Source organism: Suricata suricatta, chromosome 16, assembly GCF_006229205.1.
Source record: "Suricata suricatta isolate VVHF042 chromosome 16, meerkat_22Aug2017_6uvM2_HiC, whole genome shotgun sequence".
NCBI classification, from domain to species: domain Eukaryota; kingdom Metazoa; phylum Chordata; class Mammalia; order Carnivora; family Herpestidae; genus Suricata; species Suricata suricatta.
This window is the reverse complement of record NC_043715.1, coordinates 25,372,424-25,444,222: the sequence shown is the minus strand read 5'-3', so window position 1 is coordinate 25,444,222 and position 71,799 is coordinate 25,372,424. Positions and strand designations below refer to the sequence as shown.

Below are 71,799 nucleotides of genomic sequence, written 5' to 3'. Positions count from 1 at the left end.
TGTGGTGAGAATGGACTCAGAGAATAAAATCAAGGCAGATGTTGTACTGTTTCATTGTTTATCCCCACATAAAATAAATTGTTGTATTATTGTAAAATTAGATTAAAATTTTAAAACGGAACATTCATCAAGAAACTAAGACAAGCCACAGATTGGGAGAAAATATTTGCAAAAGGCATATTTGATAAGGCACTGTTATACAGAACACTAAATATACAATGAACACTTAAAACTCAACAATAAGAAAGCAAACATCCCAATGGGAAAATGGGCCAAAGACTTTCACAGATATCTCGCCAAGGAAAATATTCAGAGGGCAAACAAACATATAAGTTGCTCCACATAATATGTCATCAGGGAAATGCAAATTAAACACAATGAGAGACCATTACCCACATTTTAGAGAGGTCAAATTCTGGAACACTGATAGCACCAAATGCTGCAGGTGATGTGGGGCAATGGGAAACTCATTCATTGCTAGCAGGACTGCGGAATGGGACAGCCACTTTGGAAGATGGTTTGACTATTTCTTACAAAACTAAGTATGCTCTTACCAGGCGATCCAGCAATCACACTCCTTGATATTTACCCATAAGAGCTGAAAGTTTGTATCCACACTGAAACCTGTACATGGATGTTTATAGCAGCTTTATTCATAATTGCCAAGGCTTGGGAGCAACAAAGGCATCCTTCAGTAGGCGGGTGGATAAATGGTGGTCCTTTCAATGGACTATCATTCAGAGCTGAAAAGAAATGGGCTATCAAGCAGTGCAAAAACATGGAAGACCCTCATATACAGATTAGTAAGTGAAAGCAGCCAATCTGAGAAGGCTACACACTGTATATAACTCCAACTATATGACATTCTAGAAAAGGCAAAACTGTGGAGACAGAAAAAGGATCAGTGGTTGCCAGGGATGGGGTGTGAAGAGAAGGGGTGAATAGGCGGAGCACAGAGGATTTTTAGATCAGTGAGAACACTCTTATGTGGTACCAGAATGATAGATACATGTCACTGAACATTTGTCCAAATTCATAGAATGTCCAACACCAAGAGTGAACTGTAATGTAAACTATGGACTTTGAGTGAATATGACATGTAAATGTTGGCTCATGAGCTCTAACAAATGTTGGTATTGAGGGGGGCTGTGCATGTGGCCCGGGCCCAAGAAGTATATGGTAAATCTCTATACCTTCCCTTCAATTTTGCTGTAAACCTAAAACTACTCTTAGAAAAATGAAGTCCTAATAAAGAAAACTGAATATGCATTATACAGAATCTGGAATGTTCCACACCAAGCTATTAATAATGGATTCCTCTCGGGCATGGATTGAGTTGAAGGGCAGAGAGGAAGGGAATGCTTTCTCTTTCCTCTCTGTCATTCAGTAATAACTGTTTGATAGAAACTATGATAGTCTGAAGGACTTTTCAATAGAATGGGATTCTGGGGTCCTGGTAGTTCTGTCTGGCAAGCGTTTCCTGCTTTCATCAAAGAAGGAGGGTGAGGGTTCCAGCTTGGCAGGGGTGAGGCCCAGCTCTAGAGGGATCTGGTAGAACCAGCTGTGACATCAGAAGGGCATGTTGAGAGGGTGACTCACTTTTCGGGAGGGGTGGAGATGGCTCTCCTCTTCTTCCAACTGAGCTGTCATTGGGGCTGGAGTCTGCAGAGCATCCTGTTTCGACAACCCTAAAAGGAGAGTTCTTTCCAAACCAATAGAAACAGAGGCCCTTTCAATCCAGGCCTTAACACAAAGCTAGATCTTGGATCCAGCATGGGTTGGAGGGCTGGGGGTGTCCATTGGTCAATCAAGATCCATTGATTAGAATAAAAGAAGAAGAGGAGGGATGGAGGGTGACTAGGAATAGTCTTGAAAATGGGGACCTGAGCACCCTTGGCCCTACATGTGTATGTTTGTGTGGGTGGTTTGGAGATGGCAAATGCTTTTAATCATCTGTTGAGCTTCGTTAGTGACCTTTTATTAAAAAAAACAAACTTTTAGGCTTAGCCATTTTCTTATTTAGCCCTCAGGACCACCTGTAATGTAACTGGAACTGAGTGTAAACATCCCATTTTCCAGATGAGGAGACTTAGACCTTAAAAGATCAGACCACTTATTTGAAGGGCAAGTTAGGAGCTAAGTGCAGTGGCCTCTCAGCCAACGCCACAGGCCCTCTATGCTTTTTTGTCTGCCACAGGATCGCTCCTTAAGACACAAGAAAGACACTTCTGTCCAGAGACAATGGTTTCCTTCCTCAGTATCCAGTGTTAGCTAAGCAGCTGGTGATAGGCTAGCAGGAGCAGAGGGCCCCTCAGACAAGCTCTGGTCTCTGAGTGGGTCATTGCTCCTGCATCCACCCAGCATTGATGGAACATATGCTCTTGGCTGGGCAGGGCGCCAAGCGCCCTACGTGCACAATCTCATGTCAGTCTTACAACAGGCCTATAATGTAGGTGTTACCATAGCCAGGCTGGCCATGTAGGCAGTTTCTGTAACTTTGTTTTTATGCTTCTTTATTTTGCTTTTTAACACATAGGAGTAATACAACAACAGTTGGTCTTTCATAATAACTGTTTGCCTCTGTTCCTTCGATGTGTACTTCCTGAGCACTCCATCTGGGCTGGTTTCTCATAGACATAGGCATATGACAGTGGACAAAAACATGGTGTCCCTGTCTTCAAGGAGGTTACAGTTTCCTGCTGGTGGGGTGGCACAGAGAGACCGTAAACAGATGCTATCACTCCTGATCTTCATAGCATTGCTGGAGAGTTCAAGCCCTGCAGCTGGTAGCATAGAGACTGTTTGGGATTCAATCTCTCCCTCTCTCTCTGCCCTCCCCCCCAAATAAATAAACATTTTTAAAAGACTTTAAAATCACTTAAAAATAAATAAAACTGTTGATTTGTTAAATGTAAACACTCAAAACATCTGCTATAATATTTGTAAACCTCCCTGACCCACTTTTGGGCATTTCTCCTCCTCTTCCACCTTTTCCTTCCTACTCTCCTTCATCGTTTTTTAAAGTTAAGGTATAAATTCTCTACTAAAAGAAACTAGTATTGTTTGGGGAAATGGCTGATTCCAGATTTGGGTAAGGGAAATATATACAAACATCCTGTTTGCCAGAAAGTAAGCAAACACACACAAAATGGTGGAAACATGTCAAAGAACAAAGGAACCAGCTTTAAGGAGCTCCCATTGGCCGGTATAATCTGAGCATCAAATTAAAGAATGATGGTAAGGGATTACAACTCATAGAATAAAATAAGAATCCACGAGTCCACATCGATGTAAGTAAATAAAGTAGAATCCAGACTCATAAACATAAAAGAAATGGTGGAATTAGAAAAGTCGCCATTTGGTAGCCATCGCAGTAACAATGTATTCAGGCAAGAATTACCAATGAATATTAAACCTGGTGGGTGAGGTCTGATGGGAAACAGGACATTTATATAGACGTAAAGTATCTCCCTACAAGGTAGTTATAAACAACAAAGAGAAAAACACTAATTTTACAGCAGAGAAACCTGGCAGACCCCACCTTAACCAAGTGATCAAAGTTAAAACCAGATGATATCCAACGCTTTCTGACCAGTTGCTCTGAGAGTGACAGACGGATCACTTCTGTGTCCAAGATGCAGAATTGAACGTCACCTTGACGTAACATCGGACAAGCCCAAATTGCAGAGCACTGTTCAAACTAAGCGGTCTTTATTCTTCACTAATGCAAGGTCAGGAAAGACAAAGACTAAAATACTTTTTCGGATCGAGGAAACTAAAGACGTGTGACCACTTAATGCAATTCTGGGCCAAAAAAATACATGTTGTTATTTTGCTATGAAAGGCATTAGTGGGATAATTGAGAAAATTTAGATTAAATCTCTGTGTTAGATATTGATATGAAGTCAATGTTCATGTCTTGATTTTTATAATCTTACAAGAAAATGTTCTTGCTTTTAGGGAATTAACACTGAAGTATTTAGGGATAAAGGGGCATATCAGATCTGCAATTACTCTCAAATGTTTAAGAAAAAGGAAACATTTGGGTAAGGGATATAGATGAACATCTAATATATATATGTATGTATAAAGAGAGAATGATAAAGCAAATGTAGTAAAATATTAATCTATGGGGAATGTAGAAAATCTGTGAAAAGGTGTATGACAATCCTTGGTTATATTTTGCAACTGAAATATTTCAAAATAAAAAATTTAAGATAGCACAGTTATTAACAATACACCTCTTGGACTGGGATTATTAATGTGATCTCCACAGGGGTAATTTATGATCTGAGGCTAGTGTCTGGAATAACATAGGCAAATTTATTTAATGTATTATTTTATCAGATAAAATAAGTTAATAATTGGCTTGTTAAATCTGAAGGTCAGAACTTGTTTACAGGCTATAACTAATCATAAAGAAGTATATGACTCCAAAACTCTGAATTGTAACATATATGCAATAAAGTGTAATTTTGCATTATATATCACATGTACACATAAACATACATGTTTAAATTTTGCAGGCTCTACTACCATTGATGCTCACCCATTTAATCTGCTCAGGACTCAGGAGAGGTGGGTGTCATTAACCTTGTTTTACAGAAAAGGAAACAGAGGAAAATCACAAATAAGCAAGGGGCAGAATCCAGATTCAAACCATCATCTTTTGAATTCCAAGACTGGTAGGGTTTTCTTGTTGCTTTTTAAAGTTTATTTATTTATTTTTGAGAGGGAGAACATGTGCATGTGCGTGTACACAAGTTGGGGAGGGGCAGAGAGGGAAGGAGAGAGAGAATTTCAAGCAGACTCAGTGCTGTCTGCACAGAGCCCGACACTGTGGGGGCTTAATCTCATGAACCGATAAATCATGACCTGAGCTGAAATCAAGAGTCTGAGAATTAACCGACGAAGCCACCCAGGTGTCCCCAAGGCCAGTGTTCTTAAGCACTCTGCCACACCAATTATTGATCTTATTGTCGTCAATAAACATCACATGGAATATCAGTTGCTTTAGCTCCTATGCTTCAATTTCTATCTGTAAAATGGGATCATAATAACATGTTCTTACTGAGTTAAGGCCTGTCAAGTGCTCAGAACCGTGCCTACGCATAGTAAATTCTCATGTGTGAATTATCAGTATTTACTGTGCAAGGATCACCATGAAATCTAAGATGCCATTCTTCACTCTGGGGCTACGCCTCACAAGGGCCAACAGCCACAGACCTCTCTGGTCCATAGAATCAGACAGAGGGATGCCTTGGAAGAAGTGGCGGTGGCTAGCCCGACACTGAGGGGGCATGCTGGCACTGCTGCTTGGTCCAGGAGGAGCAGCTGCTTCTATCTGATGGAAGTCCTCCGGATGACTACCCAGGCAACCTAGAGCACGGGCAATGGCCACCCCCCGCCTATATGTCTCATCTGCTACCATCAGTGCAATGGGCTTGGTGAACAAGACTTGTCCAACTCTGGAGCTCTCTGCCAGGATCAGCCAGGTTCCAACCTGGAAAAGGAAATCATTCCAAAGCATCTAAAAAGGGTATGATGACAGGGAATTGGTTGGATGCATAGATGGTGGGAGGGGGTGGGGGATTCTAAGAGCCACCAAGTGTAAAAAGCCACTGGAGGGGCAGAGGAGCAGGTGATGTCACTGGAGCCCAAAGGGCAGGGTCATCTGTGGAAGCTGGACCACAACAGGCCTGTCTTGTGGGAGCTGGAGCCGTGGGAGAGAGACGCAGCCACAATCAGGCAGAGAGAGAGAGGGAGCCCCCAGCCCAGTTTTATCCTTTCTCCTGCCTGCTGAACTCCAGCCAACACAGGAGCCTGGGAAATGCAGCTTGAAAGACTCCCTATGCTACCCCTGCTCTCCCCTTACAACACATTCAAGGGGAAGGAGAAAGGGAGAGGGATGGACAGGAGATAGATCTCAGGGCACACAGGGCCAGGACTAGCCTATGGCATTTCCACAGTGGCCTTCTGATAGCTCATTCAGTGTCTGGCACAGACCCAGGCTTCCTAAATGTGTGTGAATAAATGATTGTCCTGAAGGAGGTCACCGTGCCCTGTGTCACAGATTGTTTTAAAAAGTGAATACCTGGAATCATCACTCTGGAAAGCTGTTTGACAGTGTCTACTAGCCACCAATTGCACTCCTACGTGTCTATGTGACAGAAATGCGTACATATGTTCACGAGAAGACATTTATTAGAATGTTCATAGTAACACTTATTACAATAGCCTCATACCGGGAACTCCCCAAAAGCTTATCAACAGTGGAGTGGACAAACACAATGGAATACTGTATAACCATGAGAATGGCCGATCTCTGATTACCCACGTCAATGTAAATGACTCCCGTCAATGTGATGGTGAGTGAAGGAAGCCAGACACAAAAGAGCACATGGGCTGCATGATTTCATTTGTATAAATAGAAAAAGAGGCAACACTCATGTCCGATTCAGAAGTCAGGGTCATGGTTGCTCTACAAGATGGTGGTGACAGTTAAAAAGTATTTGGAAGGCCTCTGGGGTGCTGGTAATGCTGTTTCTTCAGTCATGTGTTGGTTACACAAGTGTGCTCAGTTTTTGAAATTTTGTCAAGCTGTGCATTTATGATTTGTGCACAGCGTCCTGTGTGATATTCTTTAACAAAAAGTTTACTTTAAAAAAAGTGATCTGGGGCGCCTGGGTAGCTCAGTTGGTTAAGCATCCAACTTCGGCTCAGGTCATGATCTTACGGTTCATGGGTTCAAGCCCCGCATTGGGCACTGTGTTGACAGCTAGCTTAGAGCCTGGAGCCTGTCTTCAGATTCTGTAACTCCCTCTGCCTCTGCCCCTCCCCTGCTCATGCTGTCTCTCTCTCTCAAAAAAATTAAACATTTAAAAATAAATAAGTAAAAAATAAAAAAAGTGATCCAGTAAACAAACACTAATTTGAAAAGATATTTGTACCCTGATGTTTATTATAGCATTATTTAGAATCTCAAACTATAGAAGCAACCCAAGTGTCCATTGATAGATAAGATAAAGAAGATGTGATACATATACATACATATATATGTATGTATTTGCACGTATGTATCTGTATGATTGAATATTACTCAGCCATAAAAAAGAATGAAATCTTGCCATTTGCAACAACATGGATAGATTTAGAGGGTATAATGCTAAATGAAATAAGTCAGTCAGAGAAAGAAAAGTGCCATGTGATTTCACTCATATATGGAATTTAAGAAAGAAAACAAACACAGGAAAAAAAGAGAAAAACAAAAGAACAGATTCTTACTTATAGAGAACAAACTGGTGGTTACCAGAGGGGAGGTGGGTGGAGGGAGTGGTGAAATAGGCGAGGGGGATTACGAGCACAATTTTTATCATGATGACGACCACTGAGTAAAGCAGAGACTTGTTGAATCACTATATTGTATATCTGAAACTAATATAATGCTGTGTGTGAATTATATTCGGTGTTTTTTTTAAATGACTACCCTAAGGGAAGGACTACTTTCTTTTTCCATTTCCTGCTTTATTCGTCTCAGCTTGGGGAGCTTCCCCAGAAAGTGGATAAGGAGGAGGGTGGACCTGGGTTTATGGTTCAAGATGAGACAAAAAACAAGGCCAAAGGCCTGGGCACTTTTTAGGTATCAAGTCTTGTGCACTCTTCCTGGAGTGCTCTTATGACCCCCTAAGTTGCTCACGCACACACACACACACCTCTAGGGGGCAGCACCATGATAATGAGAAATGAGGTGACTTGCTTGAAGTCACACAACTAGGAATGATCTGGGACTGGGTTTGAACTCAGGTCATTGGTTCCAGAGTCCAGGCTCTTAACCATTTTGCTCCTCCATGATCCAGAGAGGGCAGGTAGCACAGTGATGTTGACTGTCCTGGGCTTTCGCTATGTGCCTCTAATTCTGATTTTCAAAGTGGGGGCTACCTTGTGAGTGAACCGGCCCAAGCTCTGATGCTTTGCCAGGACCTTCTGCCTCTGCTTCACCCTAGCTGGGGCAAAAGAAATTTCTATACATTTTATAAGACACCAAAGATGTCTGGTCATGCCTGATGTCCCCTTTTGCTTCTGGATAAGATCAAAGGCCTTTTCTCCTGACCTGGGGATCAGACCTAGCTAGGGGTTCCTGAAACTGAGAAGGGAGTTGTGTTCAACATGGACACCAAGAGGAGGCATCTGATAACAGCTCACATTAGAAAGGGAGGTCAAAGGGAGCCCCCAGAGGGCAAGGAGGAAAACCAGAAGGTGAACCTTAGCAATGATCTTCTCTACTTTGTTCTTCTGTGGGGGTGAAGCACAGACTGACCTTCCTTCAGTTCCCCAGACGTGCTCACTCTCCCCTCTGGGCCTTTGCACAAGCTCTCTCCTCTTCCAATGTTACTCTTCCTTTGGTCTTTATTTGGGGGCTAAATTTGTGGTTGACTTTGGACTAATTAGCCTGATGCACCTGCATTTGAATCTTACTCAGTCTTCAAATCTCAGCGTAGACCTCCCTTGCTCCAGAAAACCCTTTATGACCCCTTGAAATATAAGCACCTTGTATTTTCCTCTTATAGCACTTATCACACTGGATTATAAGTGTTTGTATCAGACTGGCTGGTTCATATGATCAGGTACACCAGCCTTGCTGCTCACTACTTCATCCTCAGGGCCAACCACATAGTAGGTGCTCAACAAATATTTGTTGAAAGAATGGAGGAAAGTGCCCTGACAGCCATCAGATGATCCACCTTGCAGGGCTAGTCCCTTTCCCATAACTTGCAAATAGTCACTTGCCAACAAGCTTGAGTTCCTGTCTTCGATTTTTGAGCATCTTCCCATTTGTGAAAGAAGGCAGGCATTTCTTTTGAAGCTTATACTGTTTGAAGCTTAACACTTTGGGTGGATCTGACCATATCGTTCTTATGTCAAAATGCAAAGTGCTGTAAGAATGCCAGGCAGGGGGCAGCATCCACATGGAGATACTGGAGGCGATCAGAAGAAGTGGTTCAGAAAAGTGGAAGGAGAGGGTGACCTCTGGACTTTAAGGTGCTCTGAGACCCTTTCTGTTTGTAGCTAGGTGGATTAACAGAGGCACATTCTCACTTCTCAGATAAGAAATGTCTCCCTCTATAGCAAGGTTTCTCAACCTCAGCACTATTGGGCCAGATAATTCTTTGTTGTGGGGTGCTGTCGTGTGCACTGAAGGTTTAGTGGACTGAATACTGTGCCCTCAAATTCATGTCCGCCTAGAACCTCAGAATGTGACCTTGTTTAAAGTAAGGATCTTTGCAGATGTAACTAGTTAAGGATGTTGAGATGAAATTGTCTTGGATTTAGGGTCGGCCATGAATGTGATGGCTGTTGTTCTCATGAGAAAAGCAGAGGAAGAAGGCCACGTGAAGATGGAGGCAGAGACTGGACTGAAGGAGCTACAGGCCACCGCAACCTAGGAAGCATTGTTCCCTAGAGCCTTCAGAAGGAGTATGGCCTTGCTTACACCTTGATTGTGGACTTCTAGCCTCCAGAATCATGAGACAATAAATTCATGTTGTTTCCAGCCACCTGTGTGTGGTAATCTGCTACGGGAGCCCTGGGGAACAAATACAAGCACCACCATTGGCTTCTGTTCTCTAGATGCCAATAACATCCCCCTCAGTTAAAATAAACAAAAATATCTCCAGACATTGCCAAATTTCCTCTGGGGAGCTATTTTGTCCCCCCTCTGCAACTGAGAACTGCTGCTCTAACAGGCAGATGCCATGAGAGGGCAGAGCAAAGTAGGAGAAAGCTGAATTTGCATTTCAAACCCAGAATACCTGAGTAATTTGGGGAAAGTTGCTTAACATCTCCGAATGTCAGTTTCCTCACAAGTAAAACAGGGGTTAAGAAGGTGCATATATTTTACAGAACCATCAAACTGATGCAATGAGAGAATGTGTAGAACGTGCTTAGCACAACGTCTGGCACATGGCTAGCAATCAATAAACAGTAACTGAAACAATAATTGTTATAAGTGTTTTCATTAAGCAATAATGATATTACCTAATTAGTAATAAATATATTAAGAAATAATAATGGCAATTATCATCACTATATTTAAGGCCTGCAAGCTGAGTCAGTTTTTTACTTAATGATCTATTACAGATTGTTGTTAAACTGGAGTAGTGGCTCCATCCAGACGGAGGAGGTCCCGGGTGTCCATCTTGGTGTCATACTTTCCAAAAGTATTACTTTCTCTTACTCCATCTCATTTCAGCCTGATAGTAAACTTGTAAGACGCATAGGGTAGTCACTTAAACTCTGTCATCCTCATTTTATGAAGGTGGAAATTGAGGGACAAAAACACTGAGTGACTTATCCAAGTGGCCAGTAGCCAAACCAGCCTGGAACCTAAGACAACTAAAACACTCTGCTCCTGACACCTCCACCTCTAATTCATTCCCTTTCCCATTTCTTTTAGTTTTCTAGTAATAAAAAGCCTGATTCTTAGAAAAGGACCTGATGGACTAAAGTTTTGAGTGACTTCATATGCAACAGTAGTCTCTCCCAAGGATATATGCACAGCAAACCTCTCTGGCTACTAGGCAGATAGTTTTTGAAGGTGAGATAAACTTATCAGGTAGGTGGAGTCCAGATGTATTTATTAGTCAGGGTCCTGCAGGAAACAGAATTTCACTCAGTTCAACCGAATAGACCTTAATCAAGGGACTATTTACAAGTACATGGGCACAGCTAAGGAAACCAACAAAGATGATGTATCCAGGGATCAGTAGCATTCTAAGTATGAAGGGAAGAGGACGAATGCTGAAACTAGTGTCTATTGAGGGTACTGTGAGTGAAAGGATGCCAAACAGGAGGTGTGGTCATGGAGGGGTTGTGCCCCACCAGGAGTGTGGTGCCAAAGCAGATAAGCAGCAGCGAAGAAATCCCCTGGATGCTCTCTCTTCCCGCCCTCTGATCTCCTTGGGTGTCTCTCATTGGCTGAAGCCAGCCGGAAGTCAGCCAGCAAGGGATCCTGGGAAATGAAGTCCACGGGCACTAGACTCCCTGGGCATAGAGGAGCAAGAGATTTGGTTGCTGGAGTGTGAGATACACTAGCACAAAGATGGAGGGGTGGTGATGTGAAGGAGGCAGAGGGAGAATCAGCAAGCAGCACAGGTGAGAGGTTGATGTGATGACGGGCTGTATTCATGTGTACTCTTCGGCCATGAGTAGGAAGCCTGAATATTCCCACTCCACCCTTTGTATCCTCAGTTCATATTTCAAAACCAACCAATTTTGCTTGCTAAATTACCAGGACTCAATAGGGGCCAAGAAAAAGGAGGACTTCTCAAAAGATCATTGAATATAGTAATTTATGTTCTCTGAAAACAAGCTATCCGGATAACTGGTGCTCACAAGGGGTGTGATAAAAGCAGAGATTATGTGTTTTAAATGGCTTTTCGAAGGGCATAAATTCTGGGGATGGGGTGGGGACATGGGTGTGCAGGGAAAGCCAGTGAAGTTGGCAGTCAGAGGACTGAGGTTGGCTGTGCTCTTGTGAAGAAGCAAACATTTTCTGAGACCAGCTACACCCACCCATCCTGGGGAAAGGAACTGACTGTCATCTTGCAATCAAGGCTGGATCCTGGATTACAAATGAAAGGAGGTCAAAGGGGCAGTGCATGGAGATTATCTTTGCAAGCAGTCTCCACCTTTCCTTCCTTACCAGCCCACCTTAGAGAAGGATCAATGTCTGACATAAGCCAGAAGAAGGAGGCATGCCCATGAGACTTAGCTTTCCTCCCTAGTGCCTGGATATTCTCAGCTTGGTGCTAGCTCAATGGCCTCCCTGCTGGTCCCCAAGGTTCACTGTCCCTTTCCAGGTGGGAGTGAAGACAGTGGCCATGCAATGTCAGAACTAGACCAAAAGTGACATCTCCGGCCACCTCTCTTCTATACCTCCCCCTGCCTTAGTGCATCTTCTTAGTGCTGTCAATGAGATAGGTATTTATCCTATTTGTTCACCTGTCTCTGGAGGAAGAGACTTTGGGACAGAGGTGATGAGGGACTTGCCCAGAGTCACTCATACAACAAAAGAGTAACTGTGCCCAGATTCTGACCGGAGTCTGTTTGATCCCAGAACCTGGGCTCTTAAACTTCTCACATTCCTGCCTTCACATTCTTGGGTTTGTTATTATTATTTTTTAATATATATTTTTTTATTTGAGAAAGAGAGAGTGTGTGAGCCAGGGAAAGGGGCAGAGAGAGAGAGAAGCAGGCTCCACACTCATCATGTAGCCCTATGCAGGGCTCAATCCCATGACTCTGAGATCATGGCCTGAGCTGAAATCAAGAGTCGGATGCTCAACTGATTGTGCCACCCAGACGCCCCATATTTAACAAATATCCATGGGGCATCTGTTTTAGATATTAGAGATAAAATCCTTGCCCTCATGGAGCTTACGTTTTAGTTGGTGTGGGTGAGGTGGAACTGGGGAGGAAAAGACAGATAAACAAATGAATAAGTAAAATATACAGTAATTTAGTTAAGCATTATGGGACAAATAAAACATAGAGAATACCAAGGGTGGGGTGGGGAGGGGGTGGGAACAGGGTTTCATTTTACCTACGGTGATTAAGGAAGGCTCATTGCGAAGATACTAATTTAAGCAAAGACCCAAAGGAGATGAAGGGGTGAAATAAAAGAGGTGAAAATTTGGTGAATAGGTAGTGTTTTCTCCCCCATCCCCAGCTTTTATTGGGGGATATATTTAACATGTAATAAATTGCAAAGTGAGAGGTCAACCACAATAATTCAGGCAAAGGATGATGGTCGCTTGGACAGGGATGGTCATAATAATAATAAGAGTTCCCAGATTTATTCTGAATGCAGAGCCAGTGGGGTCTTCTCACAGATGCAGTGCAGGGGTGAGAAAAAGAAGGGGAGTCGAGGGTTAGTAAGAGGTTACTCCCAGTTTTTTGGCCTGAGTTCCTAGGAGGACGGAACTGCCAGTTACTGAGACGGAAAAGAATGGGCAAAAAGCAGATTTGGAGGGAGGAGAAAAGGCGATGGGTTTAGTAGCTGTTTGTTAAGTTTGACACGCGCACTACACATCCAAGTGCAGCTACTGAGTCGGTGCTGTGATGGATAAGGCTGGAGTAGAGAAGAGAGTGTCTTTGTTCGCTTCGTTGTTTTATAGCTTTATTAAGTTACAATTAACCTACAATGACTGCATATACTCAAATATCGAACAGCATACTACCTAATAAGTTTTGAAATTTTTATTTGCGTTTAAAATTTAAAGCACTGATGAAAACAACCCAACTATCCATTGGCAGATGAGTGGATAAGCAAAATGTGGTGTGTGCATACAGTGGAATATCATTCAGCCTTAAACAGGAAGGAAACTCTGACGTGTGCTGTGTATGAAAAAAAGACAGGGCTGTTTGCATCATAGTGTGGACCTGCTGCAGAGTCCTTTCTTGCTCCAGGCCCTCCTGGGGCCAGCATCCATTTGTATCACCTGACATATGAACATGTTAAGTATTGCTTGCTTGCTTGCTTTTTTTTTTTTTAATGTTTATTTATTTATTTTTGAGAGACAGAGAGAGTGCAAGTGTGAGAGGGGCAGAAAGAGAGAGGGAGAGAGACTCCAAAGCAGGGTTCATGCTTTCAGGGCAGAGCCCCATGTGGGGCTCAAACTCATCAGCTGTGAGATCATCACCTAAGCCAAAGTTGGTCACTTAACTGACTGAGCCACCCAGGCGCCCCGTTATTAAGTGTTTCTAAATGTGGTCTGCATTGCTCCTAGAGTGCAGAGGGGAGAAGCTGATGGCAGGGCTCAGCTTCTCTGCCGTCATCTCCACTAATTCCACTTTGATCCCAAATTTGTGCATCTTACCCCAAAGCATGAAAGCCTTTCTTTGGAGTTTAGTGACTATGTGTTGATGCTAACTAAGGCACATCCCTCGGTGGAGGAGGGCGGCTGACTTGGTCTCCAGGCAGTTTATCACAGCTTGTTTTCTAACCACGTCCAGCACCCGCCCCCACCTCAGAGGAGAAGTTTGCCCATTCTGCCCTTTGCCCTCTTCCATCCCGCTGGGAACAGACAGGAAGTTACCCTGCTGCCCCGCCTATCCTTGCCGTGACACACATCAGTGTAGAAGTTGACAGCATGAACTTTGGGTTCTTCCAGAGCTTGATTCATTCCTCTGTGACCACCGACAACTGATCAAAGCTACTCTCTTGCTCGGTTCCCCATCTGTAAAATGAAGACAGTAGTACCAATTTCAGAAGACTGTTTTGAGGATTAAATGAGATGATGAGTATGAAAATGTTTGAAGAGCGACATTATTGCTATCCTCACTCCCCTTGCAACAGCTGGTTTAAGGACTCTTTCCCTCTCAGGTAACTGGAAGCGAGAGCTGGAATTGCCGGCTCCATACATTCCCCCAGGATGTGTAATAGGTGTTCAGTGCCTGTTTAGGGATGTCTCTTGAGTTTATACCAATGAATAATAACCAGCCAGGTTTTTTCCTTCTAGGAATGCAGGATATCGGTATCTGAGAGAAACTACAGTTAGTGTATATGAAGCAGAAGATGGTGAACAGAGTAGGGACTCAGAGTGAGGTAGGGGAAGGAAGAAGCTCTGACAAACCGAAAGAACTTTCTGGGTCTGTTTCCTCTATTTGGAGAATAAACAGAATAATAGCTAAGATTACAAGGTTGTTGCAAGCATTTTCATAAACTATGCTTACCATGGTGCCAAGGGCATAGTAAGTGCCCTGCAAACAGTAGCTGCTATTATCAGCATGTTATGAATGATTGTTGAGAAAGTAAGTGGCTGCGCTCTGGGGAGACTGCCGGGCAGGGTGGGGTGGGGGAAGCGCTGGGCGGGGCCTCCGGGAGCCCCGCCCCGCACGCACGCGTCCGGTCGCTGCGGCAACGCACTCCGGAGGTCGCCGCCCGGGCGTGTCTCTGCCGCTACCACAGGGGCTCTTGGCCTTACTGAGCATTGGCAAGGGCCACTTGGTCAGAGCGATGAGTGATGAGGACTCTGAGACCCCTGCCACCGAGTTGCAGGGCGGGGAGGAGAACGAGCTGCCTATTATCCAGCTGTGTGCGCTGGTGGAAGAGGTCAGGTACGCCGGCCGGCTGGCTTCTGGGGGTTCACAGGTCAATTGTACAACTTCGTGGTCTCACAGCATATCCTCTTCTAGCAGCTGAACAGATGTTATCCATATGTCTACAAATAGTGTCGGTCAGAACTGAGGTAACATTACGAATAGCAGCCACTTTTTGAATGCTTCTTACGTGCAAACGGTTTTGCACGTATGACCTTCTATAATGGCACAGTGACCCTAGGGAACCGGTGAGGAAACGGAGACACAGAGGTTAAGTCACCTTCCCGAGGTCACGCAGCGAGCCAGTGGCGGTGCTGGGATTCAGACTCAGGTGCCGCCCCACAGCCTACCTGGGCACATGACATGCTGAAAGAAAAAAGGCGCTTTGATTTTTTGGGCTTTTCCATGAGCCGTTTCTTTTAATCTTAAAATTAAGCCCACAGGATTTCGCTCAGTAATATATGAAAATATCTAAACTGTTTACATATGTGTGTGTACATATATATATACATATATACACACACATATATAAAATAACCTGTGTGTTGCATGTATGAAGAAGTTAAAAAGGTCATAACCTTGGTGTATACAGGATAAACTAGGGTCCTCATCCCTAATTGCTTACAAACCATCTGTTCAAAGGTTTTCCACGATTTATAATCATAAACTTCTTGTGGATGCTTCCATCTCTTGGGTGCTGAAAATAAACACTGAGAAACAGGGGCGCCTGGGTGGCTCAGTTGGTTAAGCATCTGGCTTCAGCTCAGGTCATGATCTCATGGTTTGTGGGTTCAAGATCCATGTTGGGCTCTGTGCTGACAGCTCAGAGCCTGGAACCGCTACAGATACTGTGACTCCCTCTCTGTCTCTGCCCCTGCTTGTGCTCTCGCTCGCTCTCTCTGTCAAAAATAAATACAGAAAATTTTTCTTTAAACTGAGAAATATAAACCCAAAGGAACATCTGGAGACTGTGGATATATAGTAACTTCACACATGTAGTTATTCAGAAGGAATTTTACAAATAGGTTAGAAGATACTTGAAGGTGGGATTTGTAGCTTCATCTCAGCAACAATTTTCAACATAATCCCTGTTCTCTCAATTTTGTGTCTCATTAGGTAGATTAAAATTTTTTTCATCTTTATTTATTTATTTTTGAGAGAGAGAGAGAGAGAGAGAGAGAGAGCAAGCGTGAGAGGAGCAGAGAGAGAGGGAAAGAAAGAATCTCAAGCAGGCTCTGCACTGTCAGCGCAGAGCCCCACGTGGGGCCCAACTGCAAGAACCTTGGGATTCTGACCTGAGCCAAAATCAAGAGTCAGACCTTAACTGACTGAACCACCCGGGTGCCCTGCATTAAGCAGAATTTAAAAAAAAACAAAACTTAAATAGCACTTACCATGTACCAGACACTGTTCTAAAGGCTTTGCATTCCCTATTGCAACCTTAAATAATGAGTGCTGTTATCATTCTCATTTTACAGATGGGAAAATTGAGGCACAAAGAGGTTAAGTATCTCTCAGAAGGTCATGTGTAGCTATCAACTTAAATAGTAGTGATTTAGGGTTTAAACTTCTATTAGGAGAACTTATTCAGGTGCCTTCTGTCTTGCAGTTATGGAAACTCTGCTCTCAACACTGAGACAGAGATGTTTGAGAAATATTATAATAAACTGGAGCCCACAGGTCAGCGACATCCACGGTTATCAGAAATTAAAGTAATGGGAGCAGAATTTGCACAGGTATGCTGAGGAGAGCTGAGAATTCTTTTATTCTGTTTGTGCCTTTAGATGCAAGTGGCATTTGTGTATCTGCCTTTGGCGTGCCCTCTTTGGCCACATGACATATGATTTTCTCCCTGTTCTACTTTTGATACCTCCCTCCTTCCCAGGGTTTCTCTTTCAAGTGCGTGTGAAGGGAATCAGGTTCAATTAATAGTGGATTGACTCTCCCAGAATAACTTTGTTTGAAATAATTCTCTTAAACTGGGACCCTCCAATGTTTACAAGGCCCATCTAGCCGCATAGAGGAGTGAGGTGGGTCTCCTGTGGGCACAAGGGAGTCCCCTCCCTTGTCTAAAAGGTCCAACCAGGTGGTGGCCTGGTTTGGCTGGAGCAGCTGATTTTACAAGAGAAGCTGAAATTTAGATTATTTTGGTGGAATCTCCTGATTTTCAAACGTGGGTAATTAACTTTTTAAAATTTAAAACTGTCTGTGGATCTGTCTTTGAAAGGGCCAGACAGTCTCACCTCTGGGCCCACACATTCCCTGGGCCATCTGCTGCTGACCTTTGGCCTCAATGTGTAGGAAATCAAAATATTTGTGTCTGTTTGGTTTTTTGCTGAATATTGCACCCCCAAGTGCAATTTCTCTTCTGTGTTCCGTTTAGGAAGCGCTGAGCTCTGGGCTTTCCATGACACGGCCTTGAATGCTAGTCTAGAGCAGGTTCACAGTCTTTCCACCCTCAAGTCACTTTCCCTTATTTATATTTCAGTTCATTATTATCATGCAGAGGCCTTTGAATTATTTAGCTCAGGGCCTTAGGTTGACTTGGGAAACAAGCATCACCGCAGCCCTAATATCCTGAATCCTTTCACATCGAGATTGTTCTCCCTGGCTGCCATTCAGGGTAATTTCTATTCAGTTGGAGTGGTCATTTCGATGCCCAACTTGAGCATCAGTTCCTACTTAGCAATGGCCCTGTTTTTCCTGCATTACAGTTACGAGGCAGGCGCAAATCCAAATTCCGCACAGATATGGACCGTGGCCTAGGCCTTAGTTGCGACCAAAAATGTGAGATTATACTAAAGGAGCTGGAGGACACGAAGGATGAAATGAGGCACATGAGAGCAAATGCCGAACGAAATCTGCAGCATCATGAGGTACAGCCTTGTCTCCGTAGCCCATCCTACCTGGGCTCCCCACTTTCACCTCTTTGAGAAGTACCCATAGTATGTTCATATCCCTGCTGTTACTTTGAAAGAAACACAAGTGGGAGAAGACAATTTTAAGGCCGACTTTTAAGGAACTTCTCACCTGCTTCAGGAGACAACAAATTTTAAACTTAAAAAATTTTTTTTGATGTTTATTTATTTTTGAGAGAGAGAGGAGTGCAAGAAAGCGAGCACAAGCAGGGGAGGGGCAGAGAGAGAGGGAGACACAGAATCCGAAGCAGGCTCCAGGCTCTGAGCTGTCAACACAGAGCCTGACATGGGGCTCGAACTCACAAACCATGAGATCATGACCTGAGCCAAAGTCGGACACTTAAATGACTGAGCTACCCAGGCGCCCCAAAGTGGAAAATGTCAAAAATGCACACGTGTAGAGGGACTAGCACAATGTACTCAGCCACATGCGACAGTCACCAACATATGGCCACTGTGTTTCCTCCGTGTCCCTACCTGTCCCTTGTGACAGGCCACTGGGCTATTGTGAAGTGAAAATACTTATCGCTTCATTTATCTATAGATATTTCAGTATATGTCTCTGAGATATGGATTCTTTAAAAAAAACATAACCATAAGTGCCCTTAAAAATATATAGTAATTTCTTAATAATATAAGGAATTTGAGGTTTAAGTCAATGGATTGGATGAAAAATCTTTTAAATCACCGTCTGTGTGCAGCATACATGACCATGGTCCATGTCTGTTGGAGACCAAAATGGTCAGATTTCCTCCAGAGAAGAAACATCACTGTTAGTTCAGTTGTCCATGGGATGTAGTTGTTGGCATGTGTTAGAGAGCAATACTGTATGAAAAAGAGATACTTCTGTTCTATTTCTAAATTTTTCTATTTCTATTTTTTTTAATGTTTTTAATTTATATTTGAGAGACAGAGAGAGACAGCACCAGCACGGGAGGGTCAGAGAGAGAGGGAGACACAGAACCAGAAACAGGCTCTAGACTCTGAGTTAGCTGTCAGCACAGAGCCTGATGCGGGGCTGGAACCCACGAACCATGAGATCATGACCTGAGCCGAAGCCGGACACTTAGCCAACTGAGCCACCCAGGCATCCCTCTATTTCTATTTTTTTAAAATTTATTTTTATTTAATTATTTAAAGACTCATGTCTTTATTGATGGAATCATCTGTATCATGTAAACCTATCCTTTCCTTGCTCTCTCCCTTCTTCTTGCCCTCCCCCGACTCTCCTTCTCTCTCTTTCCAAACATGCATTGTTGAATGTTAACTTGCTACTGCGGGCTGGAGTGCCAGAGAAGACTTTTTCGAGGAGATGGGACTATGCAGAGGGCTTGGCATGGCCTTGGAGAAGGATGAGGAATAGAGAACAGGGTACCCTAGGTAAGGTGAATGACATGAGCTAGGGACTGGAGGTGGGAATGAACCTGGCACGTTCAAGACATTGAGGGGACTGGCGTGATTAGAGAAGAAGCTGCTTGGAGGGCTGTATGAGGAAGTCAGGCCGAGTAGGGCTGGGAGACCTTCAAAGCCAGGCAGGGGAGTTTGTCTTTGATGTCTTAGAAAGCATGACCCAAGAAGGATGGCTGAGCAGGAGGGTGGCATGTTGAAAGTGGCATTGAAGGTGGACAGATGTTCTGGCACGTGAAGACAACGGGAGGTCAGGGGATGGGCCGCGAAGGAAGATGTTTTTGCTTCTTGGCGCCCAGGGACGAAGCCTGAACTAAGGTGATTTGCTCTGTGGCTACAGACACCCTTTTATTCTTTCAAATAATGTGTGTGTGTGTGTGTGTGTGTGTGTGTGTGTGTGTGTGTGTTTTCTTATTCAAAGATAATGTCTATGTTGGAGCAAAATTTGAATGCATAGGTAAGCTGAAGGAACATTTGTAAACATCCACAGTGTTACCACCTAGAGGTAAATAGGGTTGGCTCTTGTGTTTATCTCCTAGAGTTTAGATTACTTTCTAGACATATTTGAATTTCTTTATAAAAAGTATATTTTAGAAACTATTTTGCACTTGCTGTCTTTCCATGTCAATACATATATTCATTTATAATATCTTTTTTCAGATTTTCAAATTACCGTTACAGAAGTAAATGGTAGGAGTGTTTGTCTCCCTAGTAGTCCATCTCTCCAGGTGTGACTGTGGCTGACACTTTGGTGTCTATCCTTCCAGATGTTTTTATATCCTATCCTATCATTATATTAATGTGATAATTTTTAATGGAAAAATAATATTTCTAATATGGAAACATGTATCGGAGGCACTGTTTTCGTTTGTTCAACCCCTTTTTATGGACACCCCCTTCTTTAAGGTCTGTGCTTTTTTTTTAATGTTATTTATTTTTGAGAGAGAGAGAGAGAGAGACAGAGCATGAACAGGGGAGGGGCAGAGAGAAAGAGAGAGAGAGGGAGACACGGAATCTGAAGCAGGCTCCAGGCTCTGCAGAGCCCCATGTGGGGCTGTAACTCACAGACTGTGAGATCATGACCTGAGTAGGACGCTTAACCAACTGAGCCACCCAGGCGCCCCAGAGGCCTGCTTTTTAATAATAACATTGATGTAGTCAAATTTGTATCTTACAGATACCTTTCTAAGACTAAGAAGAAACATGTATTAGGGTACAAAGAGATCTGGGAACCTAGGTTTCCTTAGAGGGAGATACCCTTGAGGATTTTTGGAAACTGTTCTTTCTTTGTTCTGACTCCTCCAGGCAATCATTGAGGAAGCTGAAATAAGATGGGTTGAAGTCCAGAAAGCAGTGTATGAGTTTAAAAAAGATATTCTAAAAACCATACCCAAGAAGAAAGGGAGTATCTTGGCCACTCAGAAAATGATAAAGTACATTGAGGACATGAACTGCCGGAGGGTGAGTTGGCAGGAGGCTGGGGCTTAGAAAGGAAGAAGAGATTCATAAGATGATGACGTTAGAATGACCGACGTGAAGCAGCCCCCTCCACTCGGCCCACTGTAACACCGCAAATGCTGTCTGCACGTGCAGATTTATCGCATCGCTCCCAGTGTGTCTTAAAATGCAAGTTTATCAAGGCTAAAATGAATCAGGCAGGATGAATGTTAGTAGTATCTCATACTGATTTTTTTCCTTTTTAACTGTTACTATTTGTTTCAAGATCTGATATATTTTCTGGAGATAGGTGGTGAGAGTCTATCTAGTCAGGTAGTCTACCTAGCTGGGAACTCTCCAAGTTCCATTATTTATAAGGAGACATAAAATTAAGTTCCTTCACTTTCAAAGATTTTGTAGCACGTCAAGCTTTGGACATACGCAGAGTTATTATCCTTAATGTGTTATAAGTGATAAAAAAATTATGTAAACTACCAAGAGAATAAGAGACCAAAGAATCATAAAACCATTTGGTCAGAAATGGCCCGTGTACCCAAATGATATACCCAAATTATCTTGAATTTAAAGCAGTGGAAAATTTGCATGGAGCAGACCAGATACCTCTGCTTCTTGGTCACGAGTGAAGTGCTGTAGTAATACCAGCTTGGGTAGAAAGACGTAAAAATAAGTGACTGAATGTTAGGTTCAAGGTTTGGTTTGCAGCTCCTAACCTACCAACTTTTCACACCAACAAGGCAGAAGAAGAGAAGTGGATTAAAAATTTACTTGTATTTTTCAGGATAGTATGAAGGATAAATTACGTTTGAAAAATGTATCTCTCAAAGCGCAGAGGAAAAAGATGCTTTTACAATTGAGACAGGTACGTGGCTCTTTCCTTCCTCCCTTCCTCCCTTCCTTCCTTCCTCCCTGCCTTCCCTCCTTCCCTCCTTCCTTCCTTGTTACTGTGATTTAACACCGTAATGTGTTCCCAAAGATATTCATGTCCTAATCCCTGGAATCTGTTACCTCACACGGCAAAAAGATTTTGCATGTGTGATTAAGTCAAGGATCTTGAGATTTTCTTACAATAATGTCCCCTTGGCTCAGAGGGAGATTATCTTGGGTTATCTGAGTAGGTCCAGTATAATCACGAAGGTACTTGGAAGGGAAGACAGGAGAGAGACATGTTAACGGAAGCAGGGATCAGAGGGGTGAACTTTTAAGGTAGAGGAAGGGGTCGTGAACAAGAGTGCAGGCAGCCTCTTGAAGCTGGAGCAGGCAAAGAAACAGAGCCTCCTCTAGGGCCTCCAGAGGCGTGCAGCTCTGCCAGCACCTTGTTTTCAGCCCAAAGAACCATTTGGTTCCACCTCATCTATCTTCTACCTCATGAGCTGGAAGATCATGGACTTCTGTTTTAAGCCACTAAGTCTGTGGCCATAGTTACAGTGGTAATAGTAGATTCATATAGTTATTACTGTGCCGGCAAATCCGGAGAGGAAGTTGGCTTGACCTTGAAAGACCCTCAGGACATACTTGCTGACTCTTGGGGAACGTGGCTGGGGGCGCAGGTACCATGAGCTTGGGTGTCTTTGCGGCAGACTCTAAAGGCTCCTGACTGAAGGCAGCATGGGGCTCTAGAACGTGCCTCCGCGGCTCAGTCCTCTCCTAGCTCAGTATGTTTTTAATCAACTCAAATATGGGCACTGATGGCATACACCCTAGAGGTGGCTGCTGACACTGACACGAAGTCTTACGGGAGAAAGAACATCTCCGGAACTCTTGCCTGGTTGACTTGGGATCCCGAAAGGCAAGCTGGGACAGCTTTAACAACACGAAGTGATTGAGGACAAATGTAAGGTCCTCCATTTTGGTCCCCCAGGATATCTGCACAGGTACTGCAGGCCTTAGCCGGAGGGGACGCTGTGGCCTGGGTGCCCCAGAGAACCCAGTGCCCCACCCGGGAAAGCGGTGGGTTTGCTCCTCTCGTTCTGAGCAGCCGCGACCTGGAGCAGTGCGTCTCAGGGACAGCTGCATTGCTCAGAAGAACTGGTCATCTAGAGCCAGCCCGGGGGAGGGAGCTGGAAAGCAAGGAGCGCAGCGGAGGGCCGGAGGAGAGCCAGGAGGGCCTGCTGCTGCCTCCCAGTGCACGGGCAGCTGTGGGAAGGAGGGAACACCCTGCTCTGGAGGTCCTCAGCGGAAGACGAGGGCCAGAGCACTGGGGTCATGAAGGAGATCTGAGAGGAGTGTTAGAAAAAATGCGGCCCGGCTGCGGTGCCAAAAATAGACAGAAGCTGCTTCCAGATAGGTTCCTGGTATCCAAGCTTCGTGCAAGCTCCGGCATCCTGAGGAGCGGACTGACGTGTGACAGAGGGAGGAGGTGGGTGACTTTTAGCCTAAAATCCACTGTTGCACAGGGCTGCCACTGAGGTGGTCCTGCCCTCGGAGCTCACCAATGAGCTAGGCAGAGGCTCCATGCGTAACCAGCATCCAGAGGCAACAGCATTAGGGACCGAGGAGCCGCAGGGGAGATTCTCCTGGTGTGGAAGACCGTTTAGGAGTGTTTGAGGTGGAGGATGGGTCATTGCTGGGGCTTAAGGAAATTGTTCTTGTTGTTTTGGGGGAAAGGGAAGAAGCCCCCTAGGAGGTAGTAGAGCGTGAGTAGAGAGTAGGCGTGAGGAACAGTTTCTGAATTTGGCTCTCGCCTACCACAAATGTAAGATGGCCTAGACCCGGTGGGGCAGGTAAGGTGGGCGAGGTCGGGTGGTGGGGGGTGGGGAGGAGCCTCTCCGATACAGCCACAGTGCAGAAATGTCATATGATCACAGGAGGGAAATTTATGGGCTGCTGGTCCTGGATTTCCAGGTTAAAAACAACTTTTATATGGTCTCCTTCCTACTTTTCCCTCATAGCCCTGTTTAGGTACTACCCCTTGTGGGAAGCCTTCACTGCCCCAGCGTTCCATTCTTCTCTGGCCTGGCTAAGGGGCTTCTAGGTCCCCTCTGCCCCTCCTACTATACTACACAGTGACCTGTTAGTGAACACTGGTTGAATATGTACTCCTTGAGGCCAGGGAGTGTTGTATTTATTCAAATCTCTACCCTAGTGCCTTGTACCAAACCTGGCACCAAGCAGATCCCCAGTCTGTGTTTGTTGAATGACTAAATGTGACCAATTTTTAAAGTTTCATCCAGAATTGCAAGATGAGTCATGTTTAGAAGTCACAACCTCATGTTGTTTTTTTCTCCTTTCTGAGCTGTAGAAGGAAGAGGTGGGCGAGGCCCTCCGTGATGTTGATTTTCAGCAGCTGAAGATCAAGAACGCTCAGTTTTTAGAGACCGCTGAAGCAAAGAATCAAGAACTGGTCCAGCTAAAGCTAGAGTGTGGAAACACCCTGCAGATCCTCAATACATACAAAGTAAGGTCCGACCTGATGCCCGGATCCCTGAGGCATCCCACACCCACCTTCCCAGCCACAATGATGTTCCCAGGCACCTCTGCAGTTTTATACAAGGCTTGGATGTCCCTCCTTTCCTGTTGCTTGCTGATTTCTCTTGACAAGCCATTTCTCCTAAAATACTCTGAATGTTCCCACAAGGCTGGCTGTGCACTGGAACCACCCAGAGGGCTTTTGCCTTTTTAAAAAATATACAAACACCCTAGTCCCACCCTGGCCAATTGAATTAAGGGGTGAGGGCTATGGGTCTATTTTTTTAATGCCCCAGATGATTTTTATGCACAGTGAGTTTTGAGAACTAACCACATTTAGGGCCCTGTTTAACTTAGGCCTATAATAAGCACTTGCCTACTTAAAACCCTCCAGAAGAAAACTCTCAGCTAAAAATCAGAAAACTAATAATAATTCCTCATCCCCACAGAAGAGGTACTGTTAATAATTAAGCAGGGATGACAGCTGTGAATGTCCAGTCACCCTGCTCACAGCTGTCTCATGCAGTGGTCAGCTAACTGGGCCAGTGCATCCTGCCCACCGGCCCGTGAGCGGAGAATAGTTTTTATGGAAGAACGTCTGTAACTGATGTGACAGACAACACCATCTTTGAAACCCAATTAAGTAAAGTTGGTTTCTCCTCCAGAAATTCCATTCTTCTCAGTAGACCTGTATTCCAACATGTACTTATTATATTTTAAATTTCATCAATAAAATATTTGTGGAAATTTGCTTTTTCTTTTGTTAATGTAAGTAATTATATAATATCCTCAGTTTTGCCTCTTGGCCGGCAAAGCTTGAATATTTGCCATCTGGGGCACCTGGGTGCTTCAGCAGTTATATGTTTGACTTGACTTTGACTCATGTCGTGACCCTAAGTCACGGGATCAAGCCCCGTGGCAAGTTTCTCACTGAGCATGGAGCCTGCTTAAGACTCTCTCTCTCCCTCTGTGCCCTCCCCTGCTCATGCTCTCTCTCTCTAAAATAAAATTAAATAAAAATAAAATTAAATAAATAAATATTTGCTATCCGGCCTTTTACAGAGCAAGGCTGCTGCCCCCTGCCCGAGTGCCTGGGTGGCAGTGGTGGCTACAAGCTTCGGTAACTCACAGGTGGTCTTCATTTGGCCTACACAGTGTCATTTTAAAGTGTAAATTCGGAGGTGTTTAGATTAGACTATTATGTTTGTCCAAATTTTCCTTTTACAAATGGAAAATTTGAGGGCCAAAGAGAAGGTAACTGCCAGGTTCAAGCAACAAGTTTGTGACAGGGCTTGGACTCCTAGTCTGGTATGTGTCCCACCTAACCCAACTACTTCTCCCTGGCATAAAGCATATAGACAACCTTGTTTTGGTGTTTTGAAACTCATATGTCATCCACCTGCAATAGATCATCCATTTTGATCTTATCTCCTCAGTAGTTAGCTTATCTGATCACTATATATCAAGATGAGGCCAATCCCCGTGACTCCCAGGCCCTCATTGGCTGGAAAGCTGGGTAGTATGTGGTTGCATCACATTGGATCTTGATTGTATCCTGTGGAGTCAACTTAAGGAGCACAGGGCCTGTCTGGTCTTGTGTAGAAAAGCCAGGGGTTTGGAGTGGAGCTACTGGTTTATAAAATGAAACTTCCAGATCCAGGGCCTGAGCTCTTTTGGACAAGTGTTAAGTGCAGAGGACGGACTGTTCGTCATATACCCATGTAGCAGCAACATGGACTACAGTGCATGGGGTGGAAGCTAGTCTGGCCAGAACCCTCGGGGCCACCATTCCTGCAGGTCTGTTTCAAATAATAGTAATCAGCTGGTGGAACTTGGGAAGAGGTGCCCACAGGAGTCCTACGGCGGACACAGCGACAGGTTGAGGGAGGAGCCAGCTCATTTTCCCCATGTCTCAGTTGTTAGGTCTCCTAGCGGAAACGGAGGCAGGATAAATGTTGAGTTTTGGAGTCAGATCTCACCTGAGTTCAAATGGGGATTCCACTAGGGACCATGGGGATGATGCATCACCTCCCAGAGACAGATATTGGTGACTCGCCACCAGGATAGAGCTCTGGCTGGTCTGTGCCGAGTTCCTGGCACCAAAGCAAGTGCTCAGCCAGCATTGTCAATTGAGCTGCTAGCGATTCAGGTGTGTGTTTAGGGGATGGCAGGTGGGGGGTGGTGGTGGCAGGAGAGACCACTTTCGTATAAATATTGAACACCCAAGTGTAAGACCTCGTGAAAGCATGAGAATAACTATTACTGTGTGCTCACTTCAGCAGCTCACGTGCAGAATAACTGTTACCAAACATACCAAGGACCTGTGGCATGCCAGGCGCCAGGCCAAGTGCTAAGGGTATGGATGTGAAGGAAACAGACCCCATCTCTTCTGTGAGTTTGGTCCATGAGCCAAAGGGGCACCTTTTTCTCTGACTTGATGCCGTCAAGTTCTTCCTGATAGAGTCTAGTAGAATATAAGTATGTGATGACAGCTGGGATGTGTCATTCCTAAGTGACTGTAGTGATCCCCATGTAAACTAGTGCCTTGTGGTAGGCAGAATTCCAAGATGTCCCCCCAGACTCCCCACCCCCGGTCTATATATACACCCTGTACAATCCCCAAGACTGTGGGTGTGATGGATTCTATTATTAGGTTCTATTCTATGATTGCATAATATGATATGGCATCGCTGACCTTAAGATAGGGAGATTATTGAGTGGGTCTGACCTCATCATATGAGCCCTTTGAAAGTAGAGAGTTTTGTCTGGAAGAGGAAGTCAGAGATTTGAAGCCCTGGAGGGGATCCTCTAAGCAAGAAGTTCTCCATGACTGGCTTGAAGATAGAAGGACCATGTGACTGCCAGGAAGAAAATGAAGACTATGTCTTACAACTACACGGAGATGCATTCTGCCAACAGTCTGTGAGCTTGGAAGAGGACCCCAGCTCCAGATGAAAGCCAGCCCTGGCCAACATCTTGATTTTAGCCCACGGGACCCTACCTGGGCAGAGAATCAGCCACCCTGTGCCTGGACTCAGAAGTCCTATAGACTTCTACTAGACTCTATCAGGAAGAACTTGACGGCATCAAGTCAGAGAAAAAGGTGCCCCTTTGGTTCATGGACCAAACTCACAGAAGTCCTATAGAAACTGAGATGATAAAAAGGTGTTGCTTTATGCCACAAAATTTGTGATAATTTGTTATACAGCAAGAGAGAGCAGATGTACCTTTTTAGAAGTAGCCACTTTAAGTGACCAGCATCCTGCTCAGCATCACAAATCGCTGTCCTCACCCCTTCCTGAGGCCCCTGCCCCACCAGAGCCAGGGACTCCCTTACAGGTGCCCTGTCTCTCTGCACTGTGGGTTCAGTGCCTTCCCTCTGCTCTCCTTTTCTCCCCCCGACCTGCTGGTTTGCAGCAAAGTCCCCCCCTTGCCCACAGCCCACCCCCTCAGTGTGGTCTCTGCCCCACTGCGTTTTCCTAGGCAGAGCAAACACGTGCAGCAGGTGGAGCAGGAAATGAGTCTTAGAGAAGGGAGGTCTGGCAAGAAGGGGAACAAGGAGGGTGGCGGCCCCCAGTGCCCTGAGTCCCCCACACATGTGGCTGGCTCCAGGCTTTTCTGCCAGGGCTAAGATTTGATACCTTGGGCATAATGCCCCCGCACCCTCCTCTCCCAGGCTTTTCCTTAGCTTGGCATGTTCTCCCTCCCCTCTTACCCAGGCATGCTCAACATAACCCTTCAGCTCACTTCCCAGCATCCTTTCCCCCAGGAAAACCCGACCACTGTGCGCACTCCCCTCCTCTCCTTAGTGCGCAGACCAGTTGCAGTTTTACGTTGCTTCTTACGCCTCCATGTCAGCCTCTGGGCGGCATGGCCTAGGCTGTTTTGCTGGCCAGTGCCTGGTGCTGGGTGAGTGGGGTCTCAGAGCTTGTTGAGGGGTCCCCTCAGAGTCACTGGCTTCTGTCCCTTGGCTCACTCTTCAGCCTAGCAGAGCATGTCCCAACTGCTCCAGGCTGACCCCTGCTGGGAGACAAAGGTGCAGGGGGGCCAAATCTGAGAAGCAGGGGCCTGGGGGCTGCTGGTGAAAGGCAAGCAGCAAAGGATGATGAGAAGCTGCAGGGCAGCCTGCATAGAATTTGGCAACGCCAGCAGGCCCAGCCTGGACAGGCATTGGAGACAGGGGTGGAGCCCGTGGGCCCAAGAGTCCTACTGCTGGGTTCAAACCCTGGTTAACCTCTTGTCTCTACGACCTCCTAAGAGTCCTTTCTTTCACCTGTCAAGTGGGATAGCAGTGGCACCTGCCTCGCGGGAGCATCTCTCTCTTCATCTAGTAATGGCAGCTGGTTGTATGAGTGTCTCCATGTATCAGGCAATGTGCTCAGCACTTACCGTGATTATCTCCCTTAACCCTCTCCACAGCCCTGTGGGGCGACCATGATTAGAGAGGTCCCCAGACTTGCCCAAAGTTTCTTTTAGTAAATGGTGGGGGGCCAGGATTTGGGTCCTGGTGTGTCTGGGCACTCTGCGGGTCTTCACCTCCCCCTACCATCTAGGCGCTGGCATTTTGAAGAGCTGGGCAGCTGTGAGAAGGGCAGGCCCAGGTTCCCGGATGGTCTTGCTGTTGTCCTGCTTCATATATGTCCTGTGGTTCTGAGCGACCCTCTTTGCTCAAGGTTTGCTGTGTTGTTATATTTCAGAGCAAGCTACAGCGAGCAGTGGACATGTCCATCCATCTGGACAAGGAGATCTTGCTGAGGAAGGAGCTACTTGAAAAAATTGAAAGAGAAACCCTACAAGTAGAGGAGGTAGGAAAGGGTAAAATGTGCTGTTTCTGGTGTTTGTCTTCTTCTGTCTACAAGGGCTTGATACACCACGATCAAAGCCACCTCGGTTTTTGCCTAGAAAAGCCTAGACTGTAAGTCAAAAGAGCTCTGGGCCACTGAAAAGAGGAAATGGCACCAAGAGCCTCACAGTCCAGTAGGGTTGGCATTTTACTGTTAGGTTAGGGTCTCAAGTCAGAAATCATGTAGAAAGCATGAAATCATCTAGAAATCATGTGGAGTCCAAATAACACTCGAGAATTCCTTAAGTGACCCGTAAAGTACCATATTCAAAGTGTAATGTTTACAACCTCACAACAAGTGTAGACTGCATGTACTAAGTGAATTGGTATGAGAAAAATACAGTGTTCTGTGGAAAGGAGAGTTCTTTAACCATGCAGTTTTTACTCGGTGACAGGGGTGCCGGGGTGGCAGTTACAGTGTGAAAAGACGTGAGCCCCTTACCACTGCACTGTGCTTTAGCTCCCTCACTGCTTTGCTGAGCACATGGTTGAATTTTGGCGTAAGAGCTGAAAACACGAAGGGTGTGACTCAGAGGACATTTTTGGAAAGACGAGGGAAAGAGTATGAGCTTTGGTGTTGGCCAGGCTCTAGCTTTGAACATGCTGTTTAGTTAGACACGCCTCAGTTTCCACATCTGTGAAATAGATATCACAGCCCTTGTGGTGACCCATTAGAACAGGATAGCAATGCTCGGTCAGCCTCCTAACTGAGACAGTTATTAGTGACCTCGTCTTGAATGGAACAGGTGTCCCCAGAGGTATGCATGGCCCCAAACCTGTTTATGTTAGCTGAAAAGCCACAGGAGGACTATATGACTCGGTTTTGTCACAGCACCCACGTCATATCCTTGGTGGAGAACCAACATCTGCAAAAAAAAAAAAAAAAAAGCCCGTCTCAGTACAGGGCAGCTGGTAACAAAGTTAAAGCAGAAGTCTGTGTGCTCTCTCCGTGCAGAATTCCTGTGGTATTTATTTGTTTGGGTGGATATTTATTAGATTACAAGTAAAACGCAGCATCAGTTTTTAAAAGCCTGGCATTCCCTGCTTAGTATATTTTAGTTTTCTTATTACTTTTTTTTAAACAGTTTTGTATTGGGTTATAATTCACATACCATATAATTCATTCGTTTAAAGCACACATATTATGGCTTGTAGTATATTCACAGAGTTGTATAACCATCAGCATAATATTTGAGAACCTTTTTGTCACCTAGGAAGAAACTCTGTACCATTAGAAATCCTTGTCCGTTCCCTCACCTCCCCACTCCTGCCCTCCAGCCCTAGGTGAACACTCATCTACTTTCTGTCTCTGTGAATTTGCCTGTTCTGGACATTCTATGTATGTATATATGTATTTGTTTATATTTTTGAGAGACAGAGAGACAGAGCACTAGCAGGGGAAGGGCAGAGAGAGAGGGAGACACAGAATCCAAAGCAGGCTCCAGGCTCTGAGCTGTCAGCACAGAGCCTGATGTGAGGCTTGAACCCACAAACCGCGAGATCATGACCTGAGCCGAAGCCAGATGCTCAACTGACTGATTCCCCCAGGTGCCCTCAGACATCCCATTTAATAGAGATCATATAGTATGTGGTCTTTCACGACTGGCTTCTTCAACAATATTTTCAAGGTTCATGTTGTATGTGTCAGTAATTTGTCTCTTTTCACGGCTAAATAATATTTCCTCATATGGCTATAGACCACATTTTATCCATTCAGCAGTTGAAGCATTGTTTCCCATGGGTGGTTCTGGCTATTATGAATAATGCTGCTGTGAGCTTTCTCATACAAATATTGTGTAAATGTATGTTTCTCTCGGACCTAGAGATAAAAGTGGAATTGTGGGTTACATTTGGCGATGCTATGCTTGCCATTTAGAGAAACTGCAAAACTGGTTTTGAAAGGGGCTGCACCATTTTACCAACATTTAACCAACACTTGAAGGTTCTGATTTCTGTACATCTTCACCAATACTTGTTACCTTCCAGGGTTTGTTTGGTTTTTTAATGGCCGTCCTAGTGAATGTGAAATGATACCTCACTGTGGTTTTGATCTCATTTTCCCTAATGACTAATGACGTTAGGCATCCATCCCTTCATTTACTTATTGGCTGTGTGTCTTTTTTTGAGAAATATCTGTTCAAGCCCTTAGCCCCTGAATAAGTTTTTAATTATTTGTCTTTTTATAATTGAGTTATAAGAATTCTTTATGTATTCTGGATTCAGATATCTTGTTAGATATATGATTTGCAAACATTTTCTCCTGTTCTGTAGGTTTCCTTTTTACTCTCTCTTTTTTTTCATTTTTGTAAACGTTTATTCATTTTTTGAGAGATAAGACTGTGAGTGAGGGAAGGACAGAGAGAGAGGGAGGAGAGACAGAATCCAAAGCAGGTTCCAGGCTCTGAGCTGTCAGCACAGAGCCCGACATGGAGTTCAAACTTAAGAACCGCGAGATCATGACCTGAGCTGAAGTCAGACACTTAACCAACTGAGCCACCCAGGTGCCCCTCCTATTTACTCTCTTGATGCTGCTGTTCAGTTTTTAATGGTAGTGAGCTCCAATTAATCTATTTTTTCTTTTGTACTTGAGCTCGGTGTCATATCTAACAAACCACTACTTGGGGCGCCTGGATGGCTTAGTAGGTTAAGCATCTGGCTCTTGATTTTGGCTCAGGTCATGATCTCAGGGTCATGAGATACAACCCTGCTGGATCTTTTAAGATCCTCTTTCCTTCTCCCCCTGCTACTCCCCTGTGTGCACACACACTTTCTCTCTCTGAAAAATAAAATAAAGACCATTACCTACTATCATAAATCTTCAGGCCTATGTCTTCTGTTATGAGTTTTATAGGTCTTACATTTAGGTTTATAATATATTTTGAGTTAACCTCGTAAATGAGAGGAAGGGCTCTAAAAGCTGCCAGAAAGAGAGGAGAAAGAGATGAAGTATGTTCCTAGAGTTTGTTGTATTATTCTTCCTCTTTACCATAGTGTACTTCTCCCCATCTCTTCCTGTGGATTTGAGTTACTATCTCATATTATTTCCTTACTCAAATACAGCCTTGTTTCACCCTGCCTTTGTGCTGTTATTGTCAAATATATTACATTTTTACGTGTCACCAGCCCACAATAGAACTATATACATACTGCTTTATGAGTTGCTTTTTAAAATCCATTAAAAGAAGGAAAATATGTCATTATACTGTCCTTTATAATTCCTTACACAATTACCTTACTTGTGCTATTTGTTTTCTTCACATGGATTTAAGTTACTTTATGGTGTTATTTGTTTTCAGCCCAAAGAACTTCCTCTAGTGTATCTTGTAGGGGGTGGGGGTATGCTAGCAATGAATTCTGTCCGTGTGTGTTTATCTGGGAACATCCATTCTTCATCTTAAAAAAATAAAATTCATTTTAGGACTATTTTAGAAAATTGTGAAGAGTACAGAGTTCCCAAGTGTCTCATACCAAATTTTCCCTATTATTACTTATAGTGGGATATTTATTAAAATTGATACACCATTATCGATGCCTTATGATTAACATTTATAATTACTATTATTCGTATATCCTTGGTTTTTACCTAATGTCCTTTTCTGTCCCAGGATCCGGTCCAGGATAACACATTACATTCAATGTCATGTCTCCTTAGGTTTTTCTTGGCTTTGGCAGTTTCTCAGGCTTTACTTGTTGATGACCTGGACAGTTTGTGAAGTGGTCAAGTATTTTGTTGAATGATCCTTGGTTAGGATTTGTCTGCTGTCTTTCCTGTGATTAGACTGAGGTTAAATGGTTTTCGGGAGGAAGATCAGAGAGGTGAAGTGCCATTTTCATCACATGCATCAAGAGAGCACACTGTCAACATGACTCTCCACTGCTGATGTGAGCTTTCATCATGTGGCTGTAATATTCTGTGGGATTTCCCACCATGGAGTTCCTCTTCCCTCTAATATTCAGACCGCACTCTTTGGAAGGATGTTACAGTGTGCAGCCCACACTGAAGAAGTCGGGATCATCTATCTGGGAGATTTGTCTGTTCTCCTCCATTTATTTTTCAAATCATTTAGTTATATCAGTGCCAATTCATGAATTTAATTTTAGTATGTGTGCTGTCAAAAGGATAGGTATTAATTTTATATGTTGGGTTATAATCTAATATTATTTGTTTTGTTACTCACATTGTTTCACTTTGGCCATTGGGAGATCTTTCAGTTGGGCTGTGTCCCTTTGACCTGTCCCTGTGTGTGTGTGTGTGTGTCTTAGTGCTTTTGCTTTTCTGGCACTAGAAAATGCTTGAGATTCATCTCATATATTTTCTGCCTCAGCAGAATGGCTAGAATTAGCCTTTTCTCCAAGGAGTCTTGGTTTCTCTTATTTGAGAATAGCATTAGAAACCAAGATCTGAATGTGCTCATTGTTTGCTTTCATTTTTAAAGATAGTTTTGCTAGATAGGAGATTCTTGTTGGACAGTTTTTTTTTCATTCAGCCCTTAGAACACATCATCCCGCTGCCTTCTGGCTTCCATGATTCCTGACGAGAAGTCAACTATTGCTGTTGCTTGGTTTCCTTTATATGTGATCACTTGTGTTTTCGTGCTGCTTTCAATATTTTCTCTTTGCTTTGTCACTCAACATTTTGGGTATGATGTGTCAGGGTATGCATTTCTTTCCAATTTCTCACTCAGAGTTTGTTGAGCTTCTTGGATGTGTGGCTTAATATTTTTCATAAAAATATTTTTCATCCATTTTGGAAGTTTTCAGCCATTATTTCCTTGAATATTTCCTTTCTCTTTAAGAGAGCGAGAGAGAACAGGGGAGGGGAAGAGACAGAGGGAGACAGAATCCTGAGCAGGCTCCACACTATTAGCATGGAGCCTGATGCGAGTCTCAAACCTATGAACTATGAGATCACAACCTGAGCCAAAATCAAGAGTCAGATACTTAACTGATTGAGCCACTCAGGTCACCCTCCTCTGTGTTTTGCATATTGAATGATCTCTAATGATCTCTAATTCTTTGTTCTGCTGGCTTAAATCTGTGATCTCCTCCAGTGAATTTTTTCATTTCAGTTATTGTATTGATAACACTCCAAATTTTCCATTTGTTTTTTAAAAAAATAATTTCTGCCTCTTTATAAATATTCTCTATTTGATGAAGCATTATCATCATATATTCCTTTAATTCTTTAAAAATGATTGCCTTGGGGTGCCTGGGTGTCTCTGTCAGTTGAGTGTCTGACTCTTGATTTTGGCTCAGGATCCCACGGTCATTGGATAGAGCTCTCCTTAAGATTCTCTCTCTCTGTCCCTCTGCCCCTCTACCCCACTTATATGCCCTCTCTCTAAATTAAGAAAAATGGTTGCCTTGGTTCTTTGAACATATTTATAATAACTGCTTTGAAGACTTTGCTATGTCCACCACCTGGACTCCCTCAAAGGTGGTTTATGTTGCCTGCTTCTTTCTCTTTGTGAGTCACACTTTCTTATTTTTTTGCCTATCTCATAATTTTTTAAAATCTTTTTTCAAAAAAAATTTTAAACATTTTTATTTGTTTTTGAGAGACAGAAAGCAACAGAGAACAAGCAGGGGTGGGACAGAGAGAGAGGGAGACATAGAATCCGAAGCAGGCTTCAGACTCTGAGCTGTCAGCACAGAGCCCGATGCAGGGCTTGAATCCATGAACCATGAGATCATGACTGAGCCACCCAGGTGCCCTTCTCATAATTTTTTTTAAAGTTTATGTATTTATTTTTAGATTGATGGTGGGGGCGACTCTATTCCCAAGCAGGCTCTATTCTGTCAGTGCAGAGCCTCATGCAGGGCTCTGTCCCACAAATTGTGAGATCATGACCTGAACTGAAATCAAGAGTCTGACACTTAACCGACTGAGCCATTCAGGTGCCCCTATCTTGTAGTTTTTGTTGAAAACTGGCCATTTTAGATAATATAGCAATGCTGGATACTAATTCCACCCACCTCTTGCTCATTTAGTCATTTGGCTGGACTGTTAGAAATAGACTTTACAGTCTACCTCTCCTGCTGTTGATAACCTCTGGTGTTGCTCCTTAAAGGAGGGCGCCTTGATTGTGGATAACAGTGTCTCTGACAACCGGGAATGATTGGTGTTTCAGCCAAGTTCTCCTTGATTCTTTCCTTCATCTTCCAGCTCAGCATCTGGCCAGTCTGCTTCTATTGGTATCGTACCTAGCTGTTAGGCTCCTTTCATTACTAGCTGACTGTCTGTTGCTTTCACCAACACTCTGGGACATTCATTGCCACACATTCTGATCTAGTCAAAGTCAGGCCCCTTTGCGGGGACCTCTTTGGCAGTCTTTGAGGTTTGCTCTGATCCCTTGAAGCCTCTTAATGGTCTCCTTCCCTGGTTCTGTTAAACATCCAGCCAGTCTGTTGTTGTTTGTTGCTACTATTGTCATGGAACTTCCAGCTGCCTCCTAATTGCTCACCCCGAAGATCTCCATTGTTTCCCACAAAGTATGTAGACTTGAACTCCCCGTACTTTGTTCCAAACTCAGTCAGTCCCTTCAGGCAGTACTCTGGAGCTTTCTATTTCACATTCTCTCCCCTTGAGCAAAACTTCTACACTGCTACACCAACCTAGGGGTGGGAACAGTGGCCTGCCTGTCTTGTGACACCCCCACTCTACTAGTGGGGTGCTGGGTAGGAGCTGCACCTTCCTCAGCCATAGAACTTATTTTTAATGCCTTGGCTCTTGCTCCTCATTATATGTTATCTTAGGCATTCTTTAATCATCGTCCTCACAAGAGTGTCTACTGATGCCTCCAGGTACACTTTTAGATCTCCCCTCAGATACATGCTAGATATTCACTGAATGCTTCTTGACAAGTTTTTACTGCATTCTGACAAGTTGATTAAAAAATAATTTTACTGATTTGCTTCAGAGTTAATTAAAACAGTGCTTCTCAAACTGTGAGGTGCAAACCCACCACCTGGGGATCTTGTTAAAATGTAGATCCTGGTTGGGTAGGTCTAAGGCTCTGTTTAAATTGATCTGTGAAATCATGGTTTTCCAATTAAAATAACAAGGAGATTTTTTTTAAAGGACTTAAGTAAATTGGCTCAAGAATTCTTTTGGAAGCTTAATAGGAATATCCCCCAAATCTTCAGTAAATAAGTGGACTAGCCCTACCAGAAGCTGAAACATGATATGGAATTACGGTATTAAAAACAAGCTCATGAGTAAACTGGAAGATCAAAGAAAAAATATAATTCTTATGATGAGCCCCAATTCAGATCACATTTATGTCATATATATTATCAAGTACCTGATAAAGTTTTGATATTGATGCATCTAGTTTGTGATAAAGATATCTTTGCAGTGAGGCACAGACAGATTATTCAATAAATGATTTGGGATGGTGGGGTACCCATTTAAGAAGAAACAAAGTTATGGTAAAATTAAGCCAGATGTATCAGAGATTTAAGTATAAATGATAAAAACATGAAAAGTCCTAAACTTAATAGTGGGAACATTTTTTATTGTAATCCTGGAATGAGGAGGACTTTTGAAGTATAATACCCAGAAACCATGAAATCAATAAAGTCAGTTACGTAAAAATGAGGTTTTTCCTGTGTAACAAAAATCATCATATGCAAAGCCAAAAAATAACCAGAAAAAAATGTGTTGACTTATATCACAGGGAGGTAGTTTTCTTAAAACATAAGTATCTTTTACAAATTAATAAGAAAAATCTAACAAAAAAATAGAAAAAATGGGCAGAAGATTTAAGCAGTTTACAGAAAAGCAAAAAAATCTCAAACACAGGACAGATGTTCTACCTCACTCATAAGGATGCAGAATAAAGCCGTCATGAGATACCAAGTCCCTTCCCCTAGATTAACAAAGATAAACAATGTGGAAAGACTGTGCCGAGAGGCCGGTGAAAACAGTCTCGAACACTGCTGCAGAGGCAAAATTGGCTTAATGGTTCTAGAAGGCGATTTAGCCTCTAGAAGAAGCCTTTAGCTTCTCCACCTGGACACCACTGACATTCTGGGTCCGACAGTCCTTGTGGGGGCTGTCCTGTACCCTGTGAGGCGTTTAGTAGCATTCCTGGCCTCTCCCTGCTAGGTGCCAGAAGCACTTCCGGGTTGTGACAACCAGGAATGCGGCCAGACATTGCCAGACGTCTCCTGGGGGCAAAATTGCCATCTCAGAGCAGACAGTTTCACTTTCAGTAATTCATCCTACTGATGTACTTGTGTATTTACAGTATGACCCATACCGGGAAGATTAGTAATCACAGCATTGTTTATGGTAACAGCAAGAGTTCAAGGAACTAAGTGACTCGTTTGTAAGGACATCTATACAATGGAAAATGATGCAGCTGTTAAAAAGAGTCAGTTTTTTATGTGCTGACACAGAAAGATCTTCAGTATTTATTAAGCGAAAGAAAGTTGGAGGAGGAAAAGTGAATAGCATTGGCTATTCTTTGGGCAAAAAAGGAAAATATATAGTTTATATCAGTGTAGATTTCTAGAAGAATGCACAAAACCCAAAAATAGTGCATACTTCTGGGAAGGGAACTGGGTGCCCGGGGGCAGGGTAGGACGGGAGATGGTCACTGTGAACTTTTATACCATTTAAATTGAATGTATTACCTATTGAAAACAATTGTTAAAACAATAAAAGACCATTGCTGATTCCAAGAATCCACTCAATGGAAAAGAAAAATGATACTTTTACTGTATGATAATTTCAAAAATAAAATTTAAAAAGACAGAGATTCCTCAAAAAGTTGAGTGACTATTGATCCAGCAGTTCTCCTTCGGGTATATACCCAGTGTACTTGGAAGCATGAACTTGAACAGATGCTTGGCCACCCATGTTCATAGTGGCATTGTCCATGACAGCCAATGGGTGGAAGTCACCCAGGAGTCCACAGACAGAGGGACGGAGAGGCAAAATGTCCTGTATGCATTCAATGAAACATAATTCAGCCTTCAATGGGAAGGAAATTCTGCATATACTACAATATGGATGAACACTGAAGATATTGTACTCAAATGCAATAACCAGTCGCGAAAGGACAAATGTCGTATGATTGCCTTTATATGAGGCACCTGAGTAGTCTCATTCATAGAGGCAGAAAGTAGACTGGCGGTTGCTGGGACCTGGGGGAAGTAGTCGTGGGGAGTGAGCATTTCATGAGTGTGGAGGTTTAATTTTGCAAGATGAAAAAAGTTCTGGAGACAGATAGTGGTAAATGTACTGAATGCCACAGAACTGCAAGCTTAAAAATGGTTAAAATGGGCGCGCCTGGGTGGCTCAGTTGGTTAAGCATCTGACTTCAGTTCAGGTCATGATCTCACAGTTTGTGGGTTCAAGCCCCGTGTCAGGCTCTGTGCTGACAGCTCAGAGCCTGGAGCTTGCTTCAGATTCTGTATGTCCCTCTTTCTCTGACCCCCCCTCCCCTGCTCACACTGTCTCTCTGTCTCTCAAAAAAAAAAAAAAAACCATAAAAAATGTTTAATAAAAATGGTTAAAATGGGCAATTTTGTTATGTATACTTTACAAAAAGATAAGTGAGTTGAGACTGATCAAACCAAAGTGTACTTAAATATGTAGTTTCCCCCTAGAAAACCCACCAAACCTAAAAAAATCCAAATAAAAACATACTCCTTAATGAAGAAAGGAAGGAAGGAAGGAAGGAAGGAAGGAAGGAAGAAGGAAGGAAGGAAGGGAAAAAACACTGTTTTAGACTGCATTTAGTGTTTCTTAACTGGATGAAAACATCACTAATAATAATCAGAATCAGAATCTTGCGATTCTACCTACTCCTTTGAAAATTTCAACATTATTTTGAGAACTACATTGAAACTGGGGAGAGACGTCAGGGCCAGTAAGTCCAGTAAAAGCCGTAACCGTCAGGGACCCCTGCTTCATTGGTCCTTCCCAACCCAGGACCGGGCCAAGGCCGAGGCCGCCAACAAGAGGCTCTGCAGACAGCTGGCCGAGTTCCGAGCACCGCCTGTGATCCTGTACGTCCGGGAGAAGATCGTAACTGGGGACCTGGAGAAGACCATCAAGATGTGGGAAAGGAAAGTGGAGATTGCAGAGGTAAGTCTCAGAGAACCCCCAGACGGGCAGCCTTTCACCTCCTTCGCATTTTTGCCGAGGGTTTTGTTTTTCAAGCTAAGAGTGCAGGTGTTTGGACAGGTGATGTCTGTGAGAGATCTCGGCTGTCACTTCAAGTCTTTAAGGGAAATGAAGGATGCCCTTTCCATTTTTCAAGTTCCCTTTTCAGTGTTAGTGACAGGAAGACTCTGTTAGTATGGTGTGTTTTTAGTTGCTTGTTGTCTTAATGAAGTCTGGAAGCTTCTGAATCCCTTCCCCCACCATCGGTGATATAGCGATTGCTACTTTATACATGGAGAAGCCAGTTTTTTTTAATGATATAATAATGGATTTTTAATGTCACTCGGAACTGGACGCATGCATTTACATAGTTGCCCTGGGTCTTGTTTTGAGAACCCCGCAGCCTTTTCCTGGGATTCAGTGCACTCAGAGCACCCTTGCCCCTGGTGAGCACCGGGAGAAATGGGAAACATGCGAAAAAGGAAAGCCCCACAGCAGCCACAGGCCCACTTGCAGAACAGAGGACCCCTGAGACATCAGTAACGTAGCTTAGAAACCAGTCAGGTTATTTGGGAAGCTTGGCATTTTCACATCTAGACCCAGGCTCCATTTCCCACAGTACTTTCTCCTGCCTTTCCCCATGGTCACTTGGTGGCAGAGAGTGAATTAGGATCCGAACTTGGGCCTCTCAGATTTGGAGCCGAGAAGTAGCAGAGAAGCACGGCAGGAACCTGCAACTTCTCACGTCACTAAACAGAAACCAGCTCTTTGGAAGACTCTTCCAGACTGGCACTGCCCCACCCAGAGTCACCTGCCTCGCCACAGGGCTGGATGCGGGTTGCGTTCTGAAGGAAGTCACAATCACTTTTTCCCAAATGACCTTCTCCCCCCACCCCCTTTTTCCTTTTTGCAGATGTCCTTAAAAGGCTACCGCAAGGCTTGGAATAAAATGAAAACCACCAATGAGCATTTGCAGGCAATTTGCCCCCCTGGGAAATAGCCAGAGGGAGGCCACAGCTGCAGACCAGAGTGATCCATTAAAGTAATCAGCTCCTTTCCAGTCAAGGGGTCCTCTCAATGCTCCCTGTGCTGCTCGGTGTCCCGACTCTCCAGCCAAGCTGACAGGGAGGGCCCTTTGCACGCCACATTTGCCCGTGGGGAGTGTTTTCACAGGCTGGTCCCTAGAACCATTAACACAGAAAGAACCACAGGGCACTCTAATGGTTTGACACTTGTTAGCCCACATTTAGTTCACAAGCACAAATGAAAGTGACCTTCCCGCATGTGGGAGTGGGACAGAGGAGGGAGAGCCAGCCCGGTGTGCGCTTGAGGCCTGTCCGTGGCAGCCCAGGTGTGCAACTAGCAAAAACAGACACCATTAAACAGCAGAACAGAATGGTGACTGCCCGGCACTCAGCATTCTGAGCTTACTCTTCAGTTGGGAGGGTTACCTCTTAGACTAGCTGCCATGGCAAGAGAAAAGAAGCACAAAGAAAAACAAGATAATTTCTTGGGGCTGATGTAACCTGTTCTGACCTGAAATAGGCCTTGCACCCTCCTCAGAGTCCCCTCCATAATAGTCATAGTACATGGGTTGTCCGGCCGCAACAGAAGACTTGCCTAATTCCTTTAACCCTTTCCCCCAAGTGTTTGGACTCTTTCTAGAGCTTTTCGCTGGCAACGAACGTACAGTGGTCTTTTTTTGTCTGGCCGCAACAGAAGACCTGCTTAATTCCTTTAACCCTTTCCCCCGAGCGTTTGGACTCTTTCTAGAGCTTTTTGCTGGCAACGAATGTACGGTGGCCTTTTTTTGTCCTTTTGAGTATGCTTGGGACCATCCAGCTTGGCCCAGCCCAGAATGTTTTCGTTTTGTAATGGCAAAATGTGCTTTGTAGCTGGGCGAAGACAGCGAATTCACCCAGTGGTGAAAGGAAGACAGCGGCCGGCTGGTTTTCTCAGTCTTGAACATGATCCAGTCACTGTAGTCTTCCACCTTGATGTACATAAAAAAGCCAGGGCATTTCTCACCACCGTGGGACAAGAGTCCTCGCAGCACCCACAGATTCAGCTGCTGTAGCTGGCATATCATGGGGTTTCCTGGGTCCCCCTGTGACAAAGGACACAAGTCTTCAGCTCTTAGGAAAACGCATTTTCTTTTTAAATACATGCTTGTACAATTTACAGTTTGTTCTAGAAATGTTTTACACCGGTTCTTACTGGAGAGGGGGTAAATTATAGGACACTATTTCCAATTTAGGCAGCCACTACCACAAATTCCAAGATGAATTTTTCTTTTATTGTACAGATGATTTGCAGGCTTCTGCCATTTGCCTTTAGCTTCCTGGTTCGCATTTCATTTTCATTCCCCTTTGACTAAATCCTCACTCTCTCTTAGTTTCTCATCCCTCCAATGTTTATTATATCTATGTATACATATACATACACATATATATGTATATATATATTTTATATATATATGTGTGTGTGTATATATATATATTTTTTATATATATATATATTATATATATATATATATATATAATATATATATATCTGGCCTGGAATGCTCAGTTTTCCTTCTCCTATCTTGTTTCCATCCTCCATTTAAGCTGCTGCCTCCATCCCACACTCCTACTGGAGTCAGAGCCACACTTCCCGGGGAGCACCCACTTGGCAGCTGCCCGTCAGTGCGCCTGCTCACCAGCCCTGCCCGTGCTCTCAGCCTTCCTCTGGGACTTGGGGGTTCTACCGCACAGACCTTACCTCCCTTCGGGGGAATGCACAGAAGCTTTCACACTTACCTAGACCACAGCGAGTCTGCTACTTCTCTCTGAGTAAAGTACAGAGCCCTAACACAGTGCCTAGCACACAACACACACTCAATAAAGAATTAGCTACTAATATCCTGGTGTCTATAAAAGGCCACCATTTTTATGTGAAAAGTTGAGAAATATGGGAATAGCAACAAGGCAACTGCTAGGTATAATTTACCTGAACTTCCCCAGCCCCAAGCCTCCCTTTAAGGGAGTACCTGACCCCACTCCAAACCTGTGGTCCATCTTGCCCCAAGAAGGGTTGTCATTCAAAGGCTGGCCAGCCCCTTCGGCCCACGTGGCCCGCCTACATAGTAGGACTGGGCAAGCACATGGTACTCTCGCTGCCCTGTGTGCCATGGAGCAGAGGGCAGAGATTTCATCGCCAGGCCTGGCTGTCTGTGCTAGGACTGTTGAATGGGCTCATGTCTGCACCCTGTTATGTCTGAGTCAGAGAGGCTGTCCAGCCAAGTGTGGCGTGCTCTCCCCTCCTGTCACCAGTTCCACCCCCAGTTTGCTTTAACTGTGGTTCCATAGCTGGAGGAAGAAAATAAGTGCAATATAGATGAATAGTTGATGAATGAATGATTGTATGGTAGACCTCCCCGGCTATTGCATGGTTTTGCAAGGTGCCACTCTGCCTGGGTGTAGAATACATGGCGTTTCCCCTTCCTCAATTATGAGGAAGTGTGTGCAGGGCCCAACTTCTGAAGCCCAAGCAGCTGAGAGAGAAGTACCAGGCGCTTTTCTGGAGCAGCCCCAGCCTAAAGGGGCTCATTTGTTGTCTGGTCCTTAACCATGACATTGAACAAAAGCCTTACCAATTGTGGGGAAAGGAGGTGGGGTGGGTTCAGAGTGATTCTGCTTTTATTGGGTTTCTGGGGACCCATTAGGCAGATATTGGAGTTGGGTGGTTTATTCTACGTATTTGAAGTATGGCTTTGAGGACCTCTGGACACTAGAACATATTTCCAAGAGAGGAAAGGATCCTAGGTAGACAAGTCACCATTTATTTGTCTGAGCCAGTTTGTGAGCACAGTTCAAAAACAAAGGACTGACTGCAGGTGTGCTATAGTTAAAAACCAATCTAAGCTTTGCAGATAGATTGGAAGAAGTGATCACTTGGAGTAGAAGCAGCTTACCATATCCCACTGAATCTAAGATGCTTTTGAAAAATTAACATCTTTTGGGGTGCCTAGGTGGCTCAGTTGGTTAAGCTTCCAACTGTTGATTTCAGCTCAGGTTATGATCTCACGGTTCGTGGGATCGAGCCCCCACTTCTGTGCTGTCAGCACAGAGCCTGCTTGGGATTCTCTGTCTCACTCACTCTCTGTCCCTCCCTCACTTAACACTCTTACTCTCTCAAAATAAATAAACTTAAAAAATATTAACGTCTTTGGAATGAGATGTGTCTTTTAATTGGTTGATATCCGAGTTTAACTGGCAGAATTTTCTCTCTCTTGGTATTTGACACAATAATGGTGCATTCCACAACTGACAGCATCTTAGATTTGATGAAATATGGTGCTGGATTGAGGGAATGCCTCAATTATCTAACTTAAAAAGTTGTTAGTCTTCCACCTGCTACAGTCCAGTACAAAGTAGACACTCAATAAATGTTGAACCAACTTTGGATGGGCAAACTTATTGCATAAAGAAAGGCAGTCCTTGGGGCGCCTGGGTGGCTAAGTCAGTTAAGCGTTTGCCTTCGGCTCAGGTCATGATCTCATGGTTCATGGGTTCAAGCCCCGCGTTGGGCTCTGTGCTGACAGCTAGCTCAGAGCCTGGAGCCTGCTTCAAATTCTGTACCTCCCCCTCTCTCTGACCCTCCCCTGCTCACGCTGTCTCTCTCTGTCTCTCAAAATTAAATAAAAAACATTAAAAAAAAAAGAAAGGCAGTCCTTCAAGCATTTGCAATAAAATTACTTTTAGAAAGAATCGTTCACATATATGTATTCTTCCCCCTTTCTCTAAAATACTTTACCTAGATCATCTGGAAAAAAGTTTCTCCCCATCAGGGAATCCTGAAAGTTACTTTGAAGGAGAGTAGGGATTAGAAGTAGTAGAGGGTAGACATTTTGAAGTAGAGGAGAGAAACTGTCTGGACCCCTGGTAGACCTGGGTTCTCGTCCTTACTCTAACATTTTTAACTGTGTGATCCCTGTAAGCCCCCACCTTCTCTGGGTGTGGACGAGGGAGCCTGGACCAGCGGCTTGTCAGATCCCCACATTTTGCTGAGGTAGTAGGACAGCCACATCTGTACAGCCCTCATCTGATTGGAGGGCAGGGCTTCTTACAGAAAAAAAAAACAAAAACACCAACAACTGATGAGCAATAGCATCAGAGTCTAGATTCCATAGAAGCTGAAAATAGTGACCCCACCCTGTAGACATGCTCCAAGTATACATCGTTTGGACTCACATTTGCAAACCTTTCGCCAGTGAAAAACCATCTATGACTTAGACGTGCTTAATCATGTCACATTGAAAATGGTGACTGCTTAGTCCACTCGGTAGATTTTTATTGAATATCTGCTATCTGCCAAGTACCGTTCACCCCAGAGACAGCCATGAATCCCAAGTGACAGTCCCTGCCAGTCCCTCACAGAGTTCACTGCTCAATGAGAAAGAGTCCCAAGACTCCCTTAAAGTGACCACTGCTTACTCTCAGCCTTTACCTTTTATTCCATCATGTTCTTACCAGACAGACAGCATCGGTTTCCTGCTCTATGTGATTGCCACATCCTGTTTTCTTGAGTTTGTGTAAGGGACACATGTTGATGTCTTTCACGGAGATTTTCCTCAGGATACTCATCGTCATATGATTTCCTGTCTGGACCATGCAACAGAAAGCCAAGAATTACTAATGAGAAGACATTGCCTATGTTAACTACAACTCATGTATCCAGATGGGAATGAGTAGAAAATATTCTGGTAAACCCCCTGTTCTCATAGAGATCAGAAACTGTGTCTGAGTTTTTATGAAAACTACCTTTGCTTTGAACTTGCATGTGAAAATAGAGAACATATTCAACCTTCTTCCACATCTACAGAGAATACATTTCCTTGTCCATTTCCCAAGAATAAAAGAAAACAAGGAAGACTTGGTCAAGAGGGCAGTCAGCTCTAGTTCAGGGAATAATGTCCCCTGACTCTCCCTTGAGGCTTTGCACTCCCTTTAAGCTGTTTACTGACTATGTACTTCGAATTTGGGTGTAGAACTAAAAGAAAAGGGATCAAATGTAAGAATGGCCACAGAAGGGGCAAGCATTGGGAATCTAGACTGATTACATGAGGGTTCCAGCCCAACCCTAGAATCTTTTTTTTTTTTAATGTTTTATTTACTTTTGAGAGAAAGAGAGAGACAGTCTGAGCACGGGAGGGTCAGAGAGAGAGGGAGACACAGAATCTGAAGCAGGCTCCAGGCTCTGAGCTGTCAGCACAGAGCCCGATGTGGGGCTCGAACCCACGAACTATGAGATCATGACCTGAGCTGAAGCCGTACGCCCAACCGACTGAGCCACCCAGGTGCCCCAACCCTAGAATCTTGAGCAATGGGAATTATGAAGATAAACCCTAGAACAGTTCATCCAAGTCACCCCCACTCATCGCACACACACACAGCCTCCTCTAGGAGGAGGCAGGCATTAACTGCAGACGTGGGATTCCATCCTGCCACCCAGCAGTTCTGCAAGGCTGGTGGCATATGCAGCTTTCTGCCAAGGAAGCAGATGGGTTGGACCAGGTTGCTGAACTCCATCGCCGTGTCTGTCTTCAGGAGTGCTATGTTATTGTTCATGGTCTCATTGTCAAAATCCTCATGGATGATGATGGTGTTGACTGGATACTCTTCGTGAGCGATCACTCTGGCATCCATCTTAGCGATGCCAACCATAACAATGGCGTCCTTCCTAGAAGAAAAGCAAGGGACTCTTTAGAAGCTAAGGTGGCATGGGAGCTTCACCCCTTCCTTTTCATATTTACTGATTTGGGGGGTGGGTTGGAACACTCTGCAACTCATTTTTCCTGGGCTACTTTTTACTCACCCCTTTGGACCCAGCCCCCAGGAAATCTTTTCTGAGCTCCTAGGCTCATGTCCTTCTTTGGGAATTACTCTATCTTGATGTCATTTGTCCCACTACCCAAAGATAATCTGTTATATAGTTAACTTTTTTTTCATGCTTTTTTGATAGTTTTGGTTTTTTTGTTTTTATAGTCATAGTTACACTAAAGATGTAACCTTGACTCTTCATTTCAGCACTTAACATTTTAATAGTGTTTCTATTAAAAGCTGTTTGCTTTTTCATATTACATTCTCTGTAAATACTCAAGAGAAATCCAAATTATAATAGTTATGGAGTGCATTTGGTTGTTTTCCCTTTCTCCCCTTGGGGACCACCCAAGGGACTACAAGAATGAGAAACAAATGCTGAAAAACATGATAAAATGAAGAGAAACTAGAGAATCCAAACCTCAGAATCAGAGGATGGGCCAATAGCAGTAAAAGATGGCAGGAGTGCAGAGCATTCTACATGGTACCTATCCCCACAAAGTCAGGAAAAGCTGGTCAAACACACTTCTCAGCAAAGAAGTAGAAAGAAAATGAATAAAACCAGCACCAAAATAAAGGCCAAATTGGAAGCTGCATAAAGAAGAATAGAGAACACAGAAAATACGATAGGGGCACAGGGCGGAAGACAGAAAAAATGATCAGAATGAAATGGACATTAATAAAGATTTTTTAAAGGAGAGAGAGGGGAATGACAAATATGGCAGTCAATGGAGAGCCAGCAGATCACAAAGAAAGTAATCCAAGTAAGACAGAAAAAAGATTTTAGGATCTAATTTTGGAAAGTTTCTTGGAAATAAACCTTCACTCTACGGTTTGGAAGTGTACTCCATACCCTAGGGGAAAAGCATCACAGAATAATTTATATGGAGACATATCCTTGTCGGCTCCCAGCAGGAAACAGATGGCACACTCAAGGTAAGTTGGGAAAAGTTTAAGGGATTCTTTACAGTGGTCTTGGAAGGATGTAGCAAAATCACAAAGAATAGTTCAGTACCTGGTATCATGTGGCAAATGCAGCTTCCTGCTCAGGTAACAACAGGGTTGCCGATGTGCCTCTGGGTACTAGAGGAGGGAGGGAGGGGTCAGAGCTGTGGAGAGTGGGTCATGTGGCTGGAGGAGGCAGCCAGTCTGCAGTACCCCTCTGAGGAATAAGGACCCTGCCCTTGCCCTCTCCACTTCCTCTGATCTCTTGCCAGTACTCCCCTTGGCCTAACCCAACTGGAACCCAGAAGATAAGAGTACCATTGGTGTAACACACACAAGTTAGCCTCCTGGGACCCAGAAGAGTAGAAAAGTAGAGAGTAGAAATGGGAGAGATGCTGCATAGCTAATAAAGTTGCTGGACTTCAATGACAAAGAAGGGATCCTTGGGCATCCAAACAAAACCAGATTAAGTCATCTTAAGTTTGGTCATGTAATTTGTTGCCTAACCCAGGGAACTTGAGAGAGTGAAAGAGGACACTCACAGTAGGACACTAGGATAGTAGGTGTAAACCAGACCTCTCCCAGGTGTACTGGGGTGAGTGGTCATGCACCTAGAGGGGAAAAAAATCAGAATGGCTTCAGACTTCTCCGCAGCAAGATTTAACACCAGAAGCCATGGTGGCTGGGAGATGGGGTGTGTAGTGGTAATGCCTATTAAGTCAGGAAAAGACAGAAGGCATGATCTATGAATTCTACACTTAAGTTTTCATTCAGGCTTAAGCCCAGCACATTTGTGAATATGTAAAACCTAAGGAAATATGGTTCATGGGAGCCCTTTAACGAACTATAGAAATGATCCCTGAAAGTATAGTCTTCATGGGAGCCCTTTAAGAAATTACATACTTGAAGACAAATTTTAGCCAATTCTAGCGTTGAGTGGAGAAAATCCAACAAAAGGACTGTCAGTAAGTGTGGCGTTCATTATAACATTGGACTAAAAACCTAAAGTTTATGTTAGAGTCAAAATGTAAACTCTGACAGTAATCAGATGGTGTAACTAAAGCTAAAAAGAAAGTCAGAAGGTAGGTATATATGTCAGTTTTTTCATCTTTTAGAGGAATATAAGCATATTTGTTTATAGCTAATATGTAAAATAATAAGAATGTGCAAATATGTACATGAATCAAGGGAAACACTAAAGCATGTATATAATCTATCAAAATTGTGTGGTGGAGGAGAAGGAGGGAAGAAGTCAAAGGACAGGACTTCTGGCATTGACCACAGTAAGAGTCTAAAGAGGATAGTCTAGGGGGACCTGGGTGGCTCAGCCACTTAAGAATCCAACTTTGGTTTAGGTCATGATCTAAGGGTTTGTGAGTTCAAGCCCCGTGTCGGGCTCTGTGCTGACAGTGCAGAGCCTGAAACCTACTTTGGATCCTGTGTCTTGTTCTCTCTCTCTCTCTGTTCCTCCTTCCTTGTGGTCTGTCTCTCTCTCAAAAATATACATAATAATAATAATAATGACATCCAGAAAGAAACCAAGGATATTGTTGTCTTCCATGAAATTATAATTCTAAGGTGAACACCAGAACAAAAACTCAAACTTTCCAAATTTGTCAGAAGAGACATTCAAAACAAAACAAAGGCCATGTAATGAAAAGAAAAACAAGAAGCCACAAAAGCAGAAAACATAAACTAAAATGAAAACAAAAAGCAAGAGTTTCATTCGGAGCATCACTTTAGAGGAGAAGATCATGAAGTAAGACAGAGAAGCTCTTAATGATGAGAAAGAATTCAGTCCACAGTGAAGACCTTGTAGTCATAAACATCTGCAGCATGTGACATAATGTTCACAAAGGAAACACTCCAGGAAGTAGGAGAAAGAGCCAGAACCTTTTTCATGACACATTTTAACTCACCTCTGTCAGCCTAGGACAGATCAAAGAGAATCCCTCCCCCAATTTTCTATATTAAATTGTAGACCAAAGATAGAGAATGAACTGTTAATTGTAGCTGTGGGGAACATTCACATGGCTCATGGATGGTAGACCGCCAGGACAACCCCAACAAATTCCTAGATAGATCTGATCACCATGTAGTATAACTCAGAATGAGATAAAGGCAGAAAACAAAACATCCTACCGCCTGGGTATTTTAAAACTCTGTCTTTAACAAAATCCCAGGCAAAGGGAAAAATCAAAACTAAAATAGACCAGATAGAAAATGACAATAATGAAAACCCTACACGGAAGCAACATCTCTCTGGAAGGCTAGTTGGCAATAGCTATCGAGATTCAGCCCAGTCTGTCCACGCCTGAGTTATTCATGCTACAACGTATCGCACACGTGTGAAACAATATACGGACAAGTAGATCTACTTGCAGCAGTTTTTGGTACTAGGAAGAGATGGGGAGCCACCCAAATTTCCATTATTAGAGGACCCTGTAATTATGGTAGATCCATCTTGGGGTACTGTGCAGCTGATAAATGTGGGAGTTCTCTCTGTGATGATAAGAAAAAGTGGCTCAACATTCCTGGTAGAGTGAAAAATCTGAGTGTAATGCTGTGTATGGTACACTGTCAGTTGTATCAAAGGCTGTTATGGACTGAATTGTGTCATGCCAAATTTGTAGGTGAAGTCCTAGCCCCAGATGTGGCTACATTTGGACATAGGGCCTTTACGGATATTATTAAGATTAAATGAGGAGGTAAGGGTGGGGTTCTAACCCAACAGGACTGGCGTCCTTGTAAGAGAAGGAAGAGACATCAGGAGTGCTCATGCTAAGGAAAGGCCATGTGAGGATACCGCAAGAAGGTGGCAGCCGTCAAGCCAAAGAGAGTCCTCAGGAGAAACCAGTCCTGCTGACACCTTGATCTTGGACTTCTGGCCTCCAAAAGGTGGGAAATAAATTTCTGTTGTCTAAGCCACTCTGTGTGTGGTATTTTGTCATGGCAGTCCTAGCAGATTAATCCAAGCGGGAAGGAAAAATCTGTCTCTGTCAATAGATATAAGAATCAATATAGATGGACCTATAGCTATATAGATATCCATAAGTGCATTGAGTAATTAAGGAAGAATATTTAAGAAACTGATGGCACAAATGACTTAAGGAAGGGAGGGAGTTAGTGTCTGAAGGCCAGGGGAAATGAGCTGCTTTTCATTGTATACTTTTTGGTTCCTCCTGAAAATTACACTGTGTACATGTGTTTTCATTTAAATCCATGCATTTTCAGGGGCGCCTGGGTGGCTCAGTCTGTTGAGTGTCCGACTCTTGATTTCAGCTCAGGTCATGATCCCATGATCGTGGGATGGAGCCCCATCATCCATATCAGGCTGGAGCCTGCTTCATTAAGATTCTTTCTCTTTCTCTTTCCCTCTGCCCCTCTCCCCTACATGTGCTCTCTCTGTGTCTAAAACATAAATAATAAATATACATATTTTCAAATAAAAATATAAGTTATAGGTTAAAAATTCAGCATCTCCACAATATTCTATCAAGGGCTTAACTCTGGTTTATTTGGGCAATTATAGTAATTATAATCTCTCCCCCCATACTCTGTATGTGTATAGCATATAAGTAGTATATATAGAGATATATACATAATTATACATATTATTTATATGATATACATATACAAATGAATATACTATAATTTATTTATCTATGATAATTGAACATTAATTTGGAGTGTTCTCTGTGTACTTAACCATCCTATGAACAACTTTGTGCATAAAACTTTTCCAGTGGTTGAAATTATTTCATTAATGTTGATTCTCAAAAGTGAAATTTTGGGGTCAAAAAGTAAGACGTCTTATAAAACAATTATTCCTTTAATAACATTTGAAGGTTTTTTTCCTGGTTTACAACAATGCATAAATTTACTCCATAGAATTTGAAGAATACAGAGAAGCTCAAATAAGAAAACAAATTGGGTGCATTCTGAACATCCAGAGATAAGTGCTCGTAAAGCATCTGCATATTTCTTTCATCGTTTCTCTATGCACATGTATCTGTGGCAGGCGTGTTATTAAGGTTCGAGGTTAAGTGTTTTAAGGTACGGGCTCTTATCAATTCCCTTAACAAGATCAGAGAAAGGACCTCTAAGTATCAGGAGTCAGCGCTCCTATTGCAGTAAAATGGGATGAGCATCCTTCCTGTGGAGGATGGAGGAACAGTTACCTCACCTTGTGGTTGTGCAGCTGACAGTCTCCACAGCAGAGGACACACTGGACAGCATGACTTTGGCAGCTGGTGATTCCAGGACCCCAAGGGTCATGGCAGGTCAAGTGCAGTTGCCCTGTCACCAGGAATCTACCTTCCCCGTCTTCCCAGGCTGGGCCGGAAAGGGGCCCTCCACCCCCACCCCGGGGGACTGTATAGGCCCCAGAGGCAGGGGTACTGGCCTGTTCTGCAAGGCAGACGCGATGCTGATGATCCAGAACTCACTGAGGATGCTGCCGAAAGCCAGGTGGGTGTACTGGGAGTCCTGCAGCGACACCACCCACGGGAACTCCTTGTCTTTGACCAAGCCCTCCTCGGAAGTTTCCATAACGTTGATTTCCTGGACGCCACAACCTGCAGAGAGTGTGTGGGGGCCTCACCGTTGGGGCAGGGAATGTGGTCTGTGGCCACCACCATGGAGTCAACCCTCAGGACTACCTTTCCTGCTGGTTCCCCCCTCCTGGCTCTCCATCTTGGTCACCACGAACTCCACCACCCCCATTTCTTTTCCTAGTGGGTCATCTTCTCCATAAAAGATGCTTGACGGCATCTTGGAATCTAAAAATAACCCCTCAAGCTACCGATAATCCCTCTCATCTGTTGGACACTGAGCAGTACACCCGAAGCAGTATCTGAAAGCAGTTCTCAAAGCGTGGTCTGGGGCCTCTGGGAGTCCTCAGGTTAAAACTGGTTAGAACAGGTTAAAACTGTTTCCGTAAGAATACTAAGACAGTATTTGCTTTCTCAACGTCATTCTGTCACTCGTGTGCAAGTGGAATTTTCCAGAGGCTACATGATGTCATCATTGTGATGCTACCAGCATGTGTGAACCTGTATATTCTTGCATTTAAAATTTTTCCCAATTTTTAATTTCTAATATAGTAAATATGGAAAGAGATAGCTTCATGGCAAAAATTAGTTGGGGGTCCTTCATAATTTTTAAGAGTGTAGAAAAGTCGGAGCAGTGCTGATACATACTGCTTCGTGGTGCAGGGCCAGACGGTGTGCAGCACTCCACCCACCTTCAGCCCCATTTCACATCCTCACATTCACCCTTGCTGTTCCCCACCTGGGCAGTTTGACATGTGTGGCTCCCCCCTGTTAGTTTTGCTTGCCAGTGTATCCCTACGGGCCCATAGTAAGTGCTCAATAAATCATCTGGTCAATGAACAAAAGCATTTTGCTCTATCAGGCACTCCCTGAAGTTCAGTCCTCAAGGGGTTAAAAGGTCCTGCCAGGTTGAGGCTGATTCTGGCCCATTCGGGCCTGCTTGGTCTTTGCTATTCCAGGCCCTCAAGTGAGTTGCCTCCAACTGGACAGTCTCTTGGGTCTGGACATTTGTTTCAAAGAAGAGTAAAATACTGACTCATGTTTTAAATAAACATTCTCCCTCTGCCCATCCTGGTTTCACCCAAGATACTGTATCACCCTGTATTGGAAAAGTCAGTCCTTATTCAGAGAATCATGGAAAGTGTAAGAATGATGGAGCAGGAAGGACCCTCGAAACTCAAAGCCCCACAGGAGAGAGCTGAGCCTCCTACTTTGCCGGCACCGTTATGGGACGGGAAACACCCGGGTGTTTTGCTCTCTGTGGCTGCTGACTTCCTCCCTGTCCTGACAGTCCTCATGCCAGGGGTGCCTGTCTCATTCTCAGTACTCACAGTGGAGTGCAAGGACTCTCAGCCTGGCTGCACATTTCATCCAACTGCTGCCCAGCACCCCCAGGCCCTTGGGGACAGGGCCTGGGCACCGCCATGTTGAGAAGCCTCCCTGGGTAGTTTCTAATGTATATTCAGGTTTGAGACCTACGTGTTTGGGGAAGGCCCTGGATCAGTGTCCCAGATACCATGGGCCCCTATCCTGTGAGACCTGGGAAAAGGCACTTCACCTCTCTGGACCTTAGCTTCCTCTTTTGAAATGTGGGGTAACACATCTCTTGGAGTTGTAAAGATCATATATGGTGAGGTTATGGGAAGGTGCTTTGCAAACTGTATCTTTATGACTGATAATGCTAATGGGTGATTCCTTTTTTTTTTTTTTTATGTAAATCACTTCTCTGGTTGCTGTTTATAAATCCCAAACCACAAGTACCCAGTACTTGTTTCTAAATCAGTGGTCTTTGGGGCGCCTGGGTGGCTCAGTCGGTTAAGTGTTCAACTCTTTGTTTGGGCTCAGGTCACGATCTCATGGCTTGTGTTTGAGCCCCACATTGCACTCTGCGCTCAGTGGTCCTGGGTGATAGGTGTCACATGGTGGGGACCACTGGCTCAGATCATTGGTGGCTCTATTTTCAGGCATTTATTTAATGCATGGGACATTGGCAATCTATAGTGAACAAGGCATTAACCAGTCTTACCCACATCAACAAGAACCTACAGGTGGGTGATGAGTTTTGCTTTCTCAAAGCTCCAGTTGGCTAGTTTATAAAACCCTTGGAAGGCCAGAATACAATGAGGAAATTTGAGCTAGAGATGGAATGTTTGCCCTGGGTCACTTGCCTGAGGCTATTTAAGAGGGAGGAGAGACCCTTTCTGTTTTGTGGGTATCCCTTGGTCTCTTTGGGGCTGCAAGGAGGTGGAGTTCTCTCTTTGATGTGCGTTGTGGGGGTGTTGGATGCTCTGTCCTGTCTCCCATCTAACTCCGGGAAGATTGGACAGAGCCAGCTGAGGTGGCAGCCAGATGGGTGAGCGCTTGCTGTAGTCAGGTGCCCCCTCTCCACCTGCCCCTTCCTAGGCTGGAATCTTGGTTCTGGATGACCTGGAGGTCAGGGAAGGACTGAGGCCCAAGCAGGCTCCAAGGGACCTTCTTGCTCCTGGGACCAGGAACTGAGGGTCAGTTTAGTAGTACACTTGGTTTAATGATAAAAGGTTTCTCTGGAACCACAATGCTTAAGTAGAAACAAGGGGAAGGCCTGGTTCCCAAGTGCACCAGATGCACCACAGGCCTCCACCCAGGCATGGGGAGGACATCCCCCACCTGATGGTTTCTGGGGCATGAGCCCCAGGAAGAGCAGGGTGGGGGTTCTCCATGGGCTTTTCCGTAGTCCGAGGCTTACTTTCCTAATGGCACTCTCACCGGAGGGCCAGCTCTGACATCAGACTGCTGAAACCAGTTTCCTGCATCCATGGCCCCTGTTCCCCTTCTTTGCCTGATTCCCACTGCCAACACCTGCTGTCCGAGCAGAGCGCTGTGAGCCCTCTTCCCCGAGTCCCTCTCTGGACATTAAGGGCCGTGTACAGGATTGCCGGACAGTTCCCCTGCCATCTCACACAAGCTGCTGACAATGTCACGGAAGAGAGGAGCACACTCACTGGCAGAAGAGTGGGAGATGTAGAGCAGCACCAAGAGCATCCGTCTCATTTCTGCCATCCCCAGAGAGAACTGCAGCAGACACCATGGGCAGCTGTGAAAACACGACATCCCTAGGCACAGGCTTTTCCTCTCGTCCCCAAAGCGGCGGTCCCCTCCTCGCGTCAGAGGCCCCGCCTCTTTCCTTCCCCCTGACAAAGCTTCCAAGACCCGGGAAACAGACCTGTCACGTCCCAGTCGCGTGGTTTTGTGCAGTGAAGGGCTCCGGGACCCGCTGCCCGGCCCTGATACTGTCAGGATCGGGAAGATGGCCCACGGAGAGGAGGCAGCCCCTGAGTGTCAGTTTTCTCCTCGATCCAGCCAGGGTCCCCAGGCTTCCCAGAGAGCTGGGTTTCAGAAGAGGGTTGTTTTTTGACTCATGGAATCCGACCCCTTTCTTAACTCTGTAGCCATAAAATGCCGCTGAAAGTAAAAGCAGGGTTTACTGCAAGCCCACCCCTGGCTTTGCCCGCCTTGCCACACTCAGCAGGCTTAAATAATGCTGGGATTTCTTTTCACTATGGACCACTTATACTTTTACATCGTAACTGCCCAGTATGTAGCTCCATTAATCTGAGCAATAACCCTACAAGGTAGACGGTATCCCTGTCCCCATTTTACAGATTTAGAAACTGACATTCACACACTGAGAAGCCTGCCCAAGGTCACACAGCTGCCAAGTGGTGGAGCTGCGATTTGAACTGAGGTCTCTGAGTTCAAAGCCCATGCGTGTCTCCCCATCCACCACACCATCCGCCCCACCCTTGCCTCAAACTGTGCACAATAGCCATTCTCAGTCACCGTGTTCTGCTCATGACACTGGACGCTTCTTGTTGTCAGGATGGCTCTCAGACTCTACTGTGAACTGCTACTGCCAAAGGAGAAATGAACTCACTCTGACCTTACACAGCAGAGCTCAACAGAGGGATTCCTTCTACCACCTTGGGAAGAATGTTCCATTGTGGCATCACAGTTACCATGGTGTCACCAAGCAAACGTCTAGACATGGGACCTAGGAGGAGCCAGGATGAAAAGCCTGCCTGTTTCCTGAACTTGGCAGGGCTACTCTGGAAGGCTGGCTTTCCCCAAGTCTGGCCGAGAAGACATCCCTTTTGCTAGATCACAAAGCCCTGTCCCGTTGCGGCCGTGGTCTGCCTACTTCCTCAGTACCCGCCTTGTGTCTGCATGACTTGTCAGACTGGTTGGAGGAAGCCCACGACCAAACTGGGTCTGGTTTTTCCAGTCCCATAAGCATTTTTACATTCTCATGTGGATGCCTGGACCCCAGTTTCCCCTAGCCCTTTGGCTTGCTGGTCCCAGCAAAGCCACCAGACTGGCTCTGCCAAACCATAGGGCCAGATGGGATCTGCACTCCAGCCACTGTTAGCAGCTTTGGTTTCAGCACAAATGCCAGGACTTGAGAGAAGTGTTGACAGTATTGTGGTAAGACGCAACTCTGTGGAAAGAGAGGGCTCACAGGCTGCTGGCTCAGCCGCTTGAAATATATTTATTGGACAGGTAGATGAATGGCTGATGGAAGGAAAGATCACTGACTAGAAAGTAGAGCGTGACTCAGAAAGGAGACGCTATTTCCTTCCCCGTGAGATTCCCCTGATGTCCTGTGCTCCTCACAATCATCCGTCAGCTTTAACACCGAGCAGACTTTGGCTTCTGCTGGGAGAACAGAATGGGAAAGATTGTTAGCAGTGGGAGAAATGGGAGTTGACCCTTCAATCTGTTCGCGGTCAGTCTGACATCATGAGTGTCAAAACACTTTCATGTGTATTTTCTTGTTCACAGTTCATAATCAAGGAATTACCTGAGCTCTCCCGATGGGAACGTGGTGGCTCAGAGTGGGGAAAGTCACTTCCCTACAGCCATACATCTGGAAAGTAGCAGGGGCAGGACTCGGGTCCAGATCCTTCCAACTCCAGGGGGGTGAGCCGTGTCCAAGTTCGCATTTCTCAGGCTGGACCCCGTGCTGAGTGTCAAAGCAGAGGTGGTGATTAGGGGAAAGCCAGGGGCTGCTCTGTAAAAGTGGGGATACTGGGGCACCTGGGTGGCTCAGCCAGTGAAGCATCTAACTCTTGATCTCAGTTCATCAGGTCTTGATCTCAGGGTCGTGAGTCCAAGCCTCACATTGGGTTCCATGCTGAGCATGAAGCCTACTTAAAAAAAAAAAAAGTGGGGATTCTGAGAGTAATCCCCAAGACCCTAACTCTCTCCAATTCCTCTTTAATTCCTACATGAAAAGAAGACACAGGGAGACCACCAGAAACACTCACTCTTAACAAGAACGATCTAGCATAATTTTATAATAGTAAGAAAGGCTCAGAATCCTGCCAGGGGTCCAGGAGACATTGTGAACAGAAGGCCTCAAATCTTCAGCCTCTCTGGATTACTTAATGCAGACCATCTGCTTTAGGTAAACTCTTAAAGGACCCATCACAATTTTGTAAATAATTATTAAATTCTTTAAGGTTAGTAATAGTAATGGTAATAATAGTTTTATATATTGGGGAGGAAATTCATTTGCAACTTTACACCAAGCACTGCATATCCAGGATTGTGACAGCATGAAACATATGTAGTTTCTCAACAGGCCACTTTCTATTTTTACTCTTTATTTTTATTAAGTTAGAAAATCCTAACTCTCAGTTCAAGGACATCTGAAATTGCAGCAAGTTCTGGAAACTGACAGATAGTTCTGGATATTCAGATTGACTGTGGACTCCGAAATCATGGAGAGATTTTTTTCACTCGGCTGATGACTGCTCTCCGATACTCATGGGCCTGCCCAGTGTGCTCAAAGCCTGGGGGGTTGAAATTTTCTTCTGGGTAGTTTGAAAGTTTCATCCTAGGGGGTAGTGATGGTTAGATTTCTAAATCACTTGGTTGCTTTTCCCTCTGGAAACTATTCATGTCCTGTTGCAGTTTTGGAAGAGGGTGTTTAAACATGCCAATAAACATTACTGCGTTTCAAAATATTTTCTCTGATGAAATTAACAGAACAACAAAAAAAATCAAGTACTGCTTCATTTACGTATCACACATTTTCCAAGTGTCTCCTGCTACCGATCAATGGTTTGTTGAACAAAATGTCTGCTGGCCCAAACGTTTCATAGTCATTGTGCCCCGTACAGTATGACTTTGATTCTGATGCAACGTCTGACGGACTCTTCTGAACAGGAATTTTCAGAATTCTTTGAATTACTATCTTTTCTTTGAATTACTATGTTTTCTTTGAATTTCTTTTTATTACTATTGACACTGAAAGCTTCTCAGCTATGGAATGACGTCTACTCTGAAGAGTACAAGTTTGAATCAGGTTTTTGCCATTTAGATATCTTCTCCACTTAGCAAAAAAATTCAAGAATTTCTTGGAAAGCGTTATAATGCCCTCATTCTGGGGAAAGAATATATTTATAACTTATTTACCAAAGAAGTCATCGTGCTTGATTGAAAATGACAAAAATGTTTTAACGGTTTCCTTATTATCAGATATCTATGTTGGACTTGAAGATTTTTTTCATTAGATAGATCATCCATAGAATGTTTTTATTTTCCTAAAAGTGTTTAAAACAGAATGTCATGTTTATCATTTTCTTGACCACTAATGAAAGAGCTGGTGTGCAAGAGTTTTTCAATTTTTATCTAAATGAAATGCATTTCATTAGCCACTGCTCCCTGAAGGTCAAATTATCCAACCAACAATCTTTGAGATTGGCTGCTAATGAACATTTATACCACATGTAGCTGTATTTATTAATATAATTTCCCTAATGAAAAAATTTCCATTTTAAGTTACTCCATTTAAAAGAGACATCTAGGAAATTTATTTCCTTATGTCATCTAACTTGTAACAGGGGAGCTAAAACATTCCTGTTATCTTGTGCCTACCTACATGTTCCACTCTCTCATTCTCTTGCTCTTTGTTTAACAAGTTTATGCATAGGTATGTATGCCTAAACTACCACTAGAGGTTCTCTAGAGTGTATGTATTTAGGAATAGGATTGCTAGGTCAGAGAATGTGTTAGGATATGCCGTGATCTAGAAGATAATGCTAACTTGTTTTCCAAGATGGTTGAACCAATTTACATTCCTGCCAGCAGTGGAAGGCGGTCCTGCTGACTCATGAATGTCCTCTCCAACACCTACTAGTGTCAGCCTTAATTTTTGGTCAACCCAATGGATATAAAATGATATCTCTGCTAAATTGCAGTTCCCTAATTTCTGGTAAGGTTAAGGATATTTCCCCCATGTTTGTCACCTGCAGAAGTCAATGCTTATGTCTTTTGTCCCTTTTTCCTATTGGGTTGCTTACCTTTTTCTTATTGAGATGCAAGAATTCTTAATACATTCTGAGTATTGTTAACTATATGTATTATGAATATCTTCTACCAACTTTTGACCTGTGTTTTCTATTTTAATTTCTTTATGATGTTTTCATAGAAGCAGAGGTCTTAATTTTAGTTTTAATGAAGTCAATGTTTTAACATAGTAGAGTTAGGGCTCTTTTGTGTCTTGTTTAAGAAACCTTTCCCTAGATCCACAGCAATTATTCTACCATATCATCTTAAATCTTTAAAGTTTTGTTTTCACACATAAGACCTCACCTCAATCTGGTTTTTTTGTGTGTGCATGGTACGGATCTGCTCTTTCCCACATGGACAGCTTCATTTCTCCACAGATCTCTAGTGTGAGCTCAGACGTCCATGTGCCTGGGACTGTTTCTGAGATCTCTCTCCTGTTACACTCGTCACTTTATATCCTTGTGCCGATTCCACACAATCTTAAGTTTTGCAGCTTTGCAAAATCTTACTGTTTAGGAAAGCAAGTGCTCCCATGTAACTCTTTTTCTTTAGGAAGGTCTTAACTATTCTTGGCCTTTGTACTTTTATATAGTTTAGAATCAACCTGGCACTGCCACCAAAAACAAGCAAACAAATCCTTCAAAGATTTGGGTTAGAATTGCATTTTATCAATAGTTTAATTTGTGGCTACATTAACATCTTTATAGTATTGAATCTTCTTGGAGCACCTGGATGGCTCATTCAGTTAAGTGTCTGTCTCTTGGTTTCGGTTTAGGTCATAATCTTGCAGTTTTGTGAGTCCGAACCCCGCTTTGGACTATGCACTGACAGTGCGGAGCCTGCTTGGGATTCTCTGTCTCTCCTTCTCTCTCTGCCCCTCCCCCACTTGCGCTGTCTGTCTCTCTCAAAACAAATAAACTTTAAAAAATTGTTTTAAATATTGAATTTTCTAATCCATGAGCACAGTGCATCTCTCAATTTAATTAGGTTGCCTTTAAAATTTTTCAATACGGTTTTATAATCTGTCCCACAAAGGTCTTGTACATCTTTTGATAGAATTTATTCCTAAGTGTCTTATACTTTTTGGTTGCAATAAATGATGTCTTCTTTTATTATGCTTTTTGGCTGCAATTAAATTATGTCTTCTTTTATTATGCTTTTTAACCATTTCTTACTAAACCACTTAGAATTTGTAAAAAGTTATTGTTAGATTATTTCGGGTTTTCCATGTAAAGAATCCTATCATCTGTTAATAATGACAGTTTTGGAGTGCCTCAGTCAGGTAAGCATCTGACTTCAGCTCAGGTCATGATTTCACAGCTCATGAGTTCAAGCCCTGCTTCAAGCTCTGTGCTGACAGTGCAAAGCCTGGAGACTGCTTCAGATTCTGTATCACTCTCTCTCTGCCCTTCTTCTGCCCATGCTCAGTCTCTCTCTCTCTCTCTCTCTCTCTCTCTCTCTCTCTCTCTCTCAAAAATAAACATTTAAAAATGTTTTTTAAATAATGAGTTTTGTTATGACTTTAATTTCTTTTTCTTGTTGTACAGCCCTGGCTAAGACCTCCAGTATAACATTGAATAGGATCAATAAAAGTGGACATCCTTGCCTTGATCAAAGGGAAGGCTTCTAACACTTCCTCATATAGAATAATAGATGATATCGATTGCTAACTAGATTTCTTTGATTATGTTAATGGATCCCCTTTTATTTCTAGGGTTTTTGGTTTGTTTTAATCAAAATCTGGGTTTTAATTTTGTCAAATGCTTTTTGGCATTAAGATAATCATGGTTCTTCTTGAATTTGTGAACATGATTAATGAAACTTAGAGTTTCTCAAATTAAACTACTCTTAAATTTCAGAGATTAATGTTTTATCATTTTATATGCCACTATTCACCAATGTTTTATATAGGGGTTTTGGCATCAGTGTTTGTGAATTAGATTGGCTTATAATTTTCTTTTCTTGTATGTTCCTTATCAGTTTTACTGGCCTTGTGGCATTAGTTGGGGAGATGGAAATGCTCTGGTATCTGAACGTTTGCAAAACTCCTCTGAAAACTATCTGGGCCTGGTATTTACTTTGTGAGGAAATTTCTAACAGCTGCTTAATTTATTTTTATTTTTAGTATTTCTAAGACTATCCACTGTTTATCTTGAGGCAGATTTGGTCATTGTTTTTCTAGGAACTCTTCCGTTTTGTTTTCAAATGTATTGGCATAGGGATTATAGTGCTATCTTTTAATATCTCCATTTAAAATTTTAACATTCTTTGTTTCATTCCCAATATTATTTATTCACACCTCTGTCTATTTTTTCAGTTTCTCCAGAGTTCCAATTTGTATTTTCAGGATAAACGTTTGTTCTTTGTTGATCATCTCTTTGTTTTTGTTTGTTTGGTTGGTTGGTTGTTTGGTTTTTGTATCTTTGTAACTTTATCTTAGAGCTTATTACTAGTATTTTTTTTTATTACCAGTACTAGTACTGCTTTATTACTTGGTGTCATTGTTTTCTAGTTATTATTCTGTGACTTTACATTTATTATTTTTTTCTTCTACTTTATCTGGGTTTATTTTGTGTTCTTTTTCTAAAATTTAAGCTGGACATTTAGCTCATTAATTTTTCCCTCCCTTTTCTAAAATAAACCTTTAAAGCTATTAATTCCTATTAAGTTCCACTTTCTTGGCAACTCAAGTTTTGATATATCGCTCCTTCCTTATCTTCAGTTCTAAATATTTTCACATTTCTATTATGATGTGTCTTACTCTTGAACTATTTAGAAGTGTGTTTTTAAATTTTCAAATGTATAACTAGTTTTATTTAACTTTTAATACCCACGTCTAACCCAATTGGTTAGAGAATATCTGTGTAATACTTATTCTTCAAACTCTTGGCGAATTTCTTTGTGGCCTAGTATGTAATAAGAAATTTTCTGTTTTTTGTTTGCTTCAGGAAAATGTATAGTGTCTATACCCATCAATTAACCTTAAGTTAATTGTTCTATTAAGATTTAGATTTTGTTTGATTGTTCTATTCTTATCCTCTATATTTTTCTTGATTTTTTTTGTCTGCTTGACCTATCAATGATTAAAAACAGCAACTGGGTGGCTCATTCATTTAAGCATCAGACTCTGATTTCTGCTTAGGTCATGATCTCACAGTTCTTAAGATTGAGCCCCAGCATCTGGCTCTGTGCTGAAAGTGTGAAGTATGCTTGGGATTCTCTCCCTCTCTCTCTGCCCCTTCCCTTCTCATGCTCTCTATCTCTCAAAATAAATAAATGAAAACTTAAAAAAAAAAAAAAGGAAGGAAGGAAGACGAAAGGTGCTTCTGATTATAATGGTGAAGTTAGCAATTTCTCCCTACAGTTATAGCAATTTTTGCCTTATAGGTTTTGAGGCTATTTTATTAGATTTACAAACTTAGAGTTGCCCTATCTTCCTGGTAAATTGATCTATAACCAGTTCTCATTATTCTATGTAACTATGTTCTGTAGAGTGTGGCAAACACCAAATTAACAAATACTGAACCATTGCTCCTAGGGAAAATAAGGGTTAGGTTCCTATAAGCCTCTGGTCATAACATTTTCACCAATACATAACCTTGTTTTGTGTGTGCTTCTGTCTAAAGGCATCTCGTTTAATATATGTTGTTGATTCATGAACATTGAACTCATGGCCAACAGCACTATAACTCATACCTGAATGAAGCTTATGTAATACATATATTTTCTCCATAAGGCACATCACTGCATTCTTGTGCATAGGAACACTAGACTGCACTTCGCAGTATTCCTGGGGGATATTTTAAACAGTAAAATCACCAATGAAAAGCACAAAAATGCTAAAAATGTGGCACTAAATAGATGGCAAAAAGGACACTTATTTATAGGATGTACTGAAACAAGAATGCAGAGAGTGTCACCTTGTTCAACCTTAGCTGGGAACATGTGCATTGAATGACTCAAAAATTTTGCCATTTTGTCTGTATGCAAATGACTGCAAAGCTCTGCAAGTATTGATTTTGGACCTAAAATAAATTTTAATGAGTAGGCAAATTTGCAATATGGGATCCATGAAAAATGTGGATCAACTGATTTCTATCCTTTAAAAATACCTTTTGTCTTAAAGTTTACCTGATATGAAAATAACTATGCTTTTTATTTGTCGATATTTCCTTTAACATGTTTTTTCTTTTTTACATTTGAACTGTATCCTTATGCTTCAGATATGTCTCTTATAAACAATACACAGCTGGATTATTTTTAAAAGAATCTGAACTTACACTCTCTGTCTTTTTGATTGGCAAATATACTCCCATTATATTTATTGGGATTGTTGATATATTTGGAATTGTTTTATCATCTTCCTTTAAACACTTTAGAAGTGTCTTTAGTAGAGATTTCTTGATGGCAGATGTTCTCAGTTTTTGCTACCCTGTAAATGTGTCTCTTTTTTTTTTTGCATCATTTTTCTTGAAAAATTATTTTAATGATACACAGTTCTAGGTGAGAGTTTTTTCCTCTCATTTCTCTGAAGATGTTCTTTCCCTGTTTTCTGAATTCCATTGTTTTGAAAAACTCTACCCTTAATCTAATTGTGTTTCTTTGTAAAAGAGATTCTTGGGGCACCTGGGTGGCTCATTTAAGTGTCCAACTTTGGCTCAGGTCATGATCTCACGGTTCGTGGGTTCAAGCCTGCTTCATATTCTGTTGTATATCCCTCTCTCTCTGCCCCTCCCCTGCTTGTGCTCTCTCTCTCTCTCTGTCTCTCTCTCAAAAATAAACAAACATTAAAATAAATAAATAAATAAATAAATAAATAAATAAATAAATAAAAGAGATTCTCACCATTTTAAGACTTGTTTCTAGTGTAGTATGGTTTGATTAAAGTGAATTGAAGTATGATTTTATTTTTATTTATTCTCTTTAGGGTGTTATGCTCCCTGGTTTTGTATATTTGTATTTTCTTATAGATTCAGGAACTGTCTTAGACATTATCTTTTCAAATACTGCTTTTTCATTAGGCTCTCTATGCTTTATCTTTGGGATTCCAAATAGACATATTAGACTTTCTCATTCTATCTTTCATATCTCTTATTATTGCTTTCATTTTTTCTTCACTTGAACATAGACTTTATTTATGAATTGAGTTACACTTGATATACAATATTATATTAGTTTCAGTGTACAGCATAGTAATTCAAGAACTCTAGGCGTTACTTACTGCTCATCACTCTAAGTGTATTCTTAATTCCATTCACCTATTTCACTTGAGTCTGTTTCTGGAGTTTTTTTTGTTGTTGTTGTTCCTATGTTTTGTGTCTTAGATTCTACAGATAAGCTAAATAATTTGTGACTTATTTCACTTAACATAATTCCTTTTAAGTTCATTCATGTTATCATGAATGCCAAGATTTCATTCTTTTTTTATTTTTTATTTTTTATTCTTATTTTTATTCTTATTTTATTCTTTTTTTAGGTTGCTTCCATATTTTGGCTACTGTAAATAATGCTTCAGTGAACACAGGGGTGCATATATCTTTTCAAAGTAGTGTTCTCAATTTCACCAGGTAAATACTCAGCAGTGGAATTAATGGACTGTATGGTATTTCTATTTTTAGTTGTTTTTTAAACATTTTTATTTTTATTTTTTTGAGATGGTGGGGAGAGGCAGAGAGGTAGGGAGATAGAGAATCCCAAGCAGTATGGAGCCCAACATGGGGCTTATTCTCACCACCATGAGATCATGACCTGAGCTAAAATCAAGAGTCAGATGCTTAACTGACTGAGCTACCCAGGCACCCCTCTATTTTTAGATTTTTAAAGAACTTCCATACATGATTTCGTAGGTTCAGGCCCCATATCCACTCTGTACTGGCAGTGCAGAGCTTGCTTGGGATTCTCTCTCTCTACACCCTGTCTCTGCCCCTCTCCACTCATGCTTTCTCTGTCTCTCTCAAATAAATACATAAACTTAAAAAAATCCCAAAAACCTCCATACTGTTTCCCACAAAGGCTGCACCAATTTACATTCCCACCAACAGTGCATGAGTGTTCCCTATTCTCCACATCATTACCAACACTGGCATTTCTTGCCTTTTTGATTCTTGCCATTCTGACAGGCATGGGGTGATATGTCATTGTGGTTCTGATTTGCATTTGCCTGATTATTAAGTGGTGTTGAGCATGTTCATGTGTCTTTGGCCATATGTGTGTTTTGTTTGGGAAAATGTCCATTCAGGTCCATTACCCATTTTTAAGTTGGATTGTTTGGGATTTTTTGGTGTTGAGTTGTATCCGTTCTTCATGTATTTTGGGTAATAACCTCTTATCAAATACATCATTTGCAAACATCTCCCATTCATTTGCCTTTTAATCTTATTGACGGTCTCCTTTGATGTGCAAATGCTTTTTAGTTTAATGTTCTCCCAATTGTTCATTTTTGCTTCTGTCGTACTTGCCGGATGAGACAGAGCCAAAAAACATTGTTAAGACCAATGTCCCAGAGTTTGCCACCTATCTTTTCTTTCAGGAGTTTTGTGATTTCAGGTCTTAGATTTAGGTCTTTATTCCATTTTGAGTTTATTTTCGTAAATGATGTAAGAATGTAGTCCAGTCTTATGCTTTTACATGTAACTTTCCAGTTTTTCGAACACCGTTTATTGAAGAGACTATCTTTTCCCTGTTGGAACTTTTGTATACCTTTTCATAGATTAATTGACCTTGTAAGCATGAGTTTATTTCTGGACTCTCTATACTGTTTCATTGATCTATGTGTCGGGGTTTTTTTTTTTTTTTTTTTTTTTTTTTGCCAGTACAAGTTTTGATTACGATAACTTTGTAGTATGGTTTGAAATCTGGAATTATGATACCTCTAGCTTTGTTCTTATTTCTCAAGATTGCTTTGGCTCTTGAGGTTCTTTTGTGGTTCCATACAAATTTTAGGATTATTTGTCCTAGTTCTGTGAAAAATACTGTTGGTATTTTGATAGGTATTGCATTGAATCTGTAGATTGCTTTGGGACGTATGGACATTTTAATAATATTAATTCTTCCAACTTATGATTATGGTATGTCTTTCCATTTATTTGTATAATCCACAGTTTCCTTCATCAGTGTCTAATAATTTTCAAAATACAAATGTTTTACCTGCTTGATTAAACTTATTCCTAGATGTTTTGTTCTTTTAGATGTAATTTTAAGTGGGATTATTTTGTTAGTTTCTCTTTCTGCTAGTTATTATTGTATAGAAATGCAACAGATTTCTGTATATTAATCTTGTATCCTTCAAGTTAACTGAATTAATCTGTTAGTTCTAATAGATTTTTGGTAGAATCTTTAGAGTTTTCTATATATAGTGTCATGTCATAAGCAAATAGTGATGGTTTTATTTCTTCCTTACTAATTTGGTTGTCTTTATTTTCTTTTTCTTGTCTGATTGATGTGGCTAGGACTTCCAGTTCTATGTTGAATAAAAGTGGCAAAACTGGATGTTCTTGTCTTGTTCCTGAATTTAGAGTGAAAGCTCTCAGTTTTTCACCATTGAGCATGATATTAGTTGTTGGTTTGTCAAATATGGCCTTTATTATGTTGAGGTGTGTCCCCTCTATAGTCATTTTGTTGAGAGTTTTTATCATGAATGGAGGCTGAATTTTGTCAAATGCTTTTTCTGCATCTATTGAGATGATTATGACTTTTATCCTTCATTTTGTTAATGTGGTGTATCACATTGATTGATTTGTGGATATTGAGCCCTTACATCCCTGGAATAAATCCTGCTTGATTGTAGTGATCCTTTCAATGGATTTAGTTTGATAATATTTTGTTGAGTATTTTTGCATCTGTTTTAATCAGGGATATTTGCCTGTAATTTTTCTTTTTGTAGTATCTTTGTCTTGTTTTGGTATCACGGTAATGCTGGCCTTGTAGAATGAATTTGGAAGCATTCTTTCCTCTTTAATTTTTTTGAATAGTTTGAGGAAAGGTATTAACTCTTCTTTAAATGTTTGGTAGAATTAACCTGTGAAGCCATCTGATCCTTGACTTTTGTTTGTCAGAAGATTTTTTTTTTTAATTACAGTCAATTTCATTACTAGTAATTGATATGTTCAGATTTTCTTTTTTTATATGATTCAGTCTTAGAAGATTGTTTGTTTCCAGGAATGCATCCATTTATTCTAGGCTGTCCAATTTGTTGGAGTATAATTTTTCATAGTTGTCTTTTATAATCTTTTGCGTTTCTGTGATGTCAGTTGTAACTTGTTTCATTTCTGATTTTGAGTCTTCCCTCTTTTTTTTCTTAATGAATTTGGCTAAAGATTTATCCATTTTGTTTACCTTTTCAAAGAACAAACTCTTAGTTTCATTGATCTTTTCTTTTGCTTTTACTCTTTATTTCATTTATTTCCACTCTGATCTTTATTATTTCCTTCCTTTTATTAACTTTGAGCTTAATAAAACCTTTTATTAGCTTTTTCTAATTTCTTTAGGTTTAAGGTTAGATAGCTTATTTGAGATTTTTCCCGTTTCTTGAGGAAGGCCTATGTTGTATAAACTTGCTCCTTAGAACGGCTTTTCCTGCATCCCAAGGGGTGTGAACCAGTATGTTTCCAATATCATTTGTCCCAGGTACTTTCTTAGTTCCTCTTTGATTTCTTCATTGACCCATTTATTGTTGAGGAGTATATTGTTTAGCCTCCACATGTTCATGGGTTTTTCCATTTTTTTCTTGTAACTGATTTCTAGTTTCATACTGTTGGAGTCAGAAAAGATGCTTGATATAAATGCAATCTTAAATTTACTGAGACTTTTTTTGTGGCCTAACATGTCACCTATCCTGGATAATGTTCCATGGGCCTTGAAAAGCATGTGTATCCTGCTGTTTTGGGATGAAATGTTCTATGTATATCTGTTGAGTCCATCTAGTCTAATGTGTCATTCAAAGTCACCATTTCTCATTGATTTTCTGTCTGGATGATCTATCTATTGATTTAAGTGGTATGTTAAAATCTCCTATTATTATATTACTGTCAATTTCTCCCTTTATGTCTGTTCATATTTGCTTTGTATATTTAGGTGCTCCTATGGTGGGCTGCATATATATTAATAATTGTTATCTCTTCTTGTTAGATGGATTCCTTTATCGTTATGTAATGCCCTTCTTTGTCTCTCATTACAGTCTTTGCTTTCAAGTCTATTTCATCTTATATAAGTATGGTTACCCAGCGATCCTTTTGGTTCATTTCCATGAAATATCATTTTTCATCCCTTTACTTTCAGTCTATATGTGTTTAGATCTGAAATGAGTCTCTTGTAGGCAGCATGTGGATAAATCTTTTTTAAAAATCCATTCAGTCACCTTACATCTTTTGGTTAAAGGATTTAGTCCATTCACATTTAAAGTAATTATTGATACTTATGTATTTATTGCCATTTTTAAATTGTTTCCTGGTTGTTTTTGTAGTTCTATGTTCCTTTCTTCCCTTATGATTTAATGACTGTCTTTAGCTTTATGCTTACAGTCCTTTCTCTTTATTTTTTGTTTAGCTATTATAGATATTTGGTTTGTAGTTTCATTAGATTCATATATACCATCCTATGTATATAGCAGTCTATTTTAGGTTGATGATCACTTAAATGTGAACACATTCTAAGAGCACTACACTTTTACTCCCCCCTCCATGCTTTATGTACGTGACATCATATTTTATATCTTTTTTGTATCCTTTAAGTATTGTAGATGCAATTGATTTTACTACTTCTGTCTTTTAGGCTTCATGATAGCTTTATAAGTGGTTGATCTACTACCTTTACTTTCTTTATATTTGCTTTTACCAGTGAAAGTTTTTCCTTTCATAATTTTCTTACTTCTACTTACAGCCTTCTCTTTCTGATTAAATAAGTCCCTTTAACATTTCTTGTAAGGCCGGTTTAGTGGTGATAAAGTCCTTTAATTTATGTTTGTCTGGGAACTCTATTTCTTCTTAAGTTAAAAATGATATCCAGGGTGCCTGGGTGGCTCAGTTGGTGGAGCATCTGACTCTTGATTTCAGCTCAGGTCATAATCCCAGGGTCGTGGGATTGAGCCCCACATTGGGCTCTGTGCTAAGCATGGAACCTGCTTAAGATTCTTTTTCTCTCCTTCTGCCCCTCTCCCCTCTTCATGCATACTCTTTCTCTCTCTAAAAACAGAGAGTATTGGGTAGAGTAGTCTTGGATGTAGGTCTTCTCTTTTCAGCACTTTGAATATATCATGCTACTCCTTTCTGGCCTGCAAAGTTTCTGCTGAAAAATCATTTGATAGAGTTATGGAGTTTGCCTTGTTTATAACTAGTTGCTTTTTTTCTTGCTGCTTTTAAGATTCTCTCTTTATCTTTAATTTTTGACATTTTAGTTCTTTTGTGTGTTGGTGCGGACCTCCTTGGGTGCATCTTGTTTAGGACTCTCTGTGCTCCGTGAACTTAGATGTCTGTTTCCTTCCCTAGGTTAGAGAAATGCTTAGCTATTTTTTCTTCAAGTAAGTTTTCTGCCCGCTTCTCTCTCTTTTCTTCCTATGGGACTCCTATAATGTTAATGTGAGCACACTTAATGATGTCTTAGAGGTCTCTTAACCTGTCCTCATTCTTTAAAAAACTCCTTTTTTTTTCCTGTTTAGCTTGGATGATTTCTAATACCCTGCCTTCTAGATCGCTGATCTATTCTGCATCCTCTTATCTGTTGTTGATTCCCTCTTGTGTTTTTTTTCATTTATGTTATTGTATTCTTCAGCTCTGAATTGGTTCCTTTTTATATTTTCTTTTCGTTGAAGTTCTTGCTGAGTTCATCCACTTCTCTCTCAAATCCATTTAGCATTTTTATGACCATTATCTTGAACTCTTTATTAGTAAATTTCTTATCTCCATTTAATTCTTTTTCTGAGGTTTTGTCTTTTTTTTGGGGGGGGGAACATATTCCTCTGTCTCCTCATTTTGTCTGGGTCTCAGTTGGCTTCTATGTGTTAGGTATCTCAGCTACCTCTCCTGTGGCATTGTATAGATAGCATCCTGTGGGGCCTAGTAGCAATCACCCCTGCTCACCAGATTCAGGTGCTCCAGGGGAATCCCTTGTGTGGGCTGTGTGTGCCCTCCTGCTGTGCCTGGGCTGTAACTGCTGCAGCCACACAGGTGGGTAAGGCTGGCCCCTGGTGCAGGTGGCTGGGAGGCCTGGCCACAGCTGTTGTGAATGTGCCCATAGGCAGCGCTGCCGTCCCCTCCCCAGGGAAGGACGTGCTTTGGAGGGATACTGGTCCCAACTAGGGCTTTCTGCCAGGTGTGGCTGACCAGACGCACTTTGGAGGGGTGCCCACCAAGGTGAGTGAGTTGGGTGGGGTGAGTCCATAGGGGAATGCTGGGGTCGGGCTGGTGGTGTTACCTGGGTAGACTGAGAGTGTTAGAACTGGCTCCTGCCAGTGTCAGGCAAGCTAAGCCGAAAGAGGACAAAGAAACTGGTGCTTGGCAACAATTCTGTTCCTGGAGAAAGTTCCTGCAGATCCCTTCCCCTCTGGCACATGCCCTAATAGTAGTCGATGAATCACCTTCATGTGTAACCCAGCCACTTTTTAAAATGCTGCCTCTGTGCGGAGTCTCAGACCGCGTGATATGGTGCACTGGCATTATAAGAGCAGAGTCCAAGTCCCTGGACCTTCTAGCTCTCCCAGAGTTACGCCCCACTGAGTTTCAAAGCCAGATATTGTGGGGGCTCATCTTCCTGGAACAGATTCCCAAGTGGGGGGCCAGATCCCCCACTCCTCCAGGGGCACCTTTGATATCCCTCCCACTGTGGGTCACCACGTGGTGGTTTGGTTCCCAACCGTGTCTCTGCCTTTCTTACCTTTCTCAGTGTGGTCTTTTTCTTTATATCTTTAGCTGTGCGCAGCTAAAGCTGTTCGCTGGTGTTTAGGTTGATCTCTGAGTGTGCTGGTCCAAATGTAGGTGTGGCCTTGATGTGTCCCTGGAAAGAGGTCAGCTCAGGACCCTCCTCTGCCGTCTTCCCCAGCTCTCAGCTTTCGCGCCGCTATCTCTTTGTCCCTCTGTACTGCATTCTTGGTGATTATTGTGGCTATACCTTCCAGTTTACTAATTTCTTCTTCATTGTCTAATATACTGTTCAACTATCCTCTGGAGGTTCTTTTCTTTAAATTCAGCAAAGGAATATTTTTATATCTAAAAGATCTATTTTTTTAAGGTTTCCCTGTTTCTGATTGTATCTTATTGGTCCTTATCTTTGTCACTGCATCCTTTGTTTCTTCACCTTAATTTTTCATATATATATCTGTTCTACGTTTAATATCTGACAGTTTCAAGATCTTCTATTTCAGGGCGAGGGGACTCTAAATATGCTCTTTGCCTTGTCTATTAACTTCTCTCTTTAAATGGTTTATTTACTTATTTTTGAGAGAGACAGAATGAGAGGGAGCACAGCAGGGAAGAGGCAGCAAGAGACGGCGAGAGAGAATCCCAAGCAGGCTTTACACTATCTGCAGAACTCAAACTCACAAACTATGAGATTATAACCTGAGCCAAAATCAAGAGTCGGTTGCTTAATTTACAGAGCCACCCAGGTACCCCTTTGTCTGCAATTTTATTTTTTTCTTTTAATTTTATTTATTTATTTTGAGAGAGAGACAGAAGGGGGGGCTAGGGGCAGAGAGAGAGGAAGAGAGAGTCCCAAACAGTCCCTGTATTGTCAGCATGGAGCCCAACACAGGGCTTGAACCCACAAACCACGAGATCATGACCTGAGCTGAAACCAAAAGTTGGACACTTAACCGACTGGGCCACCCAGGCACCCCTTGTCTGCTACCTTCTACACAAAGTGGCTTCCC

At 42.6% G+C, this 71,799-nt stretch overlaps 2 protein-coding genes across 6 annotated transcripts; one reads left to right on the top strand and one right to left on the bottom strand.

Moving 5' to 3' along the window:
• The first annotated feature begins 14,924 nt into the window (after positions 1-14,924).
• CCDC113 (coiled-coil domain containing 113) lies at positions 14,925-49,971 on the top strand. Of its 5 annotated transcripts, none has more exons than XM_029925753.1 (9): positions 14,925-15,117; positions 16,709-16,835; positions 17,814-17,975; positions 20,730-20,885; positions 21,661-21,741; positions 24,121-24,276; positions 28,985-29,092; positions 39,074-39,229; positions 49,790-49,971. In XM_029925753.1, the coding sequence occupies exons 1-9, from the start codon at positions 15,017-15,019 to the stop codon at positions 49,838-49,840; spliced, it is 1,098 nt and encodes a 365-aa protein (XP_029781613.1). In that variant the 5' UTR covers positions 14,925-15,016; the 3' UTR covers positions 49,841-49,971. The 5 variants fall into 5 exon arrangements, with proteins under 5 accessions (XP_029781613.1, XP_029781611.1, XP_029781610.1 ...); XM_029925751.1 differs by lacking the exon at positions 49,790-49,971 and adding an exon at positions 40,161-41,428 and having other exon boundaries at positions 14,925-15,112; XM_029925750.1 differs by lacking the exon at positions 49,790-49,971 and adding an exon at positions 40,161-41,428.
• Positions 40,464-54,678, bottom strand: PRSS54 (serine protease 54). The gene is given in 6 exon segments (XM_029925756.1): positions 40,464-41,354; positions 44,761-44,892; positions 45,712-45,970; positions 51,461-51,632; positions 54,590-54,638; positions 54,640-54,678. Coding segments are annotated over 6 exon segments (1,296 nt in total). The 5' UTR covers positions 54,676-54,678; the 3' UTR covers positions 40,464-40,706.
• Positions 54,679-71,799: the final 17,121 nt, after the last annotated feature.

Bases quoted from the DNA above. Each gene is read 5' to 3' on its own strand.
- CCDC113 (XM_029925750.1), top strand. From the start codon at position 15,017: ATGAGTGATGAGGACTCTGAGACCCCTGCCACCGAGTTGCAGGGCGGG. The intron at 15,118-16,708 runs GTACGCCGGCCG...TCTGTCTTGCAG, and splicing joins GCGCTGGTGGAAGAGGTCAG to TTATGGAAACTCTGCTCTCA. The intron at 39,230-40,160 runs GTAAGTCTCAGA...TCCTTTTTGCAG, and splicing joins GGAAAGTGGAGATTGCAGAG to ATGTCCTTAAAAGGCTACCG.